The sequence below is a fragment of the Lactuca virosa genome, chromosome 5, assembly GCF_052849685.1.
Source record: "Lactuca virosa cultivar CGN04683 chromosome 5, Lactuca_virosa_CGN04683_v6, whole genome shotgun sequence".
Lineage (NCBI taxonomy): Eukaryota > Viridiplantae > Streptophyta > Magnoliopsida > Asterales > Asteraceae > Lactuca > Lactuca virosa.
In genome coordinates this window covers 206914554-206986642 of record NC_136430.1, presented here as the reverse complement: position 1 = coordinate 206986642, position 72089 = coordinate 206914554, and the positions used below count along the sequence as shown (strand labels likewise).

Below are 72089 nucleotides of genomic sequence, written 5' to 3'. Positions count from 1 at the left end.
GAACACCCATACCATCTATAACAAACGAACACTCATATTCAGAAATGTCGTTGAATGTAGCAACATCTTCGAATGCGGTACCTGGTTCCAATTCTCCACGACCATGGACGACAAACGAGGTGTTGGTTGTAACACGATGTTGGCTTAGTGTTAAGGAGGGTGTAACACCACAAGCTTCACCGCATTGCCTGGTAGGTGATGAATGGACCCGCATAACAGCTTTTTTGAACTATGAGATGAGAGAAGGAAAACACCGCCTACAATCAGATATTGTCAGTAAATGGATGGATGTAAAGGGAGAAGTCACATGATCCAATTGAGCGTGTAATTATGCGAAAATTACGAAAACTCGTTATGTAGACGACGAAGAGCTTTTGGAAATTGTTAAAGATTTTTACATTTTGGAGAGTGAAGGCAGACACTAGAATATGAGGACGTTTGGAAGCTTGTTAAAAATAATCAATATTTCATGTCGACGGCTCTATTATTATGCAAATTTCATATTTGTAATGCTTCACGGAATTGTTATTTGTAATGTATTGTAATGTATCGTTAAAAATAACCCAACGAGTTTTCATAAATAACATTAAACAGAGGAGGTACGTCTACTACAGACGAACTACATATAAATAACCTAGTACAAACCTAATAGATAGAAATAGATATTAAATAAACGGGACATATTTCAAAATATTCCAAGGGGCTTCATACTAGAATTTCAACCCGTCACTTAATGATTTGTATTCCTCCTTAGCAGCTTCCAAGATGACCTCCTCAGTAGCATTTAAACAAGCGGCGTCAATTTTTGTATAAAGGTCGTTGAATAATAGAATTTCAGTTTTCATTTCATATCATTTTGATGCGATATCTAGGTTGTCACGATGGTTTGCTGCAGTCGTTCGAGTTTCAGCGTTGAAGATATAGGTTAAACGAGTCCAAAACATTGGATCGTTCAACTTGCTGGTCTCGTACACATGAATATATGCACGACTAAGAACCAAGTACTCCTCATCGGTCCATGGTTTTGAAGTCATTTTTAGTGAATTAAAGAGAGTAAATTTTCAAAAGTAATATAAGAAGAACTCAATGTACCTATTGACAACACAAGAGATGATTGTTTGAGTTGACAAGCCATTGCACTGAGTGACAACACAATACACGATTGTTTGACTTGACAACACAGTTTTAGTTACAAAAAGGGGCCACTATAAATAATTGTTCATATCCATATTAATTGTATCACATTACAATTTTACCTTGCAACTATGGACTCACCTGTACCACTTAGATGGAGCATCGAAGAGGAGGTTGCTTTGGTTCAAGCTTGGATCATAACTGTAGAGGAGGATTTTGCACAAGGTCTGCCAGAAGTTTGCGTTGGACCATTTTAGTCTCGTGTCTGTCATTTGTTTCAACATCAAATGGGTCGTACTCAATATCGAAGAAGAAGAGATGTCAAAGCCAAGTTTTCTGGATTTGAAAAAAAGGGGTCAAGCATTTTCTACGTATTTACAACGAACAGGATAATGAACATGCGAATATGGATGAAGACATTCTCATACAGGTGGCTATGGAGCTATACCCTTTCGAATATGATGGTAGGGAGTTTATGCATGTGGAGGCATGAAATCTTTTAAATAATGTCCCTTATTTTTAATATGCACGTTGGTTAAATAAGATTAGATGTAGAATGTTCGTTAGTTACATTGTTTGTTTTTTACGTGTGTCTTGTTACTCCTTTAATGTATGTTGTCTCGGTAATGAACATAAAACATGAATTAAGAAAACACATCCATTTTCATTTTCATTTCATTACAACATTAAACCATAACTTCTAAATAATAGGACATAAAATGCAAAGGGGTACATGAATAAGTACTACATAATAGGACATCAAATGCAAAGGGGTACATGAATAACTACTTCTACTTGGGAGGTAACAGGACCACCCTTTCATTTGGTATTTCCCATTGCACATGTGATGGCAAAGAATTCACCATCTCAGATCCGAATGCAACTCGATACACGGTAGCAGTCAACTTATAATCAACCATTTCGTGAATGGCTTCAAACGTACGGGTTCTTAGAGGTGCTATAGCGTGGCCACAAGGTATAACGCTTTTTGCCATTTCCCACAACTACATACCCTACGTTTAAGTTGTACTTTTCTAGTGTCGAAATTGTCATCGACTTCAAATATATCCCCATAAATACGCCTTGCCTCCCAATTATAAGACTTGTTCACTCGCTTTTGAACCTTATTCTCAACATAAGGGGTCACACCAACAGAAATCCTCCCTGCGAAATTTGTTAATTTATGAATAATAACACATGAATAAACAAACTATAACTATAAAGTTACCTACAATTTCAGCCCGTTCAACATACGCCAACTGTATCGCCTGGTTGATTAACTCAAAGATCGTTGGTATAGGTAACTCATGTGTGTAGGTGGATATATATTTTTCACAATTTGAGGGATATCAATCGATTTAACATTGTAACGTTTTCAGGGAAAAATGCCCGTGCCCATTTTGAAATTGCTATATTGTCAAGCCAAAAAATTGGACTCCTAAGGAAGGTACAGAAAGGTGGGTTCTTACATGCACTTTGAAAGCTTTCCAAACACAAGTAAAATTCATGCACACTATATGCATTGCATGACTTCTAAAACAACGTTTCAAATTCCGTATCATTATGTCCGACGAAATCTCGTTTTTTCGAGCTATATCTTTAGGACAATACCCATGATACGAATCTGGGTAGACTTTCTCAACGGCAAAGTCTATTTTATCACACAAGTGGCTTATGAAACCAACCTCTGTATCGTCACCTAAACATTCTTTTAACTTCATCATGAACCATTCCCAAGATTCCCCACACTCTAAGGTTCCCAAACCAACTGCTAAGAGTAGGGGTTCATGGTTTCTGTCCAAAGCCACCGAAAAGTACATTGTTGTCAGATAGTTGCCAAGTAGGGGTAAATAACCCACATATATCAACGATATCATGCACTTTAGGAAGGTGCAGATCTGCATAAAAATAAAACATAATTATATTAGTAACAAGAAAAATCTAAACGAGGTACATTACCTAGAACTATTAATTAAATCAATAAAATAAAGATGACATACCACGCAACCTAAAGCCACGAAACAGAAGTGAAAGCGGTTGGTATATGTTTTCTTGATGGTTTTGAAGGTATTAGGATTTGTTCTTTCAAGATTATGAAAGAATATTGGTAGGTCTCAAAAGCTTCTTTCGATGTAAGTACTCATTTTCATAAGCAATGAAAGAGTTTTGCGATCATCACACGAATCCGATTATAAATATACAAAAGTTGGTATTGAAATTGTATTACTTCATAGTCAACCACATAATTAAATCAGTGTACTTGTCTGCACTTCATAGTTCAACTTGAAGGATTCATAGTCAAACCATATAATTTCATAGTCAAACTTTACTGATTGACAAGACAAGGCAGTGTACTTGTCTGCACTTCATAGTTCAACTTGAAGGATTCATAGTCAAACCAGATGATTTCATAGTCAAACTTTACTGATTGACAAGACAAGGCAATATACTTCTCTGCACTTCATAGTTCAACTTGAAGGATTCATAGTCAAACCAGATGATTTCATAGTCAAACCGTAAGCAGACTTTACTGATTGACAAGACAAGGCGGTGTAGATGTCTGAAATAAAAATTATTGTATAAATTGGGTAGTACTCACTCCATGAAATTCATTTGTGAAGTTATTCATATTTGATCAAATAAATCAGGCGAATGACATACTACAATTATGGAAGTGAACGTATCATTAGGATATTGGGTACAGCTAAAAACCCAGGGAGATTATTTTACGCTTGCCCAAATATGGTATCATGATTTTTAGTTCCTTAATATTTACACTATCATATTTCTACGATAACTTATTTTCTTGTCTATATTTAAATTTATAGGGACCAAAATGCGGGTTTATATCTTGGGTTGATGAACAGAAGGACCAATCTTCTATGGTAATAGCTAAGGTAGCTAAGTCGAATAAACACTTTCAATCTGAAAATAAGAAGTTGAAGATAGTCTTGGTTTGTAGGTGGGTGTTGTTCTCGACAATTATTGTTTACAAGTTGTAAGCTTTTTAAGTTGTTGTTAAGTTTGAAGTTCTAACGTCAATAAACATGGTGTAGTTGTTGTTATGTTTAAAGTTTTGAAGTTGTAACGTTAAAAATAATGGTGTCGTCTTTGTTATGTTTTGTGTTTTGAAGTTATTACTACATTATGTATGAGTGAATGCACTTCTAACACATGAAGTAATTTCTATCTAACACTTGATTTATAAATCAAACATTCAATTACATATATATGTAATCCAGCTACATAGGACCAACACACGATCCCCAATAAATTTTTGTCATCATTTGACGAAACTCTAAAGCAACATTTTTTGGGTCTATAAGTTCACGTATTGGTTGGCCTGATACAAGTTGTTCCATAAACATACAAACAAATATGACACAATCTCCCAACTCGCCACTTTGTTGGGGAACTTCTTTTTTTCAAAATGAATTTCAGATTCAATGGAATCCTTGGGATGTTCCTCCTCTGCTAATATTTAATGTTGTCTAAAATTTTTTCCACCCGAGCCTCAAATTTGCTAAACGTTCCATCTAACTCAAATCTTTGATAAACACTGTTACTGAGACTGTCATAAAGATGGACTTCCACTGACTCTAGTCGTAGTTCTCCAAACAACCAATGATTTTGAAATGAGTGAATCGGCATGTAAACATGTATAAAGTGTATAAAATAATTATTTATTCATATTATGATAAGCACTCTTACCGAGACTGTCATAAAGATGGACTTCCACTGACTCCAGTCGTAGTTTCCCAAACAACCAATGATTTGGAAATGAATTAATCGGCATGTAAACCTGTATAAAGTGTATAAAATAATTATTTATTCATATTATGATAAAAAAATGATAATAATTAAAGTAAGTTCAATAAAACGAACAATATATCATATCCACATCCCACCAAGGAACCATAAAGTTGGGGTATGTAGCTATCCCAAACATAAATGCCCTCCAATCAAAACCATCTTCGAGCATATGGAAAACAAAAAAAATTGGAGGCATTATTGTATACCGATCAGTTTCAAACCGTCTCTCCATCAACAGTCTAATCCAAATCGTCATATGCTGCGAAAGTTATGTTAGTTATTATTTAATAAATAAAAATCAATTATAATCATAAATTTATAAATACTTACTGCTTAATCTAACCAACTGTTGTGTGTATGCCCAAACAACGCACTCCAAAACTCTTTATCTAATATCAAATTGTAGAATCGGTGTTCCACGTTATACGCATGAAAAAAATAGTTTTGTAACACAACCTCACCACCTGCTACGTAATGCTGCAGACGCCAAATCGAAAAGTCATGATGAACAATGAATGTTGGAGTAGGAACAGGGATTGTTGATCTGGTATCAACCTTCTTCTTTGCTCTTCGCTTTGGCTTTGGTGTTGTGTGTAACTAAAACAATTTTCAAACATTTAAATCATTATGTTTTCAAAATTTGAAATAAAAAATATTCTTCCCATATTAGCTTTTAACGTATACCTACGTGTAAGGAGTACACATAAACTTTGATGGAGTACGAAGCCTAGGTCTATCGGGTGTAGCTTCATTAACATCAAAAACATGATCATCAAAGTGATTTGTAGTCCCTGTAATTATTACCTCTTCATTCAACACCTACATTAATACGCTATAATTATTAATAAAATGTATGTATTTATTAACAAATAATATCATAAATGTAAGTATAATAACTTGTTCAGCTTCATTATCTGAATAATCAAAAACATCATCATCAAATTGATTTCTACTCCGCTCCCCTTCGTTCCCCCTTTCATCCAACACCTACATTAATACGTTATAATTATTTACAAACAATACACATAATTATTAAAAATTTATATCATAATTATAATGTATAATAACCTTTTCAGCTTCATTATTATCAAAAACATTCTCATCGACATTGTTTGTAGTCCAAGCCCCATCATCTAAAACCTACATTAGTACCTTTAAATTATTAAAAAAAATATACATATTTATTAACAAATTATATCATAAATGTAGGGTGTCACTAACCTTTTCATCAAAAGAAATATTTGTTTGAAATTTTGTCGGTTCATCAAAATTTATGTTGTTCCATATACTCTCGTCATCCACTTCTTCCACAAACACCTCGGTGCGTTCTTGCTTCCTATACACCTGTTGTTCAAGTTTAAATAACCGTTTTGCCAACTCTTCTAATTTTGATTTCCTACTTCGTCCACCTCTACCGTGGGAGCGACCATTAGAAGACACACTACACGAAGATTCATCTTGCCTCCTAAAATGACTCCGCACTGGGGATGGAACTGAATGTGGTTCACTATATACATACTCTTGATATGACATATAATAAGAAGACATTCTCTCATCAACACTCGGTGGCATGCTATGTCTTGGTCTTCTTCCCTCCTAAAACAAATTAACATATTTATAATGTACGTAAAAGTCCAAACATAAAATTTAAATAAAAAAATAAAATATAAAAACCTTTGTCATATCAAAAATCTTGTTCACATCAACCCATTACAATTCTGGTTGCACTCCATTGCTTCATCCGAGGTGTTTCTTTGTTTTTTCGTAACGCAAAACTACCACCTTGAACAAATGGAAGCATCTCATACAACCATATTTATAATTTTAGCAATTATATTAATAACAATTATAACAACTAAAATACTTGTTATATCTTAAAAATAATTGTATATTTGTATACCCTGAATGGCGCCGTAAATCCTGACACAGAGTACTTGAAAGGTAGACGAGGCACGGGTAGTGATAAATATTTATTGATCTTGTTCCATGTATCCTCAAGGTTGTCGTAGGTGAAGTCCCACAAATAGCTACCCCAAGCAAAACTACAATAAAATATTTTTAATTATCAAAAAAAATGTAAAACTTTCAAAGTCAACAAATAATACCTGTTCCATCCATCCAAGTTCTCAGCAAAAAAAAACAGTCTTGTGGCACTCGATCATTTGCTTCTTTTCCCAAAAATCCTTCACACAAAACGTATATTAGACATGCTCTAACTGCATCATCGTCGATAGCTGCTAAGAATGGCTGATTTAAAATATAACTTTTCAAATCACATATTTTCACCTAACTATTAGTGTGGTTCGGAAAGAGACGTTCCCGCAATAAACATCTTTTTTTACTACTAAATTTTTTTTCCGAAACTTTTTTTCCAAAAATTTTTGGATACTCTCTAAAATTAAAACCGGTTATCAAACAAAACTCTTATGGGTCATAAACCATTTTAGTATCCCCTGATTTAAAATACAACCGCTTTATGTCATCTGGGGATACCATTGCGTCAGGCCGTAACTAATAAAGAAACATCTTATGAAACAACAACTTGTCCCCTTGTAATTGACATCCAACAAGTAACCAAATACAGTGTTTCTAAAAATTTCATGTCGCTCTCCATGCAATACTTCAAAATTTTGTCATATATTACATCCCGATTCTTTTAGGTTAACAACAGTTTTAACATTTAGATTTCTATAATCATGCTGCAATACAACATGTTACAAAATATATTATTGTAACAAAAAGCTCAACAACTTAAAAACTATTATATTTTAAAAAATTCCGCAAAAATTCCACAATTTAAATCACTGTAACATCCTAAAATTTGTCATTTATAGTCCCTGGGGATATAAGGGTGAAGCCATGAAAGTTTAAGGGCTAAATTGCAATTATTGGGATCAGGAGGAGTACGTTGCGCGTACATAAGGGTACGCGAAGCGTACTAGGCGCGCCCTAGTACGCTGGGCGTACTCATGGCAGAAGGAAACCCTAATATTTAAGGTTTGGGGACTATATAAGCAACATTATGAGCACAAGACCCTCCCTTACCCCAGCCTCCACTGCTTAGAATCGTTTTCCCCAAACCCTAGCCATTTCCTTGAGTGTTTGAGATTTTTGAATGTTTCTTGAGTGTTTTAAGAAGAAGGTGTTGCATCAAGGAGTTGGAGAAGAAGATCAAGCTTGTAGATCTGAAGTTGGTTTGTGCTGTAGAAGCTCCAGAAGGTAAAAAGCTTGGAACTTTATACTTTTATGAGATAGATCTAGTCATTTTAGCTTTATGGAAGCATTCTTGTCCCAAAAGTCCCAAAATGATGCATGTTATGATTTGGACGAAATGAGCTGTCCTTTCAGACCTTAGAGGAGGTCCTAAGTGATAAAAATGGTGTCCCAATAGCTAGATTTGTCTCATGCATGAAGTAGGAAGGTCTTAATGGATTAAACCATGTGTTAAGAACTTTCTGGACGTCCAAAGTGAAAACGTTCGAGACTTTGTAGTCCTATGGCATATTTGGTCGATGGATCTAGAGTTTGGGCTTAAGTGCTTAAGTCATTAAGCACTTATTAGGGTTTTGGTGAAACCCAGCGTAAATCCAGTACGCCCAGCGTACTGGGTCAACCACCCCGCTGGTGGTCAACATCAAGACGAGTACGACCCGCGTACCAGAGGAGTACGCCCCGCGTACGTCCTCTGTTGGGCCTTTGGCATTTGGGCTTCAGGTTTTGGGTTATTTGTGGACTAGTTGGATTTGGGCCTTTGCTGGACTTTATGAATATAATGTTTTGGGCCAAGTTTTGATAATGGATCTTGGAGTGAGGCCTAATTAGGGAGTTGGGCCCAATTTGGTAAATTGGGCCAATAATGGGTTTTGCTTAAGGGCTTTCAAGGTTATGGAATTGGCATTGGGCCTTGGCCCAATAAAGAGAATGGACATGATGGATTGTGTGGACCCCTAGTCAAGATTGTTATGTTGTGTAATGACTTGGTGTTTATTATTTGAATAGTTCGATATTTTGGTGAGGCAGCGATTTGGGAGTTCAATTCTTCAATTCAGATCGGCATTGCGAGGCGAGTTATCCTCACTCTACTCAAGGGTCTAAGGCACCAAGGCCGGCCCTTTGATTTGTTATTGGGATTATTACTGTTGTGATATGTTAGCTCGGTATCCTGGTAGATATGATGGTTATATGCTAGTATGATCTGTTTGATCGGTATCCGGGTAGATGGGATGGTTATATGCTAGTATGATCTGTTAGATCGGTATCCTGGTAGATCGGATGTGGTTATCCTTAGTGACCTATAGTTGGTCTGACTGTCTGCATGCTAGTTATTATGCCAGTTAGGTAGATCTGCAGGAGTACCTGTAGTATTATGTGATTATCTGTACGCGCATTAGTTGTGTTGTCTGTCGACATATTATGTGGGGTGGGTTGAGGTGATACTGCTCCGTGCGGTAACCAACAAACCCAGGAGCATTCCAGATACAAGCTGAGGGAGACTCGTATTGTCGGCTTGGGAGCATTCCAGATACGAGCTAAGGGAGACTCGTATTATGGGCTCGGTCGCAATCCAGATGTGAGTTGTGGGCCCGAAAGGCAATCCAGACTCACACTGTGGGCCCAGGGGTAATCCAGTTTGTAAATTTGTGGACCCAATACATGATGTTATTCATATATGTGATACGTGAAGTGTATCGGTCTGTTGGCATTCCAACCCGATGGTTGAGGGCCTAGGGTATTCCATCCCGATGGATGATTGGACCCATAGTATGTTGTTTGTTATTGTATGTGTATTGTTGTGTGTATGGGTATTTTGGGAGATCAGCCGGAGGCAGTAAGTAGACCCCAAAATACCATGCAGTTATTTGATTATGTACGTCCATGGTTGAGGGCCTGGGATGCGAAGTGTACGATCAGCCAGAGCCAGTAAGTAGACCCCAAAATACCATGCAGTTATTTGATTATGTGATATGTTAGAATAGCTTGCTAGTGATAAGATAGGGATCCTCAAGAACCGTATGATAGAATTTCCTGATCTTTGATGCCTTATCTTATGTAGAGTACCTCATTGATTGTTTTATGACTCTTTCGTGTGTGAACTAACTATTAGGTGAATACTCCAAGTCACATGCTACAGGGATTAAATGGTCTTAGGGTAAGGGGTTTGGTCTTGCTGCGCAGCTCTTGTCTGAGTCCAACCGTTGTGGGATTAAATCTTTTAGCCTAAGATTGTTTAAGCCGTGTGGCATGTGATTATTCATGCAATAGTTATCTGGCACCAATGGAGGGTCATGTGACAGTTAGTGGTAGGGTGGGTCGTGAGAGGCCGGGAGGCCAGTCAGGAGATATTTAGCATTCCTCTAGGAGTTAGGATGGAGCGCTTGCTATGTTTATGTATATTGTTAGGGTGTTCTGATGATACTTGAGACAAATATGGGTAGGTGTGGAAGGTAGTATGTGCCCGTACTACTGAAAGCACAGGACCCATACGCGTAGCAAGGAAGTCACAACTCCTGGGGTTTAGTTGGAACTTGGTTCCTAGTTATGGATTATCCGAGATGTCTTGAGACCGGATCCACGTTAGGATCGGGAGCTGGCAGCCAGGATAGGCCAGCATTTTTCAGAGGATCGTGTCAGTGAGACCATCCGGGAGGAGGTGATCAATATTGTCCGGGGACAGTTGTCGGAGATGTTCGGGTCTATTAAGACCTCCATGGTTGAGTATTTCTACGAGCGCTATGCAGACGCAACAGCTGCAACGACGGCAGGGGGAGGAGCTGGTCGAGCTTTCCAATATCGAGACTTGTTTCTGGGACATATTCTGATGAGCAGAGGACTGCACTTACTTGAGATCAGGGAGATATTATGTACTCGTTGCATTTGCGGGTTGAGCGGAAGATGATGGCACATGAGTTTCTAGATTTGAGGCTCGGGGGTTTGCTCGAGGCCGGAATGTGAGTCGCGGGGACTCCAGAAAGGAGTGATGATTATGTTCAGCTAGGGTTTTGCAGCTGGAAGTGGAATGGTTAACTGATGGATTGGACTGTCATTTTATAGGTCAAGGATTGTGCCCTTTCAGTTTTTTTCGAGCTCGAAGGAATAAGTAGGCTTGTGACCCCAGGATCAGGTTGTATTCCAGCTCGGGGTCGGTTGGTTGCAGGGATTGGCGACATTATTTCAGCGCTGGTGAGCGCAGGTGGGTCGATGTGGCATAAGTATTTTGTGAGGTCCGGTTTGCCTTGGATCTATTGTATCAGGCGGTAAGGTTGATTGGGCGGCCTATTGCACTTTTAGGATTGTAGACTATGTCTTGGGAGTAGTTTGTAGCCCGGTTTAGGGCAGAGGTTGCTTTAGCTACTGCAGTTCAGCTGTGGACGTTTGAGCGGGTGGGTGAGTCAGTGTGCGAACCCTGAATGAAATGATTTATAGAGCCCGAGGCGGGAGACTTGTTTGGAGCACCTTTGGAAAAAGGGTATTATGTGGGAGGTCTGCGGACAGGGTTCCACAGGATGGTTATTCAGCATTGTCAGGAATCAGTGGTTTTAGTAACCGTTATTGATTGGCAGATGAAGTCGCTAAAGGAAGTAGCTCGTTACTGAGGTATTAGTTGGAGTATCTGACTTTTGGTCCCCAAGATTTGAGTGTGGGATCATTCAAACATTAGTGATTGTCGGTTTCACTGGGATTCAAGAAGTGTTCATCTAGTTCTTAGAAGTGTGTGATCAATTGGGAGTGGCTAGTAATGGAGCGTTAGTTAGAAAGAGTTGGTTGTCATCGGATTGATCGTTTGGAAGTGAGAAGGATTGGGAATCCTCCAATTTTCATGTATTGTGAAGGCTTAGTCGAATCTAAGTGGGGGAGAGTTACCCCCGGGATGCAGAAGTGGGAGAGGTTTTGAAACGGGATAAGTTACACAACCCGACAGGGAGAATGGACGCCCTAATGGCTACTTGGTTTGAGGGTTGTGTTGGTTGGGGGTTCGGTAAAACTCCCCAGCATAAGAAACACGTCTTCTTGGTGCTTAATAGCAGAAGTTGGGGAACCAAGTTGGAGTTCTAGTTATGTATTGAGTTTAGTTTGAGTTTTTGGTCGAGGGTGTGCTCGACTCTGAGGGTTTTTGGATTGATAGATGGAGGGTTTTGTTAGCTGCCAGGGCTCGGCAGTGCATTCAGCACGGGTGTGCGAGTTATTTAGCACATGTGGTAGATACGCAGTTCAGGGAACAAACCACGGTTTTCCGAGAGGGTGGACGATCAACATGAGGCCTAGGGTTAGGACGGGGTTAGAATCCACAGAATGGATCAGGAGTTCGGAACCCCAAGTGGGTGAGAACAGTCTGCATGGGAAAGATCACTAGGAGGGGTGGTCCAGGGAGGTGCTCAACAGTTTAGAGCGGTCCGGATAGACTGAAGGCCCATAGAGGCGGTCCAGACATGCTGAAGGTTCTAAGAGTGGTCCGGATAGACTGAAGGCCTGGTGAGGCGGTCCAGTCATGCTGAAGACTCTGTATGTGTTTGTAGATCTATGTATGGGTATTGAGTATGTTGCTATGCTATAGCAATCTGTAGGTATGTCCCTAAGTATTGAACATGCTGATGGAGTATGTTGAAGACTTTGTATGGGTTTTGTTAGTTATATGATCAGGTTCTGAGTATATATGTGTTATGGGGTAGCAACTTGTTCTGCAAGTGGATAGTGTAGGGTGAGGTTTCAGCACTGTGACACTTGTTGGTGTTATGAAGGATATTGATTAGGCCTTATTGGGCAATGGAGGAGGTGAGTACCTCTAGGATGGAGTGCTGGACATCTGAAGTGACGACAGCGGTGTCGATAGGTTATCGGGAGCATTCAAGTCATGAGCTGAGGGACGGAGAGGGCATACCAGACTCATGATGTGGGCTCAGAGGCAATCCAGACCTATGATGAGGACTATGTAAGAGTATTCCAGTCATAGGCTGTGGGCATAGAGATTGTGTTGGTTATGTCTCTGGTAGGAGCGCGTTCGGATTGGATGTATTGTTGAGATTCGAGGGAGTTGCATTCGGTTGTGACGAATCAGAGGATGGTGGATGAGACGCAAGGATAGATCCTTGGATCTCAAGTTATGAGTAGACCCGAGTTATGTTCATAGAGGTATTCCAATCTAGGGTATTCCATCCTGAGGATGACCGGACCCTATGATTGATTGGACCTGATATGCTTGGTATTCCAGCCCGAGGCTGATTGGGCCAGGCATGAGTGTTCGTGTTTATTAGTGGATTGATTATGTATGATATTTTGGGAGCTGAAGGACGCTTTATCCTGTCAGCACAAAGCGTTCGCTTCAGGAAGAGGGAAAGTTGGGTTTCCGATATTTTGAATCATCAGGATTTTGTCAGGTTGGCAAAGTGGCATGTAGGTTAGACCTTTTGAAAAGGTCCGGTTGGATTCACATCGCTTTTCACGTTTGGCAGCTGCAAAGACACATATTGGATGAGTAGGCGGTTGTATCGCTGGGTGATGTTCAGGTCGGAGAGCACTTGAACTATGTAGGGAAACCAGTGGCAGCATCGGAAATGATCCAAGTAGACTTGGGAGCCAGAGTCCAAGATACGGGAGCATTATCGTGAATGGTTTGTCGCAGCAAGCTTCGAGGACAAAGCCTAGTTTAAGTGGGGGAGAATTGTAACATCCCAAGATTTGTCATTTATAGTCCCTAGGGATAGAAGGGTGAAGCCATGAAAGTCTAAGGGCTAAATTGCAATTATTGGGATCAGGAGGAGTACGTTGCGCGTACATAAGGGTACGCTGACCGTACTAGGCGCGCCCTAGTATGCTGGGCATACTCATGGTAGAAGGAAACCCTAATATTTAGGGTTTGGGGACAATATAAGCAACATTATGAGCATAAGACCCTCCCTTACCCCAACCTCCACTACTTAGAGTCGTTTTCCCCAAACCCTAGCCATTTCCTTGAGTGTTTGAGCTTTTTGAGTGTTTCATGAGTGTTTTAAGAAGAAGGTGTTGCATCAAGGAGTTGGAGAAGAAGATCAAGCTTGTAGATCTGAAGTTGGTTTGTGCCCTAGAAGCTACAGAAGGTAAAAAGCTTGGAACTTTATACTTGTATGAGATAGATCTAGTCATTTTAGCTTTATGGAAGCATTCTTGTCCCAAAAGTCCCAAAATGGTGCATGTTATGATTCGGACGAAAGGAGTTGTCCTTTCAGACCTTAGAGGAGGTCCTAAGTGATAAAAATGGTGTCCCAATAGCTAGATTTGTCTCATGCATGAAGTAGGAAGGTCTTAATGGATTAAGACCATGTGTTAAGAACTTTCTGGACGTCTAAAGTGAAAAAGTTCGAGACTTTATAGTCCTATGGCGCATTTGGTCAATGGATCTAGAATTTGGGCTTAAGTGCTTAAGCCATTAAGCACTTATTAGGGTTTTGGTGAAACCCAACGTACGCCCAGCGTAAATCCAGTACGCCCAGCGTACTGGGTCAACCACCCCGATGGTGGTAAACATCAGGACGAGTACGCCCCGCGTACGTCCTCTGTTGGGCCTTTGGCATTTGGGCTTCGGGTTTTGGGCTGTTTGTAGACTAGTTGGATTTGGGCCTTTGCTGGACTTTATGAATATAATGTTTTGGGCCAAGTTTTGATAATGGATCTTGGAGTGAGGCCCAATTTGGTAAATTGGGCCAATAATGGGTTTTGCTTAAGGGCTTTCAAGGTTATGGAATTGGAATTGGGCCTTGGCCTAATAAAGAGAATGGACATGATGGATTGTGTGGACCCCTAGTCAAATTTTTATGTTGTGTAATGACTTGGTGTTTATTATTTGAATAGTTCGAGATTTTGGTGAGGCAGTGATTCGGGAGTTTGATTCTTCAGTTCAGATCGGCATTGCAAGGTGAGTTATCCAACTGTACTCAAGGGTCTAAGGCACCAAGGTCGGCCCTTTTGATTTGTTATTGGGATTATTACTGTTGTGATATGTTAGCTCGGTATACTGGTACATAGGATGATTATATGCTAGTATGATCTGTTAGATCGGTATCCGGGTATATGGGATGGTTATATGCTAGTATGATCTGTTAGATCGGTATCCTGGTAGATCCGATGTGGTTATGATTAGTGACATATAGTTGGTATGACTGTCTGCATGCTAGTTGTTATGCCAGTTAGGTAGATCTGTAGGACTACCTATAGTATTATGTGATTATCTGTATGCGCATTAGTTGTGTTGTCTGTCGACATATTATGTGGGGTGGATTGAGGTGATACTGCTCCGTGCGGTAACCAACAAACCCGGGAGCATTCCAGATACGAGCTGAAGGAGACTCGTATTGTGGGCTCGGGAGCATTCCAGATACGAGCTGAGGGAGACTCGTACTGTGGGCTCGGGAGCATTTCAGATACGAGTTGAGGGAGACTCGTACGGTGGGCTCAGTGGCAATCCAGATGTGAGTTGTGGGCCCGGAAGGCAATCCAGACTCACACTGTGGGCCCAGGGGTAATCCAGTCTGTAAAGCTGTGGACCCAGTACATGCTGTTATTCGTATATGTGATACGTGAAGTGTATCGGTCTGTTGGCATTCCAACCCGGTGGTTGAGGGCCTGGGGTATTCCATCCCGATGGTTGATTGGACTCATAGTATGTTGTTTGTTATTGAATGTGTATTGTTGTGTGTATGGGTATTTTGGGGGTAACTCACTAAGCCTTCGAGCTTACAGCTTCAGTTTATTGTTTCAGGTTCAACGGATGACCGCGGGAAGGCGAAGGCGTGACCGTACACTTCCTCGATTGATAATTATGATTTCTGGGAACTCTGATGTTTAAACTATTTTGAAAACAAATTGTAATAACTGAATGGTTTTTAATGATTAAAAAGTTTTAAATTTGCTCGAATTTTATGGATGTTACAATTACAAAACAAACCAAATATCTATTTATAAGCAGGATAAATAATACAATTATATAAAAAAGATATTTCTATTTATAAGCATTTTTATAACAATACCAATTAAAAAAAACTTTTTTTGATAAACTATATGTACAACATGTACAACATCAAAATGCAAAGGTACAACGTCATCAAGCAGCAATAATAATTATTATATCAAAAAATTCTTATTATTAAACATATTAACAAAAAGATACAACCACCCCATGCACAATTTATGTATTACACACTTGTACAATCATACATCTACTTATCAAATATCATCAAAACCTCAAGGCTACTAATAAAATCTACTAATTATCAAATATAACACATAAATCTAAGAAAATAGAATAATAAAACACAATAAAGTTTTGTTTTTTTACAATTTTTTCGGAATAAATAATACATAAACAAGGCCTAAATTGATGAATAATGATTAAAACACAAAATAAGTAAATATCTTACCATATTATCGGGATTGTTCATGAAATCGTCCATAATTGCAGATAGGGTAAGAAAATCGCTTCCCAAAGAGTTTTCCAACAAAAAAAGTGAAAAATAAACAAAAAAAAAAACGTTTTTATAGCTGGCTAGGCCTTAGTTCGCAGATGGGTTGCTATGTTCGCAGATGGACTAGTCCATTTGCGAACGTACAAGTCGCTGAAGCACGGGTTGTGCTTTAGCAGCTTGTACGTTCGCAGATGGACTAGTCCATTTGCGAACATACCATACACATCTGCGAACATAATGGCTAAATTTGTAATTTCAGTTTTTTAGGCTATTTTCTACAAAATAATTAGGGTTTTGGTTAAATTTATAATTTTCTCTTAAAAATTGTGTAAGTATAACAAGAACTATAAATATTTTATGAGACAAGAGACCAATGATGTAAATTATAAGGGATTGTACGTAGGGGTGGCAACTCTCGACCCAACCTGTAACCCGACACTGACCCAACCCGAAAATAGACGGGTTTGGGTTGAGTTTTTTTGACCCGTCAACCCGTCAACCCGCCAACCCACCAACCCGTTTATTTCATGGGTTGGGTTGTGTTATCTATATGGGTTCGCAGGTCAACCCGCCAACCCGTATATATATATATATATATATATATATATATATATATATATATATATATATATATATTACATTTAAAAAAATGATACATTTAATTATTAATGAAATTTGATTTCCACCTGTATTCGTAATATTCCCTATCATTGTATTCTTTCCGTATTCGTATGTGACTAATTTGAATATGCGGTTCGTTAATCAGAAAAAGAAAAAATACATGTCGTTATTTTCACGAGTCACGAACGAAGAACACGTCCACTTTCTATGAATGTTTTCATTTTTCATTTTTATTTGGATGTTATTGACTTTATGAATTTATGTTGAAAACCTTTTTTTTATGTTAATTACTTTTTAATCATTTTATGAATTTATGTTGAAAAAACCTCATTTTTTAAAATGTGTTGCTTAATTATTAAACGGGTTATATGGGTTGGGTTTGACTCATTAACTTGTGAACCCGTAAATCCATATATACTTAAACAGGTTATATGGGTTGAGGTTTCCAACCCACCAACCCGTGACCCGTCAACCCATATATTATATGGGTCGGGTTGAGTTTATGTTTTCTGACCCGCCAACCCGCCAATCCGAACCCAACCCAATTGTCATGCCTAATTGTAAGTGTTAAAATAATAACTACAAATTGCTATGGTGGGCAAGAGCCCCATTTCTACAAACGCATTGAGCCCCATTTCTACAAACATATTTTTGAAAGAGCCCCCTTTCTACCAAGCTTTTGATAAAGGTGTTGCTAATCGCACCTCTATAAAACTAAAGTCAATTTACTAACATAATTATTACCTACAAAGAAACATTAAAACCGTAAAATACATTATTAGTCCTTCATTTATATTTTCATTTTGTTTTCCTCCCTTCAATTTAAAAAAAATTCAAATTGACGAATAAGTTGATAAACCATCACATACCATTAACATCACATGTATGGTTATTTACGTATATATTATTTTTTGTTTTCATCCCTTTAATTTTTTTTAAAAAAGTTATTATTATTATTATTATTATTATTATTATTATTATTATTATTATTATTATTATTATATATGAAAAATTAAATATCCTTACATTTTTATTCCTATTATCTTCCTATTTATTTTAAACTACTTGTGAGACCTATGTATCACATTGGTTAATTTTTTTAAAAAAAAAAGTTAAATATGAATGTCTAAATAATTGACAACTTTAAATTTATAAAAAAAAAATAAGAAAAATAATAAATTATTAAAATTGAAATTTTTTTATCTTTTAAATTTAAATAAATAAACAAAAGAAACTAATAAACTTTAATTTAAAAATTTTGAAATTAGAAGGTAAGCTAATTAATGAAATTGATATTCATTTATTATTATATTTATTGCAATTAATTTAATAAAATAGGAAAAACCATAAAATGACATGTGAAAAAACAATTTATTCAAAACTACCACAAATTAACATTTGTCAAGTTAAAGAAGAGCATGACATGTGGCAAAAAGAGTTCTTTATTTATTAGGGATGATAGTGACAATTGTCATTCACTTTAATTTAAATTTGATTGAGATGTTAAATTTATATACATGTCATCATCTTAAATAGGTAGGAATAAAATGTAAGACGACATTTAGTCTCTCTCTCTCTCTGTCTCCGTCTCTCTCTCTCTCTCTCTCTCTCTCTCTCTTTATATATATATATATATATATATATATATATATATATATATATATATATATATATATAAGTGTTGCATAAGTCGTAAGATGTTTCCAGTTTGGTCGAATTACGAGTAAAGAGTCATCGATCTAGGCGGAGAGTACTAGGGGAGTATTCGGATTGAGTAAATTATAAAAAAAAATTATTTGAGAAGTTATATATATATATATATATATATATATATATATATATATATATATATATATATATATATATATATATATATATATATATATATATATATATATATATATAACAAATATCATAAGTTTATTAAAATTTATAACAAAATAGATGAATATCAATAACAATTATAGTTTTTATTAACAAAATATCAAAATTCCCGAGTTTGACTAATTTGACCAAGTTTTTCCGAGTTGGATCGAGTTTCTCCAAGTTGGACTGATTTTCTTTGAGTTGGATAAATTTTCTCCGATTTGGACCCGAGTTTAAACGATTCCAATTTTTTTCTCGGATTTTTAGAAAACTGCATCATCGTCTTCCTTTCCATACATCTCCAAATATCATATACCATACATACATAAACAAACATATAATGGGCTCCGCCCTTCATCGGGTCTGTTGGGTCTAAAATTATGGTTTATACTTTTCTTTTCTAGACAACTGTATTTTTCTGTAGTGTAATATGTGTTTGCGGTTGTGTTCACGGCCCGGGTGGGTGTTTACGGGCGTGAACTGGTTCACGGCCTTCAACCCATTTACGGCCCATGTTTCCTATACATATATATATATATATATATATATATATATATATATATATATATATATATATATAGGTGTAAGGGGTGAGGAGTGGTAGAGTAGTGTGTGGCCTAGAGGAGAGTCATAGGAGATGAGCTTATTGTAGAGAGAGAAACTAGAGAGAAGAATAGTGTGTGTGTGAGAGAATCTAATGTGTATGGAGCATCACTCATATCTTTGAATACATCATAGATTCAAGTTATTCTTCTTCTCCTTCTTCTCTATTTTGATCTGACATCATCCCTTTGATTGAGATTCTGCACCATCAAACGGATCTGATTGATACACAAGCAGATTTGGGACTTACAAGTGGTATCAGAGATTGGATTGTGTCAATCAATTTTTTCAGATCTGGAGCGTATTTGATCTTATTTTTGAAGGATTTTTACGTTTTTGGATAGATCTTGGCAAAATAAGGGGGGTTTGTTCTTTGCCTTTTTCTAAAAACGAGTTTTGGATCGAGTTTTCGAGCAAAAAGTGAGAAAAACGTTGTTTTTCTTCGCATCAGTTGAAGGTGTACGGCTAGTTGAAGTTATTATTATTATTATTATTATTATTATTATTATTATTATTATTATATATGAAAAATTAAATATCCTTACTTTTTTATTCCTATTATCTTCCTATTTATTTTAAACTAGTTGTGAGACCAATGTATCACATTGGTTAATTTAAAAAAAAATATTAAATATGAATGTCTAAATAATTGACAACTTTAAATTTATAAAAAAAATAAAAAAAATAATAAATTATTAAAATTGAAATTTTTTTTATCTTTTAAATTTAAACAATTAATTTAAATAAATAAACAAAAGAAACTAATAAACTTTAATTTAAAAATTTTGAAATTAGAAGGTAAGCTAATTGATGAAATTGATATCCATTTATTATTATATTTATTGCAATTAATTTAATAAAATAGGAAAAACCATAAAATGACATGTGAAAAAACAATTAATTCAAAATTACCACAAATTGACATTTGTCAAGTTGAAGGAGAGCATGACATGTGGCAAAAAAGTTCTTTATTTATTAGGGATGATAGTGACAATTGTCATTCACTTTAATTTAAATTTGATTGAGATGTTAAATTTATATACATGTAATCATCTTAAATAGGTAGGAATAAAATGTAAGAGGACATTTAGTCTCTCTCTATCTCTCTGTGTATATATATATATATATATATATATATATATATATATATATATATATATATATATATATATATATATATATATATATATATATATATAAGTGTTGCATAAGTCGTAAGGTGTTTCCGGTTTGGTCGAATTACGAGTAAAGAGTCATCGATCTAGGCGGAGAGTACTAGGGGAGTATTCGGATTGAGTAAATTATAAAAATATATATATTAAGAAGTTATATATATATATATATATATATATATATATATATATAACAAATATCATAATTTTATTAAAATTTATAACAAAATAGATGAATATCAATAACAATTATAGTTTTTATTAACAAAATATCAAAATTCCCGAGTTTGACTAATTTGACCAAGTTTTTCCGAGTTGGACCGAGTTTCTCTAAGTTGGACTGATTTTCTTTGAGTTGGATCAATTTTCTCCGATTTGGACCCGAGTTTAAACGATTCCAATTTTTTTGTCGGATTTTTAGAAAACCGCATCATCGTCTTCCTTTCCATACATCTCCAAATATCATATACCATACATACATAAACAAACATATAATGGGATCCACCCTTCATCGGGTCTGTTGGGTCTAAAATTATGGTTTATTCTTTGCTTTTCTAGACAACTGTATTTTTCTGTAGTGTAATATGTGTTTGCGGTTGTATTCACGGCCCGGGTGAGTGTTTACGGCCGTGAACCCATTTACGGCCCATGTTTCCTATATATATATATATATATATATATATATATATATATATATATATATATATATAGGTGTAAGGGGTGAGGAGTGGTAGAGTAGTGTGTGGCCTAGAGGAGAGTCGTAGGAGAGGAGCTTATTGTAGAGAGAGAAACTAGAGAGAAGAATAATGTGTGTGTGTGTGTGTGTGAATCTAATGTGTATGGAGCATCACTCATATCTTTGAATACATCATAGATTCAAGCTATTCTTCTTCTCCTTCTTCTCTATTTTGATCTGGCATCATCCGTTTGATTGGGATTCCGCACCATCAAACGGATCTGATTGATACACAAGCAGATTTGGGACTTACAAGTGGTATCAGAGCTTGGATTGTATCAATCAATTTTTGCAGATCTGGAGCGTATTTGATCTTATTTTTGAAGGATTTTTGCGTTTTTGGATAGATCTTGACAAAATAAGGGGGTTTGTTCTTTGCATTTTTCCTAAAAACGAGTTTTGGATCGAGTTTTTGAGCAAAAAGTGAGAAAAACGTCGTTTTTCTTCGCATCAGTTGAAGGTGTACGGCCGTAGACCCGTGTACAGCCGTAGACCCGTGTGCGGCCTTAAAGTATACGGCCTCGGTGTACGGCTCAGCAGCCTCTCACGTGTACGGATCGGTAGTTTGCGGTCCTGCAGCGTTTCCGGTTCGCTTCGTTCTCGTCCCTGCATCCTCGCACGCGCATCTGAAAAATAGGAAGTGATTTTGGAGTTGCCAAGAATCGAACTCGGATCACCTGCCTCCTTTCCCCTCCGCCTTACCAGTTGAACCAACATGTCACACGCTATAAACCTTCGCGATTTAATTCAAAAGGACTCCTTTCTCGGTTCCTAATTTCGCATTTTGACACTTTTAACCCAAGAATCAATTTCCTTTTATTTTTAAATTCCATTTTCAACACCCAAAAATTTTAGTTTTTATTTTTTGAATTTCTAAATTGACTTTTGACTTAAAATTTTGACTTTGACTTTCAAGTTTGACCTTTGACTTTAAACATTGACTTTTTCGTTTAACTTTCAAATTTTCAAATTTAGCTTTTCGATTTGACTTTTAAGTTTGACTTTTTAAATTTGACTTTTAAGGTTGACTTTTGAGGTTTTAAGTCAAAGAGCAATTTTTTGGTAAGCAATAAGTTCTTCAAAAATCATTGTCAATGAAATTTCCTTGGAGAATTTACGTGAACATTATGAATTACTACGTAGAGAGAACGAGGAACTAAAATACGAAGGATACCAACTTAGGAAAGGCCTGAAACCATTAAAAGAACAACTAGAGGCCAGGACTAAGGACTTTAGGAAATTACAGGTAGAGTATAGTGACAAGTGTGTTCATTATAAATATCTTAAGAAAGATTTTGATGCTGTGACTGCCGAACTTGATGCATTAAAAGAAAAATATAAAGATGCTGAATTCAACTTTAAGAAATTTGATGTGTCAAGTGAGGTAGTTGCATCGATGATTGAAAAACAATTAACATTTAAAGATAATCAAACCAATGGTTTAGGGTATCACAGTGTACCACCTCCCTTCAATGACACTTATAACCCACCCCTTGAGACCAATGAGGAAGAAATTCCTGCTCAGTCTGGCCCACTCCCTGAACTAGCTTCAGTTAAGACTGAACAATCTGGGCCAACTGAGAATGTTGAGCTGAACGATTCTAATGTTTCTACTTCCTGTGCAGGTAAAGTAGCGGAAGATGAGAACAAGGAGAACACTATTGAACAAACCAATGTCTCCTTGAACTCAGAATCTGTTGCTTCTAACTCAGTTACTTCTGATCAACCTGCTATTGAGAAATACAGGCCACCAAAACAAGCGAAACCGACGGCTTGTTGTATGTGCGCATGTGGCAACAAACAGAAGCGAGGCAAAGCTACGCCACCAGGGACAAGAAGAAACAACTTCCCAGTGAAGAAAAAGACATGTTTTCACTGTGGAACACCTGGACACATTGCTAGAAATTGTTCTAATCGCGCATACATTCCCTATTACGCACAAGGCTGTCAAAATGCGCCAAGAGGGAGATTTTCCAAAAGAATCCCTTCAAGGTCACAATCGCGCAATGGTAATTAGAATGCGCAGAAGGTGAAAATCAAAATCCCAAGGACAAGAAGGGAATGCCGACCAAGAAGCCAATTTCAAGAAATGCTCCAACGAAACCAAAACCGGCTAGGTCAAAGTCATCTCGACAGCCGACTTCAAGTACAAAAGCAAGTACCGAGGCACCCATCGGATCGAACAAGAAATAGGTTAAACCCGACTATAGATGGGTTCCGAAGGTTCACTCTCCCAAATCACCTAATGATTCTAACATTTCTTCATCTTCTGTTTGTGATAAACAAGATATGTCATGGGAGAGAGTGCCTTGCAAAGATGACAAAGGTCGACCCAGTTTCAAAATGGACTGGGTTCCAAAGACCAACTAATCCCGCTCTGTGTCGGAGCAGCTACGGAGGCATATCATCAAACTTCGTTTTGTTGATAGTGGCTGTTCCAGGCACATGATAGGAGGCATCTCTCAACTATACAACATTCATAACTTTGTTTGAGAGCATGTGTCCTTTGCGGGAAAGGAAGGAAGGAGAGGATCACACATGGGTTTTGTGCTTAACAATGTGAAGAATTTTCGGAGCTGTTCTGAGATTATGCGTGCTGTTCTCAGACCTTCTGGATGCAAATTCAATCGGTGACTTACGGTTTGATTTTTCTTCTCGATACTCCTGAGTTATTCTTACACTGATTCATTTTGAAGACAACTTTTTATTTTCTTATATGTCTGTTGGGAAGTGATATCAAGAAAGTGATAACGGCCAGTCTAAAACATGTGTAAGGGACTGAATCTGAATTGTCTAAACTCTGTGTTCAATGTGCTGGTAGGCACGAAGGATTTGACAGTATGGATTTAGATAGGATTGTTTGGACTGACCATACGACGCTCAGGTAGATTGAGCAGTGACATAAACATGGGAACCCACAGGATACACTAAATTAATACGCATCTAGAACTGTGGCTTAACTTTTCCTTGATGTACGGACTTATGTCCTTAATTCTGGTTCTGATAGGGCGACTGGGGGGTTCTGATAAAGTAGGTCTGTAGAAATTATTTTCTTGCTTTCTATCTGTCAGTCATATGTTGCTTCCTCTGCGTGATTGGAAGAGATCCGACCTGGATTGCAACATGTGCAACTCTAATTCTACGCACCTCCTTATCTATGAAATTCTTTCTATCTGTTTGCCATATGTTGTCCCCTTTGCGTGATCGGAAGATCCGACTTGGGACACAGCATATGCAACATTCTACCTCTCAATCCCTCTATCTATGTTAGTCATATGTTGTCCCCTCTGTGTGATTGAAAGAGATCCGACCTGGGACACAACATATGCATCTATCTCTAAATATGTCTTCCTCCTTAATAATTGTCTACTCACCTAAAGTAAGGAGTCCTTAGGAAGTTCTTGATAACCAGGGTATATCGGGAAGTGGGGAACACGTTCTAGTGCAACTAAAATTGAACCATTTAGAGGTTGTCTATAGATCTCGCTGCTTAATTTAAGTGGACAACAATACCCGTGTTTGTCGTCAGCTAAATGGTTTATTTAGAAAAGTTTGTCGATATCCTTCGTGTTTAAGTGGACCATAATACCGACAATTGACCAAATCTATTCATGAAGGTGAAGGTACTGATAAACAAAGTTAAGACTGTCTCACAACTTTGATCCCAAATATTTTTGTTTTTGTTAAATTTGTTCATAGTTTTCCTCTATGCACAAATTTAGGGGGAGAATTAAAAAAATTAAAAAAAATCAAACAAAAATCAGAAAAATTTAAAAATCCAAAAAATAGTGTTATTTTTGTTTTATTTCTTGTTCAGAAAAATCTAAAATCCAAAAATATTTTTGTTTCTGTTTTATTTTTTTCAGAAAATATGGAAAATCCAAAAATATTGTGTACTAATTTTGTTTTTAGTTTTGTGTTTATATCAAATTTTGTTTTGTCTTGAAAAGTGAATTCAGATCTAGATGAAACTCATGGAGTTTGTGTCGAAAATTTCTGAGCCAAGGCTTCATCCGTGATCATCGAAGAATTTTCATTCGAAGGAGCAAGAAATGAAGATTATTCTTTCAACATTTAATTTTTCAACCACCACAGAAGCAAGGTGAAGCTGCACTTGAAGATTATGTGACAGATTGCATTGAAGCCTCCTCAATCAATTTGTTGCTATCTTGTACCTGCTGAAGTGGTCCAAAAGATTAGATCTCTCTGTTATTCTCTCTGAATATTCTCAAGCTGAAAGCGCTATCTTTCAAGAATCTTATCAAGAAGCCTCCTCACCCAATGTGCGTTCAGAGTCAAATTTTGAAGAAAAGGCCAACTGCTCAATATGAAGTCATTTGTTGAAGATTCATCAAGTTCATATTGAAGTTATGAAGAATTTGAAGATTAATGCTGAAGCCAAGCTCCCGATGAAGATTGACAAGAAAAGCCAGCTAATTTTTAGGGGGAGTTTGTTGGGTCAGTTAGAAAAGAAAGCTATAAACCAAGGGGGAGATTGTTGGGTCTAAAATTATGGTTTATACTTTGCTTTTCTAGACAACTGTATTTTTCTGTAGTGTAATATGTGTTTGCGGTTGTGTTCACGGCCCGGGTGGGTGTTTACGGTTGTGAACTGGTTCACGGCCGTGAACCCATTTACAACCCATGTTTCCTATATATATATATATATATATATATATATATATATAGGTGTAAGGGGTGAGGAGTGGTAGAGTAGTGTGTGGCCTAGAGGAGAGTCATAGGAGAGGAGCTTATTGTAGATATAGAAACTAGAGAGAAGAATAGTGTGTGTGTGTGTGAGAATCTAATGTGTATGGAACATCACTCATATCTTTGAATACATCATAGATTCAAGTTATTCTTCTTCTCCTTCTTCTCTATTTTGATCTGGCATTATCCGTTTGATTGGGATTCCGCACCATCAAACGGATTCGATTGATACACAAGCAGATTTGGGACTTACAGGGTCCCGCCCGGTAAATTTACAAGCACATAACACATGCAAGAATCACACAGACGTCTAGCATCCTAACATAATAAACTATGGGTCGGCATTGGTGCCTTCGACCCGCTAAACCTAGTGAGGAAACTGTAACACCCCGTTTAAATAAATAAATAAACTAATGATTGTATAATAGCCATAAAATCAATAATTATATAGCAAGGTGTTGGTTTTCGGGAGCCAAAGGTTACAATTTTAGAAGTCGGGGGTTAAAGGTGTAAATTTCGGGATTTACTTTATAAAGACTTTTAGAAGACAGGGGGTGTTTGGTATAATTTGGACCTAATATGAAAGGAATTGTGGAAGAAGGGGCTAAATAGTAAATTATGGACTTCATTTGGAAATAAATGTAGAGAGAGGGGCTACTTGGTAAAAGTTGGACTTAATTTGTAAAGTTTTTAAGAGGTAGGGTCCAAATGGTAACTTATGGGTTCACTTTGAAAGAAAAAGGGAAGGGAGGGCTAAACTTGTCATTATGGATGTAAGTTTGGGGGATCGGGTTATATAACTCATCACCCCTCCCGCTTCAAACCCTAACCCTAGGGACGTTGGTTCCAGCCACCATCTACACCCTTTCGTCTCCGGTGCCGTGGCCACCCTTATGCCTCCATCACCGGCGTCGTCTGCTGTCGCTGAAGATGTTAAGCCCAAATCACACCATATGATTTATTTAGAAGAGTGATGAACTTAATGGATTAAGTCCTTAATGGGTTAAGTGAGGAACACTTAACCCTAATTGTCATTTTATGTGAAACCCTAATCTCACTTGGGCCTTAAGTTGGGCCTTTCTTTTGAGCTTTGGTGATTGGAATAATAATGGGCCATTCAAGAACAAGCAAATGGGTTAGAATGATTTAATGGGCCTAGGGTAAGGCCCATGCAAAGGGTTTGGGCCCAATTTGGAAAATTGGGCCATAAATGGGCCATAGTTTGGGCCTTTATGATTATGAGACATTAGGCCATTTGAAATACCAAATGTTGGACTGGACTTTTTGGTTGGGCCTTAGAATAAGGCCATGTAAAGGCTTGGGCCCAATTTGGAAAATTGGTCCATATGCTGGGCTTTGAGCCATAATTGGACTTTTGGGCCTTCGGCTTGAATCAAGCCAAGTTAGGGGTAGAGTAGTCTTTTACCCCCAAGCATGGACTTATGATTATGAGTTGGAACCTAGTTATTTATTTGGGTGTTATTTTGATGTTGACAGTTCGAGAATCTGTCATCCGGCAGCTAGGGTTGGGTCTGCGGGACTTCAGCAGTGTGAGGTGAGTTACCTTCCAGTAGAAGTGGGTCTAAGGCCATAATGTCGGCCCACTAGTAGGAGATGTTTTATGAGATGATTGTCTTTGTGATAATTGTTTGGTTTGCCACTGTCTGATATTCTTTATGTGCTAGGATGCTATGTTATATGTGTTGGTAGTAGTAGGGGTGAAATAGTCCCCGGATACCGGTTGAAAGATACCGAAGGGGTATTCAGTACCCATGTATGCCTAGCAGTATGTTCATGATATGTTATTATGTGGTAGTTGTAACGCCCGTGTTTCAGGGCCAAGCATTTTTAGACGATGTAATAGTCTAGGTCAACTATTGTAACTCTTTTTGATGTAATAAAGATGAAATATTTGAGTACTATGTGAATTATGTGTATTTGTGTGCTTATTATTTAATTATAAATGTATAATTAATAAAGAATAAAAATAAGCGTCAAAATTAAAGTGTGAGATAAGCCCGATATCTTTACATAAAGTTGTAGTGGTCGAAACAAGGATTCCGGGGATATAAAGAACGCCGAAATCCGATTTATAACGAAGAAGTTATGACCCGTCGAAGTTTCGCAATGGAACCGGCACGATACCGGGAAGCGTAAATAGTGAATTTACGATAAAGAGATTTTTAGCCTTAGCGATCTAAACGAAAGTCGTAGAAAACGTTAAACTGAGAGCGTCCATAAAAAAGAACGCCCAAATCTGACTTCGTATGAGGAAGTTATGATTTTTCCAAGTTTCGGCTTAGCAGTGTACAGCCCGAAGTTCGAATATTAGATCGAGCGGTTTTTAGCCGACACAACCTAAACGAGAATCGAAGATCTCGTTAATAGTAGCATAACGATAAAAATACAGACGAAAACGGACGTCGGATGAAGAAGTTATGAATTTTTAACGGACCAATCGTGTCCCGGCCTATTAAGAATATAACTTTTAAAATAGAGTCAAAATTAGCCGACGGAGTCTAAACGAAAGTTGTAGAGTATGTTCCCGCCTTCGCGTGGATATAGAGAACGTCAAAAACAGAGCTCGTATGCAAAAGTTATGATTTTTAGAAGTCGGAGTAGAAAACCACGAAATCTGATGCGAGATAGATGACGTGGCTCGATCTGAGCCGTCCGATGAAGGCCAGCCTCGCATCCGATGAACGCGACGTCGCTTCGCACTACGCCCCGCGTATGAGGTCTGGTACGCCCCGCGTACCTTCGGTCTTATCTGGGTCCTGTCCGAGTGCAAGCCAGCTGGAACACGCCTGGCAACCCTATCCGAGACTACGCCCAGCGTAGCTGCTGGACGCGCAGCATAGTCCGAGGCTGCTGGAGGCTATAAATAGCATGCGAGCCTTTCCGAAATTTTCACACCTTTCTTCATTTCTTCTCACACTACTTTCTCTCTCTAGGGTTTTGAACCCTCCCTAAAGTCTAGGTGAATCCCTAGCACCTAAAGGAAGCCCCGAGGCTCCCGGAGTCCCGAGAAAAAAGGGTCTTTCGGTTCGAAAACGCTGCTCCGAGCAAAGCCCGGTTTTCTTTAAAATTCGCTGTAAGTGAGCTACGCCTACGCAATTTTTAATATAACTTTCAAATAATTATAGTAATGTTATTGGGTCCTTAAAATAATTATTTGGGCTATTATTATGAGTTATATTGAGTGTTGTTTAACGCTTATATAATAATAATAATAGCTAGACTATTAATTAGTCGCGGTTAACGTTAAAACTAAACGCTAGTGGTATTTATACTAGGTTTTGGTCGAGGAAAAATTGTTTTGAGATAACGAAGTGTTGTTCAAGTGCCAAGTCACCACCTAATCAGGTGAGTACATAGTTACTTTCATCTTACACATAGATATGAAGTATTTTATATAAACTACATGCTATGTGTGCATATAATCTGAGTACTTGCTGTCTATGCTGGATGAACGATTTTATACATGTTTTAAATGATTTAAACTGTATATATATATATATATATATATATATATATATATATATATATATATATATATATATATATATATATATATATATATATATATATATATATATATATATATCTACGATAATATGTTGGGTAAAACATGGGTAGATGAATGATGAGGGATGAAAGATGATGTGAGTGAACATTGGCAGCTATAGACTTAGTGCCTAAATAATATCGGCAGTTATGAACTTAGTACCTGTTGGATAAACGGTTGTAGTTATGGACTTAGTATCTGATAAACGTTGGTAGCTATGGACTTAGTACCTATTAGATGAACACTGGTAGCTATGGATTTAGTACCCGATGAATGAACTTTAGCAGCTATGGATTTAGTGCTTTACGAACGAGCATTGGCAGCTATGGACTTAGTGCCTGTCTTTAACCCTGGAGGCAAGGGACTTCGGAATGAACGAATAGATGACTCTTAGGGTAGACCCTTGAGATTAAGGAAGATAATGGGGATGGGTAATTGGGTTGATTATTTGATGTTTAAACATAATAATTATATTGTTGTGGGTTGAAAACCCTATATACTCACCAGGTTTCCCAACCTGACCCACTCAAGCTTATTTGTATCACAGGTGTCGATACAAAGCTACTTACACTGAGAGATTTAAAAGAGATGTAGTTCACTAGTGTAAATAATGTAAGTTCTGTTTATGCTTATGTTTCTGTATTGACAATGACATCCAAATGTTTTGAAAATGAATAATAATACATTTCCTCGGAAATGCTTTGATAACCTATTTATCATGTTTTCTGGGAACAAATTCCGCAATATTTTTGTTAAAAGAAGTACTCTGATTTTTATAAAGCATAAACAAAATCGGTCTTTTCTGGCCGTGAAAATGGGGATGTCATAGTTGGTATCAGAGCATTAGTTTAAGCGAACTAGGAATTTGTAGGAAATTTCTAGACTTAAACTTAGAATGCTAAGTGATGATCGTGAGGAGTTTGTCTAATAAAATTTTGGTAATACACCTGAATAGACACGAGCACTAGCTTATTTTAGGAAAGGTGGCTAAAATGCTTTTACATGCTATATACTATTATTTGTTCGGATCTATGGTCTGTTGCCGACCGGATCTGGAAACCTTATGTGTTTAGGATTCTAAACGTACGACTACGATATTAGAACTAGCATATAAACGTTTCGGAGTGATAATGATTATTTAAAAGTCAATCCTAAATTAAGATCTAGATTCACCTTATTCGGTGTATAGAACAAAATGGCAAGAACCCGCAGTTGAGCTGGGGATGCAAATGGGAATAGGAATCAACCCCCGGTGATTCAGCAAAACCTGTCGTAGTAGAAGTTGCACCTGAGCCAATCACCATGGCTGGAGTACAAGCCATGATGCGAGCTATGTTAGCTGAACAAAGGGAAGAAATGAGGCAAATGATGCAAGAGAATACGGACGAAGCCACCGTGCCCATTGTGCAACAAGAGACGATTCTCGAGCAATCGGAGGAAGGTAACTATAGCCGCCATATGAGTCAAGTTAGGACTCAAGGAGAACGAAGGAATGACCCGGAGAGGGGAAACGACAAGGATGGGCGGATGTATAAGAATTTCTTAGGTGCCAAGCCACCAAGTCTCTCAGGAAGCCCAAAGCCTGTTGAGATTATGGACTGGATCTCCGAAATGGAGATGGTGTTTGAAAGTTGTGACTGTAGCGACAGGCAGAAAACCGTCTTTGCAGTCAGACAATTAAATTCTGGAGTACTAAGCTGGTGGAAGCTACTAGCTAACACAATGCCCAAGGGAGAAGCAAGCAAGATGTCTTGGGAAGATTTCCTGGTGCAACTGAAAATGTAGTACTGCTCTGAGCAGGATCTTCTGGAGATCAACAATGAGTTCCAGAATCTGAAGAAGGGAAGGATGAGTGTCACCGAGTATGTTGCAAGTTTTATGGAAAAGATGAAGCTTGTCCCCTACCTAGTTCCAACGGAACTTTCCAAGGTCAACAAGTTTGCCAATGAATTACCAGCGGACTTTGGTCCAATGGTCAAACAAGCAACCACTTTGAATGTCGTCATCTGGGCAGCCAAGAATGTTGAGACCCAAATAAGGGAAAAGGGTCTGGAGAAAGTTGAAGTTGGCGAGAAAAGGAAGCTTGAAGGATCCTCAAGACCTGATAATAAGGGAAAGTTCTCAAAGTCTAACCTGGATGACCAAAGGTATGGAGCCAAGTGGTGTGAAAAGTGCAAGAAGAAACACTTTGGAAGATGCAACGAAGAGGTAACCTGTTACAAATGTGGAAGGATCGGGCTCCCCAGAATGGCCCGACAGGGTAGGTCAAGCACCCCATAATGGCTTGACATGGGTAGGTCAGGCACCCCAGAATGGCCTGGCAGGGTAGGTCAGGCACGCCAGAATCGTCGGGCGGTATGTGTATTGTATGGTATGTGGTATGATGGGGGTACTCACTAAGTGTCACACCCCAAAACCGAGAACGGCGGAAACGTTCAGGGGTGGAGGACGTCATGTACAGTATCACAACAATGCAAAGTAGTAAATAAGCAACAACATCATCCATTGCATTAATAATATAATTTCATACAAGTGTGTTCTGTCAAGTTATATAGACACCAAAAATAATATACATCAAAATAAAGATGAGTCTTGAACGAGCTCCATCTTCTCAAAAAAAAACCTGGCTCCGGTACCTGTCTACTGGCGACCTGAGAATACAAGTTATTTTGAAAGAGTTTATCAGCTTTAAAGCTGGTGAGATCATAAGTATATTAGTGTCTGTGTTTGTATGAAAGAATTTGTAAGATGTTTTTAATGTATAAGTTTTGTAAAAGTTTGTATTTGTTTGAACTCTCCTAGAAAACCCTATGTTTCCTATTAACAGTAGCCTTCTACCAAGGCATCTAGTGTCTGTGTGTGTGTCTCTTGTAAGAGCGTGTATTTTCCCAAATCTGACTATCATTAACCAAAAATATAGTTCTTACATTATTATTTATTGTGTGAATATCACAAAGTAAATGTAAAGGGAAAATGACATAGTACTGTAGTGTTGTATTAAGTAACTACTGTTGTACTAATTACTTTAAACCTATTGTTATTTAAAGTACCATGTGATCGGCCTGTATCCTGCTACCGACTCAATAGAAAAACGACAATGTAAGATGTCGTAAGAAATGACGTTTGGCACCCGTAGACTTGCGAGTCCCACTGTAGTGAGCAGCAAGGTGTAGGATAGTCAATCCAGTATAGATCTATACACAAACTCATACGCTCCCCAATTAAGGAGATTCTGGATACAAAAACGGTCATGGCAGGTAGTGTCATTCCCCGTTTAGTGGCTCACATAAATGTAATAATGTATATGTAATGAATGTGCTAGCCGTATTGTATGTTCTCCCTCTGTCTAACCTGTATGTTCTCTCTGTATGGTATTGTTTGTTATCTCTTTCTCTGTATGATATTGTTTGTTATCTCTTTCTCTGTATGGTATTGTTTGTTATCTCTTTCTCTGTATGGTATTGTTTGTTATCTACTCTGTATGGTATTGTTTGTTATCTACTCTGTATGGTATTGACTCATGTATGAACTGACTCTTTGTATGTTTCATTGTTCTAGTAATAGTATCTTCCTAAACTACTCATGCTTCTTTGACCAATTGATGTTTTGAAGGTTTACAAGTCCCTAGAAGCATTTCCACTTGAAGTATAAGCCTATGGAAGGGATTAGGGCACCATTTCACTCCTAAATGGAGTTTACGGTCCTTAGACCATTTGCCTTTGGGTTTACGGCCGTAAACCCAAATGGTTTATGGTCTTTTTATGTTTTCATGATCTTAACTCATTAAGGAAAGGATCCATGCTAGTTCCCAAGGCTTAGAAAGGTAAAGGGCACACTTTGGCACCCTTTTTAGGGTTTACGGTCCAAGAATATCTTGGACCGTAAACACCTTTGATCTTGCCTTTTCTTGGGTGATTTCTTGATATATGGAAGTGTAACAAGCCTTAAGATACTCTAGGATAGAATTACTTACAAGATAAAGGCTTGAAATGAGCCAAAAGTCCAAGAACACTAGTGTGTGTTCTTGGTGTTCTTGGTGAAACTTGAAGATCTAGCCTTTTGGAACATTTTTATGGATGGAAGTGTGTTAAAACACTAGATTAAGTAATATACCAACTTAAAAGGGCTAGAAACACTTACAAGTTGATGATCTTGAAAAACTTTTGGATGATACTTGAGAGAGAAATGGATTTGGATCTTGAGTTTTGTGAAAAAGGGTAAATAATGACTAAGTGTCATATATATACTCCCCATTTAGGGTTTACGGCCGTAAACACCCTTGTTTAGGCCGTAAACTCCAAACTCTTGGAGTTTTGGAATAATATTGTTGCACAATATACCCTAGGGCATCCTCTCTCCTGATATCTCCTGAAGTGCTAATCCTAAAATTCTCAAACTTATTCCAAAAAGCTTGAAATTTAGCGGAAACTTTTCTGACTTCTATTGAATTGAAAGGTTGTACAGAATAGAAATTTCGGGTTGTCACATCATCCCCCCCTTAGAAGGAATTTCGTCCCGAAATTAGAGTTTAAGCAAATAAGTAGTTACAAATAACTAAGTAAAAAGACGAGGATATTTCAGTTTCATCTGATCCTCTCGCTCCCACGTGAATTCAGGTCCTCGCTTGGCGTTCCAGCGAACCTTCACTATCGGGATGCGACTCTGCTTCGTTTGCTTGACCTCCCGGTCCATGATCTCTACTGGTTCTTCCACGAAGTTGAGGCTCTCGTTGATCTCGATCTCGTCGAGTGGGATTACAAGAGTCTCGTCGGACAGACACTTTTTCAAGTTCGAGACGTGGAAGGTAGAATGTATGTTACTGAGTTCGCTCGGTAAGTTAAGTTTGTAAGCTACAGGGCCGATTCTTGCGAGAATCTTGAAATGCCCTATGTACCTTGGATTTAGCTTTCCACGCTTTCCGAAGCGTATCAAGCCCTTCCAGGGTGAGACCTTCAATAGAACACGGTCACCCACCTGGAATTCCAACGGTTTCCTTCGTTTATCAGCGTAGCTTTTCTGTCGGTCTCTAGAGGCTTTCAATCGTTCACGAATCTGAACAATCTTTTCTGTCGTTTCCCGAATGATCTCCGGACCTGTGAGAGTGCTTTCAGGAACTCGTCCTTTAGCTAACTAGGTATCACCCACCTCAGCCCAGCACAGAGGGGATCTGCACTTTCGGCCATAGAGGGCCTCGAATGGAGCAACCTTTATGCTCGTGTGATAACTGTTGTTGTAGGAAAATTCGACAAGGGGTAAATGAGTATCCCATGCTTTCCCAAAGTCGATCACACAGGCTCGCAGCATATCTTCCAAGGTTTGGATAGTCCTCTCACTTTGCCCGTCTGTCTGCGGATGGTAGGCTGTACTCATGTCCAGCCTAGTTCCTAGGGAACTTTGTAACTACTGCCAGAACCTCGAAGTGAATCTACTATCTCTGTCCGAGATAATGGATATCGGAACACCATGCAGTCGTACAATCTCCCTAATGTAAGTTCTTGTAAGCTTCTCCATCTTGTCTGTCTCTTTGATAGGCAGGAAGTGTGCGGACTTGGTCAATCTGTCGACGATGACCCATATGGTATCAAGTCCACCCGTTGTCTTGGGCAACTTGGTTATGAAATCCATAGTGATCCGCTCCCACTTCCATTCCGGTATCTCTGGCTGTTGTAGTAGACCGGAGGGTTTCTGGTATTCGACCTTGACCTTGGCGCAAGTAAGGCATTTACTTACGAAGGTAGCAATCTCTGCTTTCATGTTAGGCCACTAGTATAGCTTTTTAAGATCCAGATACATCTTCTATGAACCTGGGTGGACGGAATAACGAGTGTTGTGTGCCTCGTTCATGACCAAGTCTCTGAAATCACCAAGTTTCGGGGTCCAGATCCGGTCCATGAGATAATAAGCTCCGCCACCTTTAACCTCCAAGTTCCTATCCATTCCTCTCAGGGATTCACCTGCCACATTTTCAGGTTTCAAAGCGTCGAGCTGAGCCTCCTTAATTTGTGTGGACAAGTGTGATTGGATAGTCATAGTTAATTACTTGACTCTACGACCAGAATATTCTTTCCGACTTAGGGCGTCAGCTATTACATTGGCTTTACCTGGATGATAACGAATTTCGCATTCGTAATCACTGAGTAGCTCGACCCACCGTCGTTGTCTCATGTTGAGCTCCTTCTGGTCAAGTATGTGTTGTAGGCTCTTGTGGCCTGTAAAGATAGTGCTTTTTGTTCCATACAGGTAGTGTCTCCAGACCTTGAGAGCAAACACAACTGCTCCTAGCTCAAGAACGTGGGTAGTGTAGTTGACCTCATGTGTCTTCAGCTGTCTCGAGGCATAGGCGATGACCTTACCTCGCTGCATCAGAACACATCCGAGTCCTTGATTTGATGCACCACAATAGACGACGAAATCTTCTATCCCTTCGGGGAGGGATAGTATTGGTGCGGTACACAAGGCTCGTTTGAGCGTTTGGAACGCTCTCTCCTGCTTCTCTTCCCAGTCAAAGGATACGCCCTTCTGGGTCAGAGTTGTAAGAGGCTTCGCAATGCGGGAGAAGTTCTGAATGAACCTGCGATAGTAGCCAGCGAGGCCTAGAAATTGACGAATTTCTGTAGGCGTCTTCGGTGCTGACCAGTTCTCAATGGCTTTAATTTTGGAAGGGTCCACGTGTATTCCCTCTTCGCTAACCACGTGCCCTAAGAATTCGACTTGTCGGATCCAAAATTCGCATTTCGAGAACTTCGCATAGAGCTTCTCCGAACGTAGAGTTTCTAAGACTTGTCGCAGATGTTGAATATGTTCCTCCTTACTACGAGAGTAGATAAGTATGTCATCGATGAAGACGATGACGAACTGATCCAAGTAAGGACGACACACCCTATTCATTAAATCCATAAATACAGCGGGCGCGTTTGTTAATCTGAACGGCATCACTACGAATTCGTAGTGCCCATAACGAGTTCGGAAGGCTGTCTTCGGAACATCCTCCCCTAGTACTCGTAGTTGGTGATATCCGGATCTTAAGTCGATTTTTGAAAAGAAATTCGCCTCTTGAAGTTGATCGAATAAGTCGTCTATCCGAGGCAAAGGATAACGATTTTTGACGGTCAGCTTGTTGAGCTCCCTGTAGTCGATGCACATACGAAACGATCCGTCTTTCTTCTTGACGAACAAGACTGGAGCTCCCCAGGGTGAGAAGCTTGGTCTTATAAAGCCCTTGCTGAGCAGTTCGTTAAGTTGACAGGATAGTTCTTGCATCTCTGCGGGTGCTAGACGGTAAGGCGATTTGGCAACGGGGGTAGCCCCTGGAACTAAGTTGATTCTGAACTCGACTTGTCGTTGCGGAGGTAATCCGGGTAGTTCTTTTGAAAAGATGTCGGGAAAATCGCGTACTACTTGGATGTTTTGAATGTCTTTCGTTTCTTGGCTCACATCGACTACATGAGCAAGGAATGCGCGACATTCCTTTCGCAAGAATTTCTGAGCTTGAATGCTCGAGATGATACGGAGGTTCGTGCCGGGTTTGTCGCCATATACTACTAGAGTTTCACCAGACGACAGATTAAGGCGGACAACCTTTTCATAACATATGATGTCGGCACGATGAAGACTCAACCAATCCATGCCGATGATGCGTCGAAACTTTTAATAGATACCGGCATGAGATCGATCGAAAATGAATGGCTATCTAAAGTTAGGGTACAGCCTATGAATATACTGTTAGTGCTCTCTGTCTTTCCATTAGCCATTTCTACAGTGAACGATTCTTTGAGTTCTCGTGATTTTTGCTTAAGTAAATGAGCAAATCTTTGGTTCACGAAGCTCCTCTCCGCTCCACTATCAAATAGTATACATGCATATGAGTTATCGAGGAGAAACGTACCAGTGACCACTGTGGGGTCGGCAACCGCTTCCTCGTGGCCTATGGCCAGAACTCTTCCAACTCTACCAGAATTCCCTGCCTTTGGGCAATCCCTCTTGTAGTGGCCCACGTCGCCACAATTGTAGCAAGCCTGGCCCACACCAGCGCCGGGGACTTGGTTGAGTGGTCTCGCTGGAGCTTTACAGAAACGGGCGGTGTGCCCCTTCCTGTTGCAGTTCGAGCACTGCATTTCCCGGCAGGCTCCTGTGTGGTGGAAGTTGCACTTGTTGCACTTGGGCAAACTTCCGGCGTATTGCCTTACTGGAGCAGCAGCGGCATGTGCTATTCCAGCATGTACTGCCACGATCTGCTGCTTTTTGGCAGTCTTCTTCTTTTTCTTGTCATCCCAAAACTTCCGCTTAGAATTAGCGGTTCTGGCGGGTTCTGAGATGGCCAGGGTTGTTGTTGCGGCCGGGGTACGAACCCCATGGTCTATGAGCCGATGTGCTAATCGTTTGGCACTATCAAATGTAGTGGGGTGTGATGCCAAAACATTTCCCTGGTATGGTGGCATCAACCCCCATATATATCTCTTGATTTTCTTTCCCTCAGTATGAACCATGTTGGGACAGAGAGCCACCAGTTCACAGAATCTGGCGGTTTAAGAGACTACGTCGGAGCCCTTTATGGTTAGGCTCCACAGTTCCTCCTCTAGCTTTTGGATCTCGCCCCTCGGGCAGTACTCCTCAATCATGAGGTCTTTCATAGTATCCCAGCCCATAGCATTAGCCGTCACAAGAGATAGTGACTTGACATGGCTATTCCACCATGTTAGGGCTTTTGATTCGAAGGTACAAGCGGCAAACTTGACCTTGCTTCCCTCCGGGCATGAGCAGATCTCGAAGACCGACTCTGTCTTCTCGAACCATTGCGAGAGGACAATGACTCCGCCAGTTCCCTTAAAGGACAATGGCTTGCAGTTGGTGAAGTCCTTATAGGAGCACTCTCTGGAGCGCACAAGGATTTCACCATGAGTAGATAGCACAGGGGTTCCTCCTCCAGTGGAACCTGAGGAATGATATTGAGCCATGGCTGTAGCCACAGCCGCAGCTACAGCAGCATTTAGAGCTGCTGTATCGAATTGAGGAGCAGGTGGTGTCGGTGCGGGAGGATCGCGTCTTGTTGATTTACGTGGAGGCATTTTCCAACTATAAGTTTAGAAAATAAAGATATTGATAAGAATTTGATAGGAAAATTGATGAGAATGACTCATGGACTACTCTCCATAGTCCAACAGCACAAATGAATAGCACGATTGAATAGTATGATTGAATGAAGATCTAGTACTAGCAGATGATAGCAATTGGATATTGATTTCTATAAGATTAGATATCTGTCAATTATATTGGGATTACAGATGTAATGAGTTCGGGAAAAATGACCTAGAAGTAGGTCTTACATCAACCAAGATGGAAAATTTTGACAGACTACTACCAAATCAAGACCTAACGGGTCTATAATTTACAAAGATAGGAAATTAGACTAGAGTTTTTACACAAACTAGGTTATATCCAAAAGAGGAATCGATGAGACTCTATCGGCGACGAGAACTACTAGAGTGAGTTCTTGAATCCGACAGAAGACGTTCTATGTCCCTCATTCGCCTATCGGATCTTGCTTGCTGAGCTCGAAGTTCTCTGACTTCAGCTTGGGTCTCAGCAAGTTCCCTTTGCAGAACTGCATTGCGGACCTGAGTCCTTTCATGAACAGACTCAAGTTGGCGAATGCGGACAGTGTTAACGCCTGAGTTGGCGTCGACCTCCACTACTCAATCGATAGTTGCTCGACCTTGATCGGTGTTCCAAGCAATCCTACGAACCATGATGGGTAGGACCCTGTCAGCTGAACCTCCCTCAGTGAGGTTGTAGAAGCTTCTGTCTCCGTTGTAGGGAATGGGTTGACCCTGTTCCTGACTCCATCTATTCAAGTTTGTGTCCCACATAGGAGTGGGTCCTTGAAATGCTGGACGAGGGTTCAGGTTTGGGTCTTGAGCAGCTGGGGGTAGGTTGTTGACTTCAGGCTCTGAGTCAGAATCATCAGAAAAGCCTTCAGCTTCATGATCATCCAAAGGGATTGGGTGATCATCTTCTGGTTCTTCTTCCAGCCATCCTGCGTTTCCGTGGTTGGGATAGTACGGGTCTCCGGGAAAATAGAATCCAGCCATTATATCTACGCGAGAAAATGGATAAGGAAATAATCAATAGACGAACTAACTAGATAATTATAAGATGATCTTTATCAGTTACTCCAACATTTGCGTAGTGCATACCAGTCATAGGTAACCTAGACAGGATAGACCTTCGAATAAGTGATCCTAACTCTAAGCCCACAACCAAACAAGGAACAGGAAGTAAAGCAAAGATTACAGATTCTAAGTCTATGATATCCTAGACACATATAACCTTAGCGTATCCACTCCGCAACTATTGACATACTTAATAACGACCTTTAGTTCTCAGGTAAGTAATTAATAGTAACACAAAATACTCCTATAGTATTTTAAGTTTATGTTCTGTTCTACTGTTCTCGTTGTAGTAGTGTTGGTAAGTTTTTAGACTTGTTGCAACCTCACAAGCATACTTAGGCACATGCTGATCACTCCTCGGATAATGTAGTTGATCAGGCTACATCTTCCCAGGGTTGACCATATGTCTCTAAGTCTACCTGTGCTGCCCAACAATCGTAATACTTTTGTTCTGTCCTAGTGATACTGATTTTAGTATGAATGCAGGTATGTATACTTAGTTAAATATTTTATTATTTAAAGTATAAACTCTTTATCAGAGTATTTTAATCCCGCTTGTGTTTATAGTTCGTATATCTTTTATGGGTTGATACACTCGATTCACTATAAACAAAGCTCTGATACCAATCTGTCACACCCCAAAACCGAGAACGACGGAAACGTTCGGGGGTGGAGGACGTCATGTATAGTATCACAACAATGCAAAGTAGTAAATAAGCAACAACATCATCCATTGCATTAATAATATAATTTCATACAAGTGTGTTCTGTCAAGTTATATAGACACAAAAAATAATATACATCAAAATAAAGATGAGTCTTGAACGAGCTCCATCTTCTCAAAAAAAAACCTGGCTCCGGTACCTGTCTACTGGCGACCTGAGAATACAAGTTATTTTGAAAGAGTTTATCAGCTTTAAATCTGGTGAGATCATAAGTATATTAGTGTCTGTGTTTGTATGAAAGCATTTGTAAGATGTTTTTAATGTATAAGTTTTGTAAAAGTTTGTATTTGTTTGAACTCTCCTAGAAAACCCTATGTTTCCTATTAACAGTCGCCTTCTACCAAGGCATCTAGTGTCTGTGTGTGTGTCTCTTGTAAGAGCGTGTATTTTCCCAAATCTGACTATCATTAACCAAAAATAGAGTTCTTACATTATTATTTATTGTGTGAATATCACAAAGTAAATGTAAAGGGAAAATGACATAGTACTGTAGTGTTGTATTAAGTAACTACTATTGTATTAATTACTTTAAACCTATTGTTATTTAAAGTACCATGTGATCGGCCTGTATCCTGCTACCGACTCAATAGAAAAACGACAATGTAAGATGTCGTAAGAAATGACGTTTGGCACCCGTAGACTTGCAAGTCCCACAGTAGCGAGCAGCAAGGTGTAGGATAGTCAATCCAGTATAGATCTATACACAAACTCATACGCTCCCCAATTAAGGAGATTCTGGATACAAAAACGGTCATGGCAGGTAGTGCCATGCCCCGTTTAGTGGCTCACATAAATGTAATAATGTATATGTAATGAATGTGCTAGCTGTATTGTATGTTCTCCCTCTGTCTAGCCTGTATGTTCTCTCTGTATGGTATTGTTTGTTATCTCTTTCTCTGTATGGTATTGTTTGTTATCTCTTTCTCTGTATGGTATTGTTTGTTATCTACTATGTATGGTATTGTTTGTTATCTACTCTGTATGGTATTGACTCATGTATGAACTGACTCTTTGTATGTTTCATTGTTCTAGTAATAGTATCTTCCTAAACTACTCCTATAGTAGTTTACTAGTAATGTATGAACATGTTTGTATACCCTTGCTACCCAAAGGTATAGAACTGAATGAAAGACGAAACCTTTTATATCTATATACATATACAAAATATATAACTAGGATTCAAACGACCTTCGGACAATTAACCTTGATACCCTAAGTCCACAACCAAACAAGGAACAGGAAGTAAGGTAGACTAGCAGTCCTAAGTGCTTTCAATCCTACTTATATAACTATATCTACATAGATACACAAAATATAAGTTAAAAGAGTTTAATAAAAGTATTTGATATGAAAAAGAGTTTGTAAGACAGTTTGAAGTAAAACAGTTTGGTAACACAGTTTGAAAAGTAAGAACCCACTTGTTTGGTAGTTATTAATCACATGTGATTGATATAATAACTATAATTGTTCAACTTGTATTCTCCCCCCATAAAAGCATTTAAAAACATTTAAAAGGTTAATTAAGGGGTATGAACTCACCTGTAGTGAGTGCTTTGGATGAACTGAAGAAATAGGATTGCAAGGTGTCAAGTGAAGACTTGTACACACACAATGATCCTAGTTAACATATAATAACACATATATGTATCCAATTAGTCTTTAAACAACTAATTAACAAAGTTAAGACATCCTAGGACATGTAAAACACTTTATATAAGTGTTATAAGTGCTAAGGATTGCATCTAAGTGTTGTAGGACATTGCTATTGAGTTTAGGGTTCAAGGGAACCCCTTACATGAGTTTACGGTTTTATGACCATAACTCATTGAGTTTACGGTCGTAAACCCATGATTTTACGGCCGTAAACTCATGCTTCTTTGACCAATTGATGTTTTGAAGGTTTACAAGTCCCTAGAAGCATTTCCACTTGAAGTATAAGCCTATGGAAGGGATTAGGGCACCATTTCACTCCTAAATGGAGTTTACGGTCCTTAGACCATTTGCCTTTGGGTTTACGGCCGTAAACCCAAATGGTTTATGGTCTTTTTATGTTTTCATGATCTTAACTCGTTAAGGAAAGGATCCATGCTAGTTCCTAAGGCTTAGAAAGGTAAAGGGCACACTTTGGCACCCTTTTTAGGGTTTACGGTCCAAGAATATCTTGGACCGTAAACACCTTTGATCTTGCCTTTTCTTGGGTGATTTCTTGATATATGGAAGTGTAACAAGCCTTAAGATACTCTAGGATAGAAGTACTTACAAGATAAAGGCTTGAAATGAGCCAAAAGTCCAAGAACACTAGTGTGTGTTCTTGGTGTTCTTGGTGAAACTTGAAGATCTAGCCTTTTGGAACATTTTTACGGATGGAAGTGTGTTAAAACACTAGATTAAGTAATATACCAACTTAAAAGGGCTAGAAACACTTACAAGTTGATGATCTTGAAAAACTTTTGGATGATACTTGAGAGAGAAATGGATTTGGATCTTGAGTTTTGTGAAAAAGGGTAAATAATGACTAAGTGTCATATATATACTCCCCATTTAGGGTTTACGGCCGTAAACACCCTTGTTTAGGCTGTAAACTCCAAACTCTTGGAGTTTTGGAATAATATTGTTGCACAATATACCCTAGGGCATCCTCTCTCCTGATATCTCCTGAAGTGCTAATCCTAAAATTCTCAAACTTATTCCAAAAAGCTTGAAATTTAGCGGAAACTTTTCTGACTTCTATTGAATTGAAAGGTTGTACAGAATAGAAATTTCGGGTTGTCACACTAAGCTTCGTGCTTATGGTTTACAGTTTTGGTTTCAGGTACTTCGTTTCAAAGGAAAGGAGCCGGCTTGGTCGCAGCACATCACACTATGTTTTTCCGCACATGAGATCTTTGGGATTACACTCTGATATTATTTCATGATAACATGTTTGACTATCGACTCTTTGGTTTTGACATGAGATGCTATTATGGATGTTTTATTACTTATGGTTTTACAATAACTTATTTAAAAATGAAAATTTTGGCCTTGAATTTTGGGATGTTGCAGAAACTCACCTCGCACTAAGGTTACATTAAAACGCACGTACGCCCCGCGTACACAAGCATACACCCTACGTACGAGCCCGAAGTCGCGATCCCACCTCGCATTAGTACACTAAGCGTACACACATGGTACGCCCAGCGTACTAGCTTCTCAACTAGTACGCTAAGCGTACCCTATGGTATGCCCCGCGTACTAATCATAAGGGCCAAAAGTGAAAAGCTTCAATAAGAAATGGTTAAAATGGAACATACCAAATTCAAGTGTTACATCTTAGTACCAGGGAGACCTAAACATTAGAATTCGGTGATAAGAGAGAGCAAAAGCCAAAAAGGAGAGAACCCATAGCCTTTTTTGCCGACTACAAGTGATCGATTTGTTGGACCTCAACCTGTCGATTTGCTGATAGGAAAGGAGAGGGCTGCACATGTGAAGGAAATGGTGATCAGTTGTTGGCATCGTTGTCTATGTAGAGAAGAGAAAGAAAGAAAATGGTTGAGATATTTTTGATGATAATATTTACTTACCTAATTTAAAATATTGCATTAAAAAGGTAATTAAATGATTATATGTTAATTGACTATTATGCCCTTTTATCTAGTTTTTTGAAACGATTGGTTGAGAATCAGTTAGACAGTAACACACTATTTGTTTGGTTACATACCATCATGGTTCTCTTTCTCTCTCCCTCTCTCTCTCTCTCTCTCTCTCTCTATATATATATATATATATATATATATATATATATATATATATATATATATATATATTTGTGTGTATTTAACTATTTATATAAACTGATGATATAAATATATAATAAAATTTTAAAAACATATAAAATGTAATTTGAAACTATAAATAAATGATATATGTAAATAATAAAAGTTAAAAGGTTAGATAATTAAAAGTATTATATATATATATATATATATATATATATATATATATTAAATCTCATGGGATGTTTGAACAGGAACTTTTTATCATTCTGACTTTGGCCACATACTTTTCTTTCCTTCATAGATTTGCCACCACAGGAATTTACCTTTTCCTCCCTGGCCGCCTCTGTCTTCCAATCAGATGATGGACCGACTCCTTCCACCGCCTTCTACCTTTCATCTACCTGATATCCTCAAAGCCTCAAAATTTCTTATCCGACCATCTCACAACCACCACCATCACCCTACACGTCACCCTTTCACCAGTTCCATCTTTCAGAGCGTCCCCGACCTTCCTACCTCCGGCTTCGCTGTTTTCCCCTTTCTTAACATCGATTTTGCATCCAGACTGTCGCCCGTCGAATATGCTAATTAAAAAACCCTTGATTTGAAGCTGCTTATTTTGAAGCCATGTAGCCTTTTCTTCTCCACCCCTTTCTCTCCACCCTTCTAAACGTCGATTGTTGTTGTTGCGATAGAGCAACATCAACCGTCATCACCACATACCCACACAAAGGGTAGTCAACGGCGGTGCTCGCGCCCAGGTAACAGTCGGTGCATCGGCTGTCGTTTTTTTTCTATTGTTCGTCTTTCATGATGAATTTTAATATTCTCCGAACTAATTGAGACGTTTGTTTTACTCCAGCAATAGTTCTTACACTTTCGGAATCTTTAAACGATTGTTACGTGTGGACCCTCATTCAACGGGGGATCTGTTTCACCGCCATATGCTTCTTCCAAAGTGGAGTAAGGTAATTTTTTATTATTATCTTATATTCATTCGTTGTTGATTTCTCCTTCCCACACCTCAAATAGCTTAACCAAAACCATCAGCTGACGTTTGTTTTTGTTGTGATTGTTCCATGTCGCTATTTCAGGAGCCTCAAGTGCCCTTGGGGCTGAAACTTCACGAGTTCTTGCATTTTGTAGACTCCATGTAGTTATGTCTGTTAGGAATACGTCGTCAGGAGGATTTAAATGGGTTAGTTGGAGACGTTGAGTACAGGTTTGGGAAGTGGAAAGGCTCAACAAGGTTACTGCTTTTGGATGAGAAACATGCCTATAAGGCGTTCGATGAAATGTCTGATCCGATTAAGGTATTAATTCCAGGTTAGTTTACCTAATTCATTGGTTGATTATATTTGTTTGATTATCCATTTTAAATGAATGATGTATCCATTGTACCTATTAAAAGTCCCAACTAAGTTTACTTTTTTGCCCCTATGTTTCTGGATATTGAATTATGGAATGTTTTGAATGTGTTGTGAAAAAAAAAATGAATTTTATATATATTTTAATGGAACAGAATGACCATATTTTAATGGAAAATGGTTCACCAGTTCCCAGAGATTTATATCATCATATACATGGTTACTGCTATGCTTTCTTTTCAATTGTACCTGTCCCACTCTGTTTGGTGTAGAGCTTTGGATGTCTAATCTAGGAAAAGGAGCGCGATCTTTCCTGATTGAATGAGTCATCAGTGAGGTTGTTAATGAGTCAACAATTTGAGCATGCCTCAACTTGTACTCAACACAAGAATGTTAGAGTAAACAAGCCTACATCAACCCATGTCAGCTAAACAAAAACATGGAATGAGCTAAAAGGACCAAACTTACTCTACCATATTTACCAAATTAGGCAACAAACCCAACTTTCATTTTTCTACATATTTAGGCAATACGTGATCAATATTTTGGTTACTTATTTGGGTTGGTTTTTTCCAGGAAAATTGGTTTTATAGCATGTCATTTAGATTGTAAGCTATGTTACAAAACGCTTTGATTTAGCTATAATATTGACTTTATTTGTACAAAACACTTTGGTTTAGTTCTAATATTGATGTTATTTCATGTCATTTTGACAGCAAAGACTAAACAGCTAACTGTCATGTTTTTTGGTCTAATCTAACTACAAAAAAAGTATCATTTTCACAGGTTTATCAGATCATTGCGACAGCAAAAATTGTCCAGAAAATGTTGCATGACACATACTAGATAGATGTTGACCTTGAAGAATACAATAAAATGAAGGAAGCAGATCTAGAATTCTATCGTGGAGCTTCAAGTCTACAATACGGAACAGAAATATTTTTACCATATCTCTAAAATATGGACAAATCCACTTCAAGAAGTTGACAATGCACAAGAAACTGATAACTATTTCAAATGCAGACTTCATACATTCTTACCCTTGTATTTTGGAAGGTTTTGGGTTCCTTTGCTTCAGCTGCAATCAGAATTAGGATAAGAGGAATTACAAGGTCAAAAATACAGCTGCATAAGAATTCATTGACAAAATTAACCCTTTTCGTTGATTTTTCTTAATGTTTTCCTGGTTACACTCTTGGAATTCTTCTTTGTCACATGCTTTTGGTTGCTGTCATCACTTATTTTATATGGAAATGACAAAACTCTAGATTTTTTTCCAACCCATGCGAAGCATGGACTCTTTCCTAGTTTATATAAAACAACGTATGAGTGTAATTTGAAACATTTATGCAAATTAAAATGGTTAATCTGAAAATATTAAAGAATTATGTGAAATCAAAATTGACTGTCAATCATTCTATTTTAATATGAATAAAAAATGAATGTCAACCAAAAAAGTAGGTTATGTTTATATGTGTAGGGTGTATTTAAAATCCCCCTTTTTATAAACAACCTTTTTTTTGCAAATGAGAAATTAAATATATTTCTATAATTTTCTCCTATTTATTTTTCTACTCATGTTAAATGGTGACAAATAGATTAAAATATTATTAAGAAAAGTTAAATATAACATATGTCATATTTAACATGGTACAAGAATGATAAAAAAAAAGATATAGGAAGATATTTATTTTCTCTTTGCAAATTTCTCAGCTTCTCGAGGTCCACACCAAATTCAATTAATTCCACCCTTAGAGTTGAGAACTTGAGATAGAGTGCGATAAACCGAATTTTAATTTCTTGCCATCAAAAATACTAAATTTAAAAATAACAAGAATCACTTGAGACAAAGTAAATAAATAAATAAAAAGAAAAATAAAAATAGTATCCACTACCACTTAGCTACTAGTAAACTTAGATTTGAGAGAAAATACCGGTAATAGTAAAAAAATGGGGGATATTTTCAAAATTTAGACAAGAAAATGGACATTTCCGGGTATAGACATGCATTCCGCAGAGGTAGTTCCGCGGAATCTACTGTAGCTCCGCGAAATGACAAAATCGTAAATAAATTAGTGTATTAATAAAAAAAAAAAACTCAAGATCCATTCCGCGGAGCTCTGCGGAGGTAGCTCCGAGGAATGGATCTTCAGTTTAAAAAAAAAAAATCCTCCAATGATTCTTTTATGTAATAATCTCTAATTAAAAGACCAATTTTTTTCACCTCACATTCATTTCAAACATTATCAAGAAAAATTAATACTATCATAATTTTTTCTTGAAAATAATTAGTTGGGGGAATGAATATAAACCCCGAAAAATCGATTTGAAAAAAAAAATCCTGAAGATCTATTCTTCGGAGCTACCTCCGCGGAATGGATCTTGAGTTTTTTTTTTTAATACACTAATTTATTTACGATTTTGCCATTCCGTGGAGCTACAGTAGATTCCGCGGAGCTACCTCCGCGCGGAATGCATGTCTATACCTGAAAATGTCCATAAAAATGTCTAAATTTTGAAAATACCTCATATTTTTTTGACTATTGACGGTATTTTCCCTAGATTTGATGGCCTACGACATAACATGGTGAGGCCACCAAAAGCTTTTGAGTGGCAACTTTTTGTCATGCAAACCAATTTATTTCCCTTTTGTTTATCACTTCACATGAAATTCTTTCTAATGTTTTTCAAAGTACCATGCACTGACCTTTTTTTTTTTTTTAAATATGGAAAAATAGGAAAGAGGGACATTCAAATATCTTTTCTCTTTAAAAGGTAAAATAAATTGATTCCTAGTATCTTTTATCTTTAAAAAGTAAACAAATAAACTAAAATTGACACGGTCGAAAGTTTGCCCAAATATACAAGATTATTTTTAACACTTGGAACCTTTTTAATTTGTTATATTTATAAAAACACACAAATTAAAACAGAAAAATATTTCTTTGGAACTCTTTGCATAAAAAATTCACACAACTCTTCAAAAAGGTAACTTGTTAAGGTTTTGAATCCCAGATAACGAATGTCCAGAAATAAACTCAACAATTCAAATGGTTACTCGCTAATACCATGCTCAATGAAACGTCCAATGGCTGCGTGAGATGATCCACCCTCGGCGACTGCTATCCTGCTCTTCTCTTTCATCTCTTTCACCTTCTTCCTCATCTCACCATCACTCATCAATTTCCTTATCCCACCCTCAATCTCCTCCGCCGTCACAATCATCTCCGTTTCATCTGGTCCCTTATTGCGCCTGTAATCAATCCTGATCTCCGCCGCTAATCCCAGCTCCACCACCAACTGAAAAGCATTGAGCTGTTGTTCGGCGTAGAGTGGCCAAGCAGCTACCGGAACCCCACACCATACGCTCTCCAATGTCGAGTTCCACCCACAGTGTGAAACGAACCCTCCCACTGAAGGATGCGACAACACCGCCGTCTGTGGTGCCCATCCGATCACCTTCCCTACACTCGAAGTCCGATCAAGGAAACCCTCAGGGAGGACCTCCTCTGGGTTTTCGTAATCCTTTGGATACTCTATCTTTCCCTTCGGTGGTGGACGGCGGAGAGACCATAGAAACCTCTGTCCACTCCGTTCAAGGGCAACCGCGATCTCCTCGACTTGTTTCTCAATGAAGCTTCCCATACTTCCGAAGCACAGGAACACCACTGAACTCTCTGACTGGTCGTTTAGCCACGTCATAATCTCATCGGTTTTACCATCGTTTGTCGCGTTCTTGAGGTTCAGTATAGGCCCCACCGGAAAAACAGGTGGGATATCGGCGTTGCTGCTTAAAAGATAGTCAACTCCATGGCTCTCGAGCTCTTGAAACGTATTTACCAATATGCCCTTTGACTCACGAAACGTTTTCGCGAGGTCAAGAAACATTTTGGACCCACCTTCCTTATCTAACAGTACATCCAGTAACACTTTCGCCGGAACTGAGTTGACGAAAGTCGGGATGGACAACTCGGATTCCGATCCTTTTAACTCGGTGACGTCATGCTCCTCCTCGTCGCGCTTGGCCTGGAGGGTTAACTGTAAGCCAAGCATGGAAGCACCAGATGTGTAGTAGATGTAAGTTGGAGCTTGAAACTCGTTTGCAACTTCTGTCATGGGTGCACAGAACATGTCGAGAACGAGTCCAGCAAGACGAACCGAGTTGGACTCAATTATGCTGCAGATGATGTTTCGAACATGAGGTTTGTGGTGTTCGATAAAGGCTGAGAGGAAGGTCTTGGGATTGATGAGAGCCATGGTGGACTCATCGCATGGGATGTCGATATAGCGTAAACGGGGAATGGGTGTCGGAGATTCAGTGTCGTGTTTTGCTCCGAGGGATATCTTCATGACTATGATGGTGATGGAAAGCCGTTGATCACGTTCGAGGAGGATTTTGGCGAGCTCCACCGTCGGCGGGAGGTGGCCGGCTCCCGGAGATGGGATGAAAACAAGCTCTGAGGTGGTCATCTTTTTTATCGGGATGTTGAATGTTGTGTGGTGGTGTGTTTTGATGGTGTATGTTGTCAGGTTTGTACTTTATACAAGTTAAGATCACGCCATGGGATTGGACAACAAGAAAATGGTGAGAAAGATGATGTCAGCGCTTTAGTCATTATTTCGAAAGGATGTAACCTCCACTCCAAGTGTACAATTAATTTCAAAAGAATTCTGAACTTTTAATTGAGATTTATATTTTTTCTTTAATGGATGTATCATTTTAGAAATATTTGTTTGGATTATTATAAATAAATATATAACGAGATATATGTTATTTGTGATAAATTGTATAACTTTATTTATTACTCTAGGGGTTGGTATAAGATAAAACATAATTAAAACTAGAGGTGAAAAAATGCTGATCCACCTTAATTTGTACTCCCTCCGTCTCAATATTATTGTCCACAAACAAAAAACACATATATTAAGAAAACTATTAATTATCACTAACTTTATTTAATAAAATAACAGTTTTGTCTTTATTTTGTATTTAATATTCCATTAAATGCTTAGTTGGTTAAGTAATAATGAAAGAGTATTTTGTTAAAATGTTATTTATTTTTAGAAGTGGACTATTATTTTCGGACAAACCAAAAAGAAAAGATGGACTATAATTTTAGGACAGAGAATATAAACTTAAACATAATATTAATTAATACTTTTCAAAACAAACAAACAAACTAATTGACTAATGTCAATTAGTAACCTAACATACTTGAACCGTCTATTTTAAATTTTATGATGTTTGCAAAAATGTAAACGTGTACATACACATGATTCATTTATTTGAATAAAATTTAATACTTTTATGCTTTTTAATATTTATTTGAATAAAATTACCTCCGTTGGTTTACGTGGAATTCATTATATTTATTTAAACCATTATATGCTTGGTCAATATAATTTAATTTTTTTTGCATGATTTAGTCATATTAAATGACAGTTATTTATTTTATTTTATATTTCTTTTAACTAATTTTAATATAAAAAATAAATAAATAACTCCAACACCCCCATCCCGCTACTCGCCATCCACCGCTAGTCATCTTTCAAATCAATGTTGTCGCATCCATCACACCAATTAAAACCACTTTCATACTGTCAACGTACTTTATAAAAAAATGTCATTTATGCAAGTTTATCTAGTCTGGCATCATCATCTGCTTCACATATCTATCTGCCACCACCACCCTCCTCTGTTGCCAGAAAAACAGATATGTTCATCATTTGAATATGAAAATCGAGCTTTAAAGACGTGATGATTGCCCTTGTCGCTAGAACCTAAACCCTAATTGTGACTGTTTACCAAAAACCTAATATGTAGGTGTCGTAGTGGCGATGGAGATCTTAGCATTTGTTCTCTAAGATAAAGAGGGTAGGCGGCAGCGTGCGGATATATGGGCTTTATCGGTGGTTCATGGATATGAAAGCGATGTTAGTTTTATACGATGGACAATATAGAGATGACGACGACATTGTTAATGTTGATGCTAGTGATGCCTTGGTGGTGGCTGAAAAGAGGTCAGTGGCAACAGATGGCTGCCACTAAAGCGGTAATCTTCAGTTAGAAAGAATTAATACATGAGTTTTTTTAAAAAAAAAATTAATATATTTTGTTAAGCTTTACATGTTTAATAATTTACAAAACCAAATTTGGAAAGAAATCAATATTAGCTGTGAATGAACCAATTTTTGTAAGGTTTCTAGAAATTGTCGTGAATTCAAAAGGGGTTGGTCGAAAATTATGTTTTTCAATTAGGAAGATTGATTTGAATTTAAATTGAATTTAATACACTAGTTTGACAAATTATGTGAAAATTTATGGAGACATTTAAGTTTTCTTATTTTATTTATTATATTTTTAGATTAGATTTTTTAATAATTTAATAACAAAACCAAAAAAACCATAATTTGCCAAATGGATTTAAATAAAATTGAAAAAAAAAATTGTCATATGGCCTATTGAATTAGGTGATAACATGTAGCAAAAAAAACTTTAATTTGTTATCCTATTTATTAGATAGGATAACGTTACAACTTGAAATGGTCTTTATGTTCATCACTACAATTTTAAAATATGTATATAAAAACATGGACTTTGTATTTACCGATACGACATAAAATATGTGCATAAAAGGGTCGTTCTATTTCTTGGGGAGAAAGTTGTATTTACTTTGGCAACTCAAATCAATTCGGACTTGAATTGGGTATATTAATTTTTAATGAAAGAATATTCCGAATAAACGAACCTATCGATCAACCGAATGATTAAATATGTATTTTTTTTTGTCTTCATGTTATACATGATAATGACCTCCGAGGTTTTCATCCTTGGTTTAGTGGCAACTAAATTTCTATTTTTGAATTATACCCAATTTATTAACTAATACTCATAATCTCAATCAACTATACTATTTCTTCCCATTAAATCTACGTAATAATCTACTCCATGAACGTAACAATGAGTTTATTTTTTATTTTATTTTATTTTTTTTTTTTTGGGGGGGGGGGGGGGGGGGGGGGTTATGATAGGCAAGAGTATGCTAGAGTCTTCTCCTCGGTCAGTTCTTGTGCTGTGAGAATCAACTTCTTCTTTGAGAACTCATCAATCGAAAGACCTGAAACATGAACCAATCCAATTTTAAAAACTCTTAAACAATTTTAGAAATTATTTTTTATATAAGAATTCTATTTTAAAGACATTGAAATTTACCTTGCATCTCGTTACTAACTCTATAATTTGATAGATTTTTCAAAATATAATGTTGTAACAGGAAAAATAATTAAAAGTATGAATCTATAACGAACAAACAAAAATATATGAAAATACGTTTGCAAAATTCTATTTCGTGCATTTAACCCTTCTTCATATGACGAGTTTAATAGAAATTAGAGAAAACTACAAATTTGGTCCCTCTGGTTTGTCGTTTTTCTTGGATTAAGTCCATAAATGTTTCAACTTGCATCACAAGTCTACACGAGAATTCTCACCTTGAACTATTGTCCACTCACCATTGCGACAAGTAACTGGGAAAGAATAAATAATCCCCGTTGGAACATTGTAAGAGCCATCAGAGTACACACCCATTGAAACCCAAGATCCCTACAACCAAAACAGAATAAAAAAATCATAAGTAAAATAAAAAATAATTGTAGCATTTTACTTTGAAGAATTTACCTAACTATAGCAGTAAAAATTACTTCAATGGAAGTATATTACTATTTTTCTTGTCTTTAACTATTTTTACTTGTAATTGTTTGCAAGAGTATTTCACTTACCTCTGGAGTTCCACAGACCCAATCACGTATATGGTCACAAGCAGAACTTGCAGCTGACAATGCACTAGACAGCTTCCTAGCCTTTATAATTGCAGCACCACGTTGTTGTACTGTGGTAATGAACATTGAATTCAACCTAAAAAGACAAAAATGCCCTCATTACTATAAATAAGGGTAATTCTATATACACGAACAAAAGTCTAAATGCACGATAATTTGATTGATTATGTTTATTTAGTCAAATTTTATTTTTAAATTTAAACAAACTGTTTACATAATACGAATTTTCATTTGTCACCCTTCTATTTAACTATGTATTTCAAAATTCACCTTTTACTTGTTTAAAATATATTCCACACATCCATTATTTAAATATCATTAATATAATATTACAGGGGGAAATGACTTTTTTCTACGCATATTTTTTTTGTATGCAATTAACAATGAAGCTCTTATTGGGGATTTCTAAATGTATTTTGCAAGAATGAAATGATTGATTATATTTAATGTAGTCAAATTTATCCAAAATTTCAACAAAATATATTTTTATTTAGGGGCAATTACTAATCTAGCCAAATTAAGGAAGTGATTATCAATTTTTAGCCAAAAATTAGTAAATGTCCGAATATAGCCCACGAAACCGTAGGTTTCTAAAATCGTCTACTGTTTCGCCATATCGTCTACTGTTTCGTGTTTTGTATAAAAAAAATTGTTTTTTTTCATTTGTAACATACAAAACCGTAGGTTTAGGGAAACCTACGGTTTCCTCTCGGTTAAGCTACGGTATCCCAAACCGTAGGTTACGGTTTTGGGGGAAAAATACGGTTTTTTTTTTAAATCTACTGTTTTTGGGGTTTCGTCTACTGTTTTGTGAAAAAACCTACAGTTTTAATTTTTTTTTAATTTTTTAATTTTTTTTATAAGATGTAGAATTATTTTAACAATTATTTTGTTAAAATTTTTTGAGAATTCAAAACATTAGACTTTAAAAAAAACGTATTTTTTTGTGATATAGAGTATTAAAAAGATTGTTTATAAGATGTAGAATTATTTTAACAATTATATTGATTATAAAATGTAGAGTTGTTTTTTGACAATTATTTTGTTAAAAAATATTTTTTGTAAAATACAAAAATTAGTTTTGCTAAACTTGACTATTTTTTTGTCAGAGTGGACTACTGTTTTGTAAAACTTGACTATTTTTTTGTCAGAGTGGACTATTGTTTTGTTAAACTTGACTATTTTTTTGTCAGAGTGGATTACTATTTTGAACCTACCCTATATATATTAAGTATTTCATATTTTTGAAATTATTTCGTATTTTGAAAACTGCACTTCTTTCTAGCTTCTTTATTCTCGAAATTAACATAATGAGTTGTAACGAATATTTCGTATTGCTCATTACGGATGGAAGATGGGAGTTTGTTAATTCTCAATTATCATATGTTTGGCCAGCCGAATACAATCCCAGAATGTTTTATTTTGGTGTTGAATTTTACGAAACCACCACGTACACCGAATTTGTTCATTTGGTGAAGTGCAAGATGGGTCTTCCCGAAGAATCAAAAGTCAGTCTGGCTTATCAACATCCAGAACAACTCTATTATTGTGGTATTCTTGATGAGCGTGATATTAGAAAGCTGATCAAGGTAATAAATACCGTTGGAGATAAATCTGTATCTGTCTATGTGGTGGTTGAAGAAGGCGTATCGCGTAACGAAGTGGATGATAGAGGAAAGGCATCTGCAGCTAATTTATCAAGTGGAAAAGGGAGCAACAACCCAACAGGTAATTTTAAAAGTCCAAGTAAAAGTCAATATCATAGTGTCGCTGAAAATGTAAATGTAGTGCCTGTAGTGCCAGAACCGATTATGTATGTTACATCGGAGAATTATAAGTATATCGGTGATAATGATGTTGGTACATATGTTAATGATGTTGGTGTAAATCATTACTTTGACTAAAAAAAGCACTAGACGTGGTGGATAAGGTTGGTAATGAATCTGGAAAACAAGAAGTTCTATTTTTTCATGATGGTGAACTAAAAGGATATGGCGAGTTTGCGGATTGTGACAAGTTGGATATATCCGTCCTAGAGAGTGATTCTAACGGAGAAGAATTTGATGATGAACCTAAACTTATTTATTCAGATAACATGTTTCATGGTATGCCCTCATTGCCTTCGTGTCCTGTAAACTATGATGTGAACATTCCATGTCAGAGGCTGGATATAAATGAAGAGATTAAGGTTCTAGACATTTTTTATGACAAAAAGTTGCTCAAGCTTGCAATTGGAAGACAATGCATGGAACAAGGTAAGCAGTATAAGACTACCAGATCGAACAAAGAGAGGTTCGAGGTATTTTGTTTGGTAGAAAATTGCTCTTGGATGGTTAGGGCAAGGGGAATCAAATCGACTACTGCTTTCCAAGTCACAAAAGTTGTTGACCAACACACTTGTTGTGCAACAAACTTGAAGTCTAATCATCGACACTTGTACACCGTAGGTTTAGTATGAAACCTACAGTTTTATATTTTTTTTTTGATTTTTTTCAAAAAAAATTTAACCACATATACAAAACCTACTCCTAATCATAAACATGGTAAAATTTTGATGAAAAGTAGACAAACCTGGTTGTTCTTCGGGTGCTCAATTGAGACAAAAAAGTAGCCAAACCAAAGAAAACAATAGGAAAAATGACCTAATCTGGAAAAAATTTCATTATATACTTTCGGCTAATGGGCCACGAAAAAGTAAACGGGCCCGTGAAACAGTAGCCTATTAGCACGAAACACTACTTTAAGGCGTAAAATAATAGTCAACAATGTTGACCGTAGTCAACCAAAAGTTGACTACGTTTTTAAGGGCTATTTTTGGCTAAGTATTATTTTTTTTGCTATTTTTTGATAAGTAATTAACAAAAATTGCTAGATTTGTATTTTCCCCTTTTATTTTTAGCTTTCTTTTTTATTTATATACATATTAAAAAAAAACGAAATGCCGATGGATTTCCCATGTTAGAAAAAAACACTAATTTAATAACGGTTTATGATGCTTCAATATTTGTATAATTTTAAACTTATGAAAGTGTTATTTTCTAATTAACACTAATTGAGTTTTTAAACGCCAATTGAGTTCTAATACGTTAATTGAGTTTGTAAATGTTAATTTTAAACACTACTTGAGTTTTTAAACACCAACTCTAAATGCTAATTTTTTAAAACACTAATTAATTTTAAATACTAATTGAGTTTTTAAAAACTAATTTTTAAATGTTGATTGAGTTTATAAATGAATTAGACTAATACTATAGGTTAAAAATTATGTATATATATTTTTAAATATTATCATACACATATGAGCATATTTCTAATAGAATAGATTAATATAGGGAATTTTTAAAACTCGAAAAAGTATAGGATGAAATATGAACATTGTGTATTAATAAAGGGATTAATGAAAAATTATATAATAACATTTCATATATAAAGCGGTTGTGACAGATTGTTAGTTTTCAAACTTCAGGCACAAATACCAAAACAATTACACGATTCGTTTCGTGCGAATAGGAGGACCCATAAATAACCCTAGAAAGCATGTCATGTCATGTCAGATCTGATCTAGTCATGTCCTTGCCTACTTCTTTTTTGCTTAGTGCAATCCTATCAAGTCAAGTCATGTCATGTCATGTCATGATTATTTCTACAAAGTACATATGGAGAGTTAGGAAAGGGTACGAAGGGCATTTTTTGTAAAATTTGTTTGAATACCATTCATCGTCTTTCACGAGCTCACGAACTGGCTTATCTCCGGCTTCTGTCTTTACAGTTGCGTGGTTAACATCGGGATACTGAGTTGAAGAGTGGTTTCCCCAAATGATAACATTTTTAACATTTGATACTTGAACATTTAGTCTCTCTGAGATTTGCCCTAAGGCTCGGTTGTGGTCCAACCTTGTTAAGCAAGTAATGTTTTTCTCAGGGATTGATGGTGCAAATTCCTTAAGGATCAGAGCATTCGTGTTTGCAGGATTTGCAACAACCAAAACCTTGATTTAACAAGAGAAAATTCGTTAGTATAAATATAAAACTTCTCTTTAGAAAAAGCTATGTTAAATAATCGAAATACACACGCCATGTTAACAAAAAAAATCAGTAAGGCCCTATTTTAAATTTTAAATTTATAGAGATTTGTCAGGATAGATAAATGATGTCTAAAAAATCGTGCTAAATGTAAAGGAACATGGTTTCAATTATTGAGTCCCATTAAGTCCACTAAGTAAAAAGTAATCAGCATCTAGAACTCATGCATACAATTTCAAAGAATAGTTTCGTTTCTTTAAAATTATAATTGAATGGAATCATAAAAATAAATAAGAAAAAGAAAAAGAAAAAGAAAGCAATTACCTTGCAGTTTTTAGCAGCATGCTTCTCAAGAGCTGAAGCTTGGGATTTGTAGATGGAGACATTCTTTGACATCACATCTTTTCTTTCCATTCCTTCTTTTCGTGGGAACCCGCCAACCATTACTGCAATATTGACACCTGTACATGCCTCAACAACATCCGTACTAGCAACTACTCCTGAAATGAGCATCGCAAATATCAGTTTAATCCTAAAAGATTTAAATTATTATTGTAATAATACAATCTATGCCCTTTTTATCATTTTATAACAGTTTACAAACAATCAACATGTTCAAAACTTTTATGAAAATTTTAAGTAGGAGAACCAGGATATTATCTAACTATGATTAATCAATTTCTGAACTAAATGCTAACAAAAGTAAAATCTTAAGAATAAGGCAAATAAACTGTAGACCTTTAAGAAGAGGAAATGCAGCATCCACCAGCTCCATTTTAACTCCATTCAATGCCTCTGCTGCAGGTGGAATATCAAGCATGTGAAGGATCACTGGTTGATCAGGGCCCAACATTACTCCTCTAGCAATCATGGGGACAAGTGCATATCCAATTTGTCCTGTGAATAAACAGAAGTTATAATAATCGGCATGCTGTTTTCAATCATCCTCTTAAACCACATAAAACCCCTAATTCTCCATTTACCATGGAATCAATGTTATATCAATTTACTTATAAGACCTAGAAAAAGCCCTAGTTCGTGATCGGAACACCCACGCACAAGTATAAACCTTAGGTTACGTCAACGATTTCAGTCCAAGTACACAGATCAAAACATATCGCTCAAACTCGTGTATGTTGTTGGATATTGCAACATTTGATCATTTATCAAACGAAAAATTGCATATACACATAATCAAGTTCCATATAGTCAAAAACTTATATTCAAATTACATACGATGATCTAAACGAAAAGCTATAGAATAACAGAAAAATGGATCGATGCAAAAAATAAAACAGCACCTGCGGCACCAGTAACAAGAACACGAAGTGGGTCTTTCGCCATTGCGGCAGAGGTGATCGAAAAAAAGAAGAGAAACGGATGCAGACGATGCTAGTAGAATGGGAAGTAGGAGTGTGCGAAACATGCAGTGATTGGTATTTATGGTCGGGTGAAACGAACTTTGCTGAGGACGCGTTCATGATCCAACAATGACACGTGTTTTGATTTTTGAATATATTTTAGGGATGTCATTTTGGAAGTTTAGGCCCTTTTAACAATGACTTAAATGGCTCCCATAGGCAATATAGCAAATCTCGCAAAGGGTTTTTGAATATATTTTAGGGATGTCAAACTCTAGAAGTCTACAAAGGTTCCGTATCAAACACGTCTCATGTCATTAAAGAATTTGTGATTTGGTTTAAAAAGTCTCTAATATTATTTTTTGATTTTATAGAAAGAAACTAGAATGTTACTTGTTATATTAATTATTTAATGGCATGTAATTTAAATTCTCTTTGATGGATACCACAAACATACTATCATCAAATTCAATTACCAAAAATGGCAAAGCTAAAAGAAATCTTACCCATTTGACCATTAATTAAAACCTAAATTAATTTTCAAGATTCACCATCATTAATATTCAATTCTGTTTTACACCAAAATCAAATTTCTTTGGGATCAACAATCTCTTTCCCCGTTCTCAATCTCACAGGAACGACTACATCTTTCAAGGGTTCAACCCTCTTAAGAGTTCCATTTTCCAACCACTCGTCAAGTCAATTTCAGCTCTTCAGCAACAAGAAAACGAAGCAATGTATTGTATAATATAATAATTAATCTAAACAAATTTTTAATATTTTGATATTAGAAGACTTACCATTAGATGTTTGCAAGAATTTAGAAGACATTTGTTCAAAACTATCAGGGAAAGATATCATAGTATCTTATAATTCTTTATAATATTGTTGTATCCCTTCAATATAGAATCTGAATTTGTAAATCATATATATATATATATATATATATATATATATATATATATATATATACACGTATTCTCATATCAATATATATTCACCTCAAGGGTATTTGATACAAACCTTATATGGTATCAGGGCATACGTTACTTGGCTTGAAGAAGATCATGTATATATATTATCATATCAATATACGTTCACCTCAAGGGTATTTGATACAAATCTTATATGGTATCAAAATACGTTATATGATCTGCACCCCCTTCAACCAGAGATTTTTTGGCATCGCCACTCCAAACTCTGCATACGTTACTTGGTTTGAAGAAGATCAGCATGCTTTCCTTATCATCCAGTCCTCTTTGACTGAAACTGCCATGGCCGAGACCCTAGGTCTCACCACGGCTCTTGAGTTCTAGCGTAATCTTGAACGTGTCTATCGTCAAGATTCTCAAGAACGCATGCAAATCCTCAAAGATTCCATTCATCAGCTTAAAAGGGGTACCTCATCTGTCTCTAAATTTAGCCTAACGTTTTGATATCTCTTTGTGATCAACTATCCGCAATTGGACATCCTCTTCATGAATCAGACAAGAATAATTGGTTTTTATTTGGTCTCGGTTCCTCTTTTGAAACCTTTTCCACCACGCGTCGGGCTCTTAAACCAAAGCCCTCGTTTCTTGATCTTGTTTCCCAAGCAGAAGGGCATGAACTTTTTCTTGATGTCATTCACGACTCAACTCCACCGTCGGCTGCCTTCACTGCCACTCGACAACATTCCTCACCTGGATCTTCCTTACGAGGAGGATCTTCTAATCGAGGATGTGGTCACAACTCCTTCTCCAGTGGACGTGGTCGTGGAAGACGACCACCACACTGCCAATTATGTCGAACCAACAGTGATTATACAAGTTCTTGTCTTGATTTGGCTTCCTTTGCCCGTCAAATTCACAACCCCAATGTGAATCTCGCTCAAGCTTTCCACAACCAATGTCACGTGACAACTAATACTCTTGATTGGTATGTGGATATCGGCGCTAATGCTCACATGACGCCATCCACTTCACATCTTGATTCTGCTTCAACTTATACAGGCAGTGATCGAGTCGCTTTTGGTAATGGTTATATTTCTCCTATTCTCATATTGGTACATTGGCTTTATCAAAAGATCTTAAGTTATCATATGTTCTTGTTATCCTAAACATCACCAAAAATCTACTTTCCATTAGCAAGCTATGGACTCTCCGGTGGATGTTTTATTCTCTAATCCTTTTTTTTGCCATTCAGAACCGTGTCATAAAGGAAATTCTAGCAAAAGGAAAATGTGAGAATGGGCTATACATTCTCGGCCATGGTAACAAAGTCTTCCTTGCTTATTTAAGATCTTCCCAGCTTCGTGCTTCATATGAACTTTGGCATTATAGATTAGGCCATGTTGCTTTTGATATTATTTCACTTTTAAATAAGTTAGGGCATTTATCTGTTTCTTCTTTGTTACCAAAACCTAGGATTTGTTCATCTTGTCAACTTTCTAAGATCAAGTGCTTACCTTTTGATATTAATTCTCAAAGATCTTTACATGTGCTTGATTTGGTTCATTGTGACTTATGGGGACCGACATCTGTCTCATCAACAGATGGATATGATTATTATTGCATTTTTATTGATGATTTTTCTTGGTTCTTATGGTTTTATCCATTAAAATGCAAATCAGATTTTTTTTGTTGTCTTTGAAGCTATTATCACTTTTGTTCAAACGTAGTTCTCATGTAAGATGAAAACATTCCAAAGTGATGGTGGCACCGAGTTTATCAACAACCGAGTATGTACCTTACTTATGATAAATGTCACTCATCATCAAATATCGTGCCCACATACTCCACAACAAAATGATCTAGCAAAGCGCAAACACCTTCATGTCACGTAAACGGGTCTCGCTGTGCTTTTTAATGCTAGTGCTCCTGCCAAACTCTGGGTTGATTCTTTCAGTACGGTTGTTTTTCTCATCAACTGGATTCCTTCCCAATTGCTTGGTAATAATTCTCCTTATCAACTGTTGTTCCATAAAGTACCCGATTATGCTTCATTACACCCTTTTGGTTGTCGGGTATTCCCATATCTCCGAGATTATGCTCCCAAAAAACTTGCACCACATAGTGCTTCTTGCATTTTTATTGGGTATGCCTCGCAATACAAAGGTTATAGGTGTTTATAAAATATACCAAGCTATCCAGATGTTGATGACCTGATTCGTCACTTCTCACAAAGGGGGAGAATGTAGATGTCGAATATTGTTGTGAGGTGTCGAAGGTCATGGATAGTTTCGACAGTTTGTTATTTTATTATAAGGGCACTTTATGTATCGAAGTTTTCAATGTTCAGTCCCTTGTATTTTTTGTATGCTTTCATGATCTCTATGAAGATGGGATGTGTACTAGAGATAGATAAGAACTTTCGTCATTTTGTCTAATACTCTCTGTACTTACTGAAAGTATAATTGAGCCAAACAGACTTTATTTAGATCTCGTGTTCATAATTGAGCCAAACAGACTTTATTCATACTCGATTTCATTACAACTACAAAACCAATGATGGACCTTTCCAAGTTGTTTATATCAAAATCATGGTGAACTGATTACCTGAACTTGTCAGCTAGTTGAGGATAACATCCATAATCAACTTCTGACGAAATAGAAATCCATATTTCTCCACTTTGCCAGTGTTCATATACTGACACATGATCTTTCCTATAGCTTTAGATGTATTGGTTGGAGGAAACTTAGAAGAGATTCACTCAGGGCACATTATTTCCTTTCATACATGAGAACTATTTAAACTCCAGTCAAGATCGAATGGCCCAATCAACTTCTCAATTTAGAGGTTTGTGTAGTAGTGAAAATTTATAATGGAGAAGTTTGTAGACATCATTAAATTAAAGTTCCATTTTAGTTAGTTTGATATATTCCTTAAAGAATAATTACCCAATTCAAAATTAATTAGTTAAGGCTAGGATCCATATTTTTCTTCATGATGTGAAGAGGGTTTTTCTAATCACACGAAAGAGTTATTTAGGTAGGAAATATTATTTGCTAGTTTCAGTCTCTATAAAACTTCTAGATCCGTCTAGATTTATTGACTTATGTCGATAGTAATGGATTATTAGCATAACATCATTCCTATGGTGTTCATGCAACCCTAATTGCTTTGATCTAGGTTTTTCTAGTTTGAACATACAACATTGAATACCAAAGCAATAAACCCTAGTTCTAGCATACTATAATCGAAATTGACATATGATTAGGGTTTAGATATTACCTTGATTGTTATGTAGCTATAACAATCTCAATACTTCTTGATCTTCACTTCTGAAAGCTTAGTGCCCAAAGTGTTGCACCTCTAATGGAGTCACAAACACCATTAGCAACAAGGATGAACAAGAGAGAGAGGAGAGGCACCAAAAATGTCCAAGATACTCTTAGGAATGCTTTGCCACGTTTTTGGGAGCCTTAGGGGTCCTTATATAGTTGGGGCTACTAGGGTTTTCAACTTGGAAACCCTAATCCAGTTGCTTAGTCCTTAAGCAGCCCAAAGATCCTTCCAGAAGGCCCCTTGGATGATTTCTATATGTACTCCCATATAGAATTCGTCCATTGCTTCCTTATGGATCTTAAGCCGAACTCTGTAACTATCTTATAATTACAGTATCAGTCCCCTTAATTTAATTAATCTCTTTTGACCACAAAATTAATTCTAAATTAATTATTGATCAATATTAATTAAACAATATGATTTCTCTTTTAATATATTATTCACATAATATATTAATAAATCATAATTAATGCTCTTTCTTCATTATTCATCCTATCAGTTGTTATGGTGAAGGCAACCCAAAAGGACCATGCTCATAATCGGGTCAAGTACATACCAAAATAGTTATGGGCTTAGACACCTAATCTAATAGTCTCCCACTTGGATAAGTCTAATAACTATTTTGCAAGTACGACTTCAGAACCCGATCAGCAATCGTAGCTTTCAAAAGTCGTTGTCAACTCTGATCTTATCAATAACGCGTCCTTTAGATAAGGGATCATATATTCCTCCATTCTAGATATCGTATAGACATGAGACATGGATTATAATCATTCTCTCCGTCTATGTGTTGTTTCCCGATTTCTGATTTATGACGACTGACAACAGACTACAATTGAACACATCAACTTAGTCCAGGCTTGGCCAAGCGCTTAGGGGTGTCATCACTAAATCATCGAGGGGCCCACTGATATCACTTTGATCCAACTTTGGGTAAAAGGAACGGATAAACTTCGACTCAAATGCCCGCTAGTACTTACTCATCAAATCACACACAACGATATGTTTTATAACACCAAGTTACTTGTGCGTTTACATATGTCAATGTGCAACCGACTTGCAAACTACAACTCACATGTCTCCGTTTCAAGAATATAAGATATTATTATCTCAGTAATCACTCGTGATATAATCCATGAAGTGATTCAAGTGAGTGTGTGTTTAATCCAATACTCAAATATTATTTCAGGAGTACTCATGAACACTGCAACAGACTTTTGCTATGTCTAAACACTTTAGACAATCTACAGTCAGATTCATGACAGTCTAGCTTCAATACCTACTTCCAAAGTATTTATCGACTGTGGATGGTTTGAATAATCTTATTATTCGGGAAGTCAAAACATGCAAAGTGAAACACAAGAATAATACTAATCCTATATGGCCCCAAACTTTTGAGTATAAATAAAACACCTTTATTTACTCACCATATTGATTACTCATTATTCATTGTATAATGTTTCGGATAATCAACTAATTACTTGAATTATAACAACAGTTGTCCCATGCTCCAAGCATGCACACTATGTTTACCTATGGTCCATACTTTATGAAATATATCAATTGAACACATTTCCAACGATACTCATTTCACAACTCCTAATTCTTATCATAAGTGTAAGAATACCAAATTCTTGCCACTATTAGAATATGTTAGATTCTAATATTTTATGCAACGATCCTTTCGTAATGTCACAACACCAAATCCACCAAGACTTTGCCAATGAAATCACAAAGTGCTCTATTGGAGATTGTTACAAGGTAATTCCATGGATGTGAAGTCTCACATTCAAAGTACATTCCTTTGAACATCCTTCTTGCATAAAAGTTTCTAATCTAGACATAGATTTTTGATATCCAACTCCCAATATGGAAACATTTCCATATCTGCCATACGACAACTCATTATTAATAGAATCACATCTAATCATAATAATGTCATTATGGTTCATTCGTTACTATACTTCCAACTGCCCACAAGTGACCAATCCTAGGCGAACCTTAGATTGTCGTTGACAGTTGTTTAATTATTTTAGTCATATCCGGTTCTGGTCCTTTTCCTTCTTAATGCCCTAGGCATTTGGAAAATTTAGAATGGTCGAATATTACAACATATGCAATCGATCCTATACCAGAAGCGTATGGAACACGATTCATGAAAAACATGATACTTTACTAGTTTCTTTCTATAATATTGCCATATATAGAATTCTTTTAAGTTGAACCTTTTCAACATACCATCCATATATGTCCTTTGACTAAATTTGATTAAAATTTCTCGATCCAAGCATTTAGATTTTGAAATGAAGTATAATATTCTCTCCCTTAATTATAGCAAAACAACTTTTCAACCCCTGCAACTTTGCAAAGTGAAACTTTTGTTTTCTATAATTAATATTGCTAACTTGCAACACGTAAAATAATAATCATGCTCCCACTAACATGATAATTATATCCATACCAATATAACATTTATTCTCCCACTAGCTTTGACACGCATTTAGAAAGCGGTTAGACTTCTAGAAATCAATACTTATTGATTTCCAAAGTTCATATTTCTAATACGATATGCTTCGATAAGCCTTTATCTAAGCTTCTCAAACTCATACACATTTCCTTAGATAGCTTATATGTATGTCTAAACTAATTCAGAACTTATAGCAATAACTCCTAAATGTTTAGACTAATTGCCAAATCTCATAATTCGAACCATGAAGAGGGATGTCGTAATCATGATCGAATTTGAGAATGCAATTCTCACAATTGCTATCTCCTTAAAATCTTCCTAGTGAAAGTGTTTCCTCACAATCATTTTCATGAATTGGAGATAAACCTTACCAATTAGATTTTATGGTGTATGTTTTCCTATCCATGTGAATTTGTCATAACCATAATCATAAGATAATGTTTGTGACAAATCCAAACTCATATGGACAAAACTTGTTCATTCTTAATTTCTTGCCATCAAGGGTCCCACCATTTCTTCCAAGTTATTTAGCAGTTCACCTGTACTAGTCAATGCACTTTCATTGAACAAGGTGCTTGCAGTCAATTGAGAACTCGTAGAACTCATATGCATAAGTAACTTTACTGGTATGGCATAGAAACAAAATTGTGTCAACTAGTGATTAACAACAGGTTTACTCTTGATTAGTTCTTGAAACTTTTCAAGATCTTTAAGACTCCCACTAACCTCTTGACATATAAGATTCTTTTGTCAAGAAAATTTCTTGTCAAACAAATATTCAAGAGTTAGTGCGGTTTTTTATCAAGATAAACACCTCACACAATTGGTCCTAGTTGGTCTTTGTCTTATCCAAGACATCACAACTTACCAATTTCAAATGTACAAGAGTAAGAAAAACATTTTTCTACTTCACATTTGATGAGTGTTCTTCAATCTTTTTCTTAAGATTATATCACTCAAGTCACAATCTTGGAGTACTACTCTAAGACTCGATTTTGGAACGAAGTCTGATTCACTTTTTGATTAAACCATTTCAACAATTTTCGATTCCTCTTCTTAGCCATACTAGTGCACTAAGGTGTCCTTAGAGGATCAATTGTGATACGGTTTCATAATCACTAAATTAATCATAAAACACGATACTTAAGTACTCTCCCATCTTTTCAGATTGGAAAAACTTTTATCTTTCTGTCTAATTGATTCTTCTTATTCGTTCTGCTATTCATTGAAACTTTTCCAATGATTCAGAATCATACTTAATCTTTTAAGCATAACCACATTTACTAAACTTTTAGCAAATCATGACGAATAGTCTTATCGTTCTTTGTGGTGGATCTGACCAGTGCACAACATTGTGTACTAGATCCTTTAGTCCTTCACTTGACTCTCATGCTTGTGAGAACAAGGAATTAGTCTTAATTTTCCAAAGTACCAAGATTTCCATACATCACATGACTCAAATCATATGATTCCAAGCTTCTGTCCAATTGAAACTTGGGCGATGGGAATCTTTCCTTACTTAGAAAATTACGACACTACCACAAATAACATAACTAAGAATCACATCCACTATTATTGCTTATAATAGAAACATACAAACATCAATTTTCACAAATAACATTGCAAGGAGATATAAATAAGACAAAATTAAATTTTATTTTATTTATAAAAACGCGGAAAAACTTGTCCTTACAATGCAATTCAAATGAAAACTATGCTATTACATATTCCTAAGCAATCTATCATAACTCTCTAAGTAGCAGCTCAAAAACCCGATCTTCGAACCATGCGATCGAAATCCATTTCTTCGTGATCAGACTCAGCTTACTTATTCCTTTAAGTTTCCTTTCCTTTCTTTGATCCTACAAAACATCAAAATGCAATCTTATCACATTATGTATTAAGAATCTACAAAAAGAAACTTATTAGAGTTAGATAGTGGATTTTACCTGAAGCAGAGTCATACATCTTGACTCTCCCATCCTCTTGATCCTTCAGGTAGGTATGGCAGCTTCGCAACCAATGCCCCTTCTCTTGGCAGTAGAAACAAACAGACTCTTTCAGAATAGCACAGGGGACAATCTCAGATTCAACCTTTTTTCTTTACCATCCGGTCAAACGGTTTGACCTTGGCCGATCCCTTTCCATTCGGAAGAGAAGACTTTTCTGGACTTCCAATGTTTCCATTGTCAATGTCCATGGAAGTTTGGGAGGTTGATCTACCAGACAAATTTGCTTGACCAGTGCACCAAATCATTGTTGATTCAGCAGCAATAAGCAAATAAGTCAAATCAATGAGGTTCACGTCGTGGTCCATCATATAGTACTCTCTAATGAACTCACTATATGCGTCAGGAAGTGATTGAAGAACAAAGTCAACAGCCAACTTCCTAGAGACTTCGACACCCAACATTCCCAAATTATCAATATGCAACTTCATATCCAAGACATGAGCACATACAGACTTTCCATCTTCGTGTTTGTTTGCCAATAGGGTTTAAGTGATCTTGAACTTTTCAAGTCTTTGAACACGTGGGTCAGGGAGAATTACTGGAGGAGGTGAAGGAAGTGAAGCATGATTTCCATTTCCACAATCTAATCGTGGAACATCCGTTGGGTTTTAGTATACTACAACATCCTATGGTGCACATACAACCCTAAATACCTTGGATCTATGTTTTCACTAATTATACATGTAATGATGTTTCCAAGGTATTAAGCCTATAACTAGCATGCAATTGTCATATACCATACAAGATACTAGTTAGGGTAACATAACTTTTGTGTAGCTTGAAGTCTTGATGTATTTGGCCTTAAGAGCTTAGCACCAAAAGTATGAATGCCTTAAATAGCTTACAACTCACCTAGGATAAAGGTGGCTCTTGAGAGAGAATTCCATCCACACCAAAATCAACTCCATAAGCTCCAAGAACTACAAGTCTTACAAGTGACGATTTTGGGCAATGGAGTATGTATTTATATGTGGTATTTCAAGGGTCATGGGTATAACCCAAATCCATACCCATGGGTATTATGATCCATGGTTCATGTGGCCCAACTCTTTATGTGTCCACACATAAACTTGGACCAACATGGATCATAAGCCCAACTCACATAAATATAGCTAATTACCATTATTAGTCCCCATAGATTTAATTAGTCTCTTTTGATCACTAAATTAATTCCAAATTAATTCTTGATCAATACTAATTAAAACATATGATTTCATATTAATATATTAGAACTTATAATATATTAATAAATCATATATAACATTCTCTCAAGAGTCCATCCTAACAAATTGTCCCGGTGTTATGCAACCCAAATGGACCATGCTACTCTCGGGTCGAGTACACACCAATAATAGTTATGGGCTTAGACATCTAATCCAACAGTCTCCCACTTGGATAAGTCTAAAACTATTTTTGCAAGTAAGACTCCGAAACTCGACTAGCAATCGTAGCTCTTAAAGCTGCTATCGAACTCTGACCTAGTCAATAACGTGTCCATTAGATAAGGGATCATATATTCCTCCATTCTAGATATCATATGGACTGAGACATGGATTATAATCATTCTCTCTGTCCAACTGTTGTTTCCCGATTCCTGATTTACGACGACCGACTAATTGAACAAATCAAATCAGTCCAGGCCCGGCTGAGCACTTACGTTTGTCATCACTAAATCATCGAGGGGCCCACAGATATCACTTTTATCCACATGGAGTAAAAGGAACGGATAAACTTCGACCCAAATACTCACTTATACTCACTCATCAAATTGCACACAACGATATGTTTTATAACATCCAAGTTACTGGTACGTTAACATATGTCAATGTGCAACCGACTTGCAACTACAACTCACACGTCTCCGTTTGAAGAATATAAGATATTATTGTAACGCTCGTAGATCTGGGCTAGTCAATTTAGAGATAATACAAAAGATTATTTAGAATAAATAATCTTAACCAAGTTGTAGAATATGTCTCAAGGGTTCCGTACATATAAAGAACGCCGAAATCCGAGTTATAATGAAGAAGTTATGGTCCGTCGAAGTTTTACGGCAAAACCGGCACGACACCGGGAGACGTAAATAGTGAATTTTTGATAAAGGACTTTTTAGCCTTAGTGATCTAAATAAAAGTTGTAGTATACATTAAACCGAGAACATACAAAAAAAGAACGCCCAAATCTGACTTCGTATAAGGAAGTTATGAATTTTCTAAGATTTGGCATAGCAATGCACGACCCGAAACTCGAATTTTAGTTCGAGCGGTTTTTGGCCTACGCGACATAAATGAGAATTGAAGATCTCATTAATAGGAACTCAACGGTAAAAAGACAAACGAAAACAAAGTCCGTATGTAGAAGTTATGAATTTTACGCGGACATTTAACAGTATAATCTCCTCGTCCTGTTAAATTTAAGATCGGTCGAGAATTAGCCGACGGAGTCAAAATGAAAGTTGTAGATCTTATTTTTACCTACGCGTGGATATAAAGAACGTCAAAAACGGAGGTCGTATGTGAAATTTACGGATTTTAGAAGTCGGAAGTGTGCTGTGCGAAAATGGGTGATGTGACACAATCTTGACCATTGCTTTCTCCCCAAGTCTTGCCACTAGATGGTGACATGTGGCACCAAGTTCAGCCATTTTTCACCCTATAAATAGAACCACTCCCACCCTCATTTTCTTCACACCTTTCCCATTCTTTCTTCTCTTTACTCTCTCTCTCTAGAACCTCTCTCTAGCCCCGAAACCCCCCGAAAAGCCTAGGGAACCTCCCTAGCACGAGGCGGAAGCCCCGGAGTGCTCGACGGCTCCGAGAAGAAGAGCTTTTCGGCTCGGGAACACTGCTCCAAGCAAAGCCCGGTTTTCTATAAAACTCGCTGTAAGTGAGCTACGCCTACGCTATTTTTAATATATCGTTTATTTAATTATAGTAGCGTTATTAGGAACTTATAATAAGTACTTGGGCTATTATTATGGGTTATATAAGTATTTTTTAACGCTTATATAATAGTAATAATAGCTAGACTATTAATTAGTCTCGACGAATAATAGACTAAACTCTAGTGGTAATAATACTAGGTTTCGTCGAAGGAAATTATTTTTTTAGAAGCGAAGCGCTGTCTGAGTTCGGAATCACCACCTTTTCAAGTGAGTGCATGGTCCCTTTCATCTTACACATAGATATGAAGTATTTTATATAAATTATGTGCTATGTGTGCATATTATCTTAATACTTGCTGTCTATGATGGATGAATGATTTTATACATGTTTTAAATGATTTAAATATATATTTATTTTATATCTACAAATATGTTGGGATAAAACATGGGTAGATGAAATAGTTGGTGTGTGATGAAATAAAATGATGAGAGATAGGTGATGATAGGAAGGTGATGATAATTAGGTGATGGATAGGTGATGATGAATCGGTGATGTAGGATGAAAGATACTATAACCTTGTCCGGCAATTTGGAGATGTAGTCATCTACTAGAGTATAGATGGCAACCACGGACTATTGTAGACAACCCGTGGAAACACCAGCAGACTTATAACCTGTAGGTGATGAATTACGAGTCCAGGTGATGTTGTGACTGTATATTCATGTGATGATACTCTAACCCTTACTATGAATTACGAGTTCAGGCGACGTTGTAACTACGTATTCATGCCTTAGGAACGAGCATATAAGGAAATGTGATGTAAAAAGATGAGAGGTAAATACGACATAGGAGATGAACCTTAAGATAATTCTTTAGGGAATATTAAATGAAGAAAATGGGGATGGGTAATTGGGTTGATTGTTTGATTGTTTAAACATAATAATTATATTATTGTGGGTTGAAAACCCTATGTACTCACCAGGTTTCCCAACCTGACCCACTCAAGCTTATTTGTATCACAGGTGTCGATATGAAGCTACTTTAAACTGAGAGATTTAAAAGAGATGTAGATCACTAGTGTAAATCAATGTAAGTTCTGTTTATGCTTATGTTTCTGTATTGACGATGACATCCCAATGTTTTGAAAATGAATGAAATACATTTCTTCGGAAATGATTTGATAACGTATTTATCATGTTTTTCTGGGAACAAATTCCGCAACATTTTTATTAAAAGAGGTACTCTGATTTTTATAAAGCATAAACAAAATCAGTCTTTTCTAGCCGTGAAAATGGGGATGTCACAATTATCGTCTCATGATCACTCGTGATAAAATCCATGAAGTGATTCAAATGAGCGTGGGTTTAAGCCAATACTCGAATCTTATTCCAGGAGCACTCATGAATACTGCAGGTATGTCTAGGCCACCTAGACAAAACTACAGACCCATTCATGACAGTCTCGCCTCAATACCTACTTCCAAAATATGATCGACTGTGGACAGTTTCAATAACCTAGTTACTCGGGAAGTCAAAAAATGCAAAGTGAAACACAAGAATAAT

General features: G+C 36.9%; 2 protein-coding genes across 3 annotated transcripts; both read right to left on the bottom strand.

Annotated features, from left to right (window-relative positions):
• Nucleotides 1-46488: 46488 nt before the first annotated feature.
• LOC145114531 (UDP-glycosyltransferase 71E1-like) lies at nt 46489-50203 on the bottom strand. Of its 2 annotated transcripts, none has more exons than XM_079050558.1 (2): nt 48743-50203; nt 46489-46752 (listed from the first exon to the last, which is right to left on the bottom strand). In XM_079050558.1, the coding sequence occupies exons 1-2, from the start codon at nt 50142-50144 to the stop codon at nt 46688-46690; spliced, it is 1467 nt and encodes a 488-aa protein (XP_078906684.1). In that variant the 5' UTR covers nt 50145-50203; the 3' UTR covers nt 46489-46687. The 2 variants fall into 2 exon arrangements, with proteins under 2 accessions (XP_078906684.1, XP_078906683.1); XM_079050557.1 differs by lacking the exon at nt 46489-46752 and adding an exon at nt 46771-46978.
• A 2494-nt stretch (nt 50204-52697) lies between these two features.
• On the bottom strand, nt 52698-58883 carry LOC145115314 (malate dehydrogenase, cytoplasmic). The gene is made up of 7 exons (XM_079051585.1): nt 58838-58883; nt 58275-58433; nt 57861-58036; nt 57225-57502; nt 53454-53589; nt 53166-53277; nt 52698-52792 (listed from the first exon to the last, which is right to left on the bottom strand). The coding sequence occupies exons 1-7, from the start codon at nt 58878-58880 to the stop codon at nt 52698-52700; spliced, it is 999 nt and encodes a 332-aa protein (XP_078907711.1). The 5' UTR covers nt 58881-58883.
• Nucleotides 58884-72089: the final 13206 nt, after the last annotated feature.

Bases quoted from the DNA above. Each gene is read 5' to 3' on its own strand.
- LOC145114531 (XM_079050557.1), bottom strand. From the start codon at position 50,144: ATGACCACCTCAGAGCTTGTTTTCATCCCATCTCCGGGAGCCGGCCAC. The intron at 46,979-48,742 runs GTATTAGCGAGT...TATATAAACTAG, and splicing joins TGGACGTTTCATTGAGCATG to GAAAGAGTCCATGCTTCGCA.
- LOC145115314 (XM_079051585.1), bottom strand. From the start codon at position 58,880: ATGGCGAAAGACCCACTTCGTGTTCTTGTTACTGGTGCCGCAG. The intron at 58,434-58,837 runs GTGCTGTTTTAT...GTTTATTCACAG, and splicing joins TCTTGTTACTGGTGCCGCAG to GACAAATTGGATATGCACTT. The intron at 53,278-53,453 runs GTAAGTGAAATA...TTTTGGTTGTAG, and splicing joins GGGTCTGTGGAACTCCAGAG to GGATCTTGGGTTTCAATGGG.